This window comes from Symphalangus syndactylus, chromosome 10 (assembly GCF_028878055.3).
Source record: "Symphalangus syndactylus isolate Jambi chromosome 10, NHGRI_mSymSyn1-v2.1_pri, whole genome shotgun sequence".
Classification (NCBI taxonomy): domain Eukaryota; kingdom Metazoa; phylum Chordata; class Mammalia; order Primates; family Hylobatidae; genus Symphalangus; species Symphalangus syndactylus.
Window position 1 is genome coordinate 38,441,580 of NC_072432.2, and position 72,089 is coordinate 38,513,668.

At 40.3% G+C, this 72,089-nt stretch overlaps 1 protein-coding gene across 3 annotated transcripts; it reads right to left on the bottom strand.

Moving 5' to 3' along the window:
* Positions 1 to 314: 314 nt before the first annotated feature.
* Positions 315 to 58,146, bottom strand: DAPP1 (dual adaptor of phosphotyrosine and 3-phosphoinositides 1). 3 transcript variants are annotated; one of them, XM_063610199.1, is made up of 9 exons: positions 57,818 to 58,021; positions 36,981 to 37,103; positions 32,403 to 32,536; positions 19,563 to 19,693; positions 11,281 to 11,328; positions 9,495 to 9,557; positions 8,718 to 8,803; positions 6,513 to 6,600; positions 315 to 494 (listed from the first exon to the last, which is right to left on the bottom strand). In XM_063610199.1, the coding sequence occupies exons 1-9, from the start codon at positions 57,916 to 57,918 to the stop codon at positions 465 to 467; spliced, it is 804 nt and encodes a 267-aa protein (XP_063466269.1). In that variant the 5' UTR covers positions 57,919 to 58,021; the 3' UTR covers positions 315 to 464. The 3 variants fall into 3 exon arrangements, with proteins under 3 accessions (XP_063466269.1, XP_055152896.1, XP_055152897.1); XM_055296921.2 differs by lacking the exon at positions 315 to 494 and adding an exon at positions 2,492 to 4,524 and having other exon boundaries at positions 57,818 to 58,146; XM_055296922.2 differs by lacking the exon at positions 315 to 494 and adding an exon at positions 5,431 to 6,078 and having other exon boundaries at positions 57,818 to 58,022.
* Positions 58,147 to 72,089: the final 13,943 nt, after the last annotated feature.

Here is a 72,089-nt window from a genome sequence, read left to right on the forward strand (position 1 = left end):
GGTTTGAGAGGATTGACTGCAATTTTGAAAGAAATTCTACTGTTCGTAAAATGCTGTCAACCATCATCTTATGCTACAGTGAAAGCTTTCAGAAAAGGAAGATCAATTGATGCAGCAAACTTCATTTTTGTCTTATTTTCAGAAATTGCTGCAGCCACCCCAACCCTTAACAAGCATCACCCTCATCAGTCAACAGCCATCACCAACCAGGCAAGACTCTCCACCAGCAAAGCAATTGCAACTTGCTGAAAGCTCAGATGATCATTATAATCTTTTTTAGCAATAACTTTAGTATGAATTGGGAAACCAAAAAATGGTGTGACTTACTTTATTGCAATATTTGCTTTATTGTGGTGGTGTGGATCCAAACCTGCAATATCTTCAAGGTATGCCTGGATGGCTATACCAATGATGCATCTGGAACTGGGGAAATAACTGTAGGATGGGATCAGGGACCTGCTGGTCTAACTTCTCTGGCTCCAATCTTGCTTTTTCTGTGGAAAATATGGTCATTCTCAAATGCCTCCCAGACATTTCCGGAAGTCCTCATAGACCCTTCACATGTACTCCTGAAACTACATGGCATCTGCCATTTTTCTTTCTTTGTTCTTGCTCTCTGGGATGATTACGCCCCATAACCCTGGCCATTGTTGCTACTGCTAAGTCAGGCTGTGGCTGCTGTTGTCTACAAGGGCGCACAACCCTTGCTTAAGGCCAAGGGTGCCATCTTTGTTCACAGCTGAAAATGTGACACAACTTACAATCTCATTGTCCAGGCACTGGAGATCTGGTGAAATAGCTCTTTTAGATTTTGCTGAGGAGGGGCTGAGTAAACAGTCAAGAATGTGCTCTGAATCACCTTTCCCGTCTAATGATGCCTATATTCCATCAACAAATCCTGTGCACCTCAACCCTTCCTGTCTTCAGGTGAATTCTTTCTCAAGAAGGCTGTTTCCTTTTACCTGCCAGTCAGCTAGACCCGTGCTACTCACAACGTGGTCCACAGACTGGGCTATTGTGCACACTGTTTGCTAGCAAGATAAGTACAGAAATTCCAGTTTTAAGTGTTGAAAAACTTACAACAATTTGACATAGTAACTTTACGTCTATTGAATCTGGTAATAATAAACTGGGATTGTGATATTTGTATTTTTTGCTGGATTTTTCTAATAATTTATTGAATTCTATGAAATCTCAGTCTGTGATAGATTATAAATTTAAAAAAAAAGAAAATCAGATCCTTTGCCACAGATGGTTTAAGAAACTCTGCTTGACATCATGGTCAGACAGCCTGAACTCATAGTGAGCAGACCGTAGGCTCAGCCTGGCACTCTGCTATGTAGTACACTTGACTAGGAAGAGTTTGGTAGAAACATGGATTTGCTGCAGTGGATCTGAAGTAGTGGAGAGGGAAGGAAGTAGAACTGACCTTCTCCTTATAGTAGTTCTCTTGCTTTCTGCCTGAAACAGGGACACAGCATAATGCCCTGACCTGCATGCCAAGCCCTTGTGAGAAATAACGAGAGAGGAACTCACTCTCTTGCATGCCATGTGGTTGGGAAAAGAAGGGTCCTGCCCCAGCGAGTTCTCTGATGTCCAGGTGTTCTGGCATAGGGGGAAAGTTTCCCCCAGAAACAGTACAGATGCTCCTTGACTTATGATGGGGTTCCATTCCAATAAGCTCATTTTAAGTCAAAGATATCATAAGGAGAAAATGCATTTAATACCCCAATAGACCCATTGTGAAGTTGAACAATCCTAAATCCAATCATCATAAGTCAGGGACCATCTGTATTAGCTTTCCCTCACCATGTTGGTGTCGCCATTGGTCCAGACAAAACTGATCTTGTGGACCGGGATTTTCCCAGAGGGAATTCTGAGAATAACTGTGAATACTTTGTCTTAATGATAAGCTCATACCTGTTAGCAGACAGAGTATAATGCAGATAGCCCACTCTCTTTTCTCTTATATTCCCCCACTCTGATCTGCCATTGGCACAAAACATGCTCCCTCTTTTTGGACTTGGAGAAATAGATGAGGAACCCTCACAGGCTCCACTTAGGAGTTAGAATCATTTCTTTGCAGGACTGCTGAGGGCAGGCAAAACACCTAGTCTAGTACTAATTACATAGCAGGTACATGTTAGCTCACCCTTTTCATGTCAAAACCCTCCAACAAATTGTTGTATCCCCTGCTGAAGCACCTGCTCCATCATATAGCTTTGTGTACTTCTCTTACAGTAATGATCTTATTTACTGCTATATATATATATATATATGTGTGTGTATGTGTGTGTGTGTGTGTGTGTTTATTGTTCTCTCCATATTCAACTAAGAACTCTTTGAGGCCTTGGACTATTTCTTCAACTTCCAATCCTTTGTGGTTAATAGTCTAACTGAAGTGAATTCTTCATTGCTATTTATGATATTAATCAGTTGTATATTTCTTTCAAGTTACAAATACTAAAAATAAATTTTAATAGCAAAATAGTACATGCACAGCAAAATCATGCTCTTTTTAATAAACAAAGCCAAAGAATATAAATAAACAGGTTATGTTTTATAAAAGGTAAACATAGTAAAACAGTATTACCCACTCAAAGAAACACATTTGTTTCTAAGAAAACAAACATAAAACTACACATATCTGTGAGGATTCATTTGTAACTTCTGTTTTTTTTTTGTTGTTGTTGTTGTTTTGTTTTGTTTGTTTGTTTGAGACGGAACCTGACTGTCACCCAGGCTAGAGTGCAGCACTGCGATCTTGGTTCACTGCAACCTCCACCTCCCGGGTTCAAGCAATTCTCCTACCTCAGCCTCCTGAGTAGCTGGGATTACAGGCGCCTGCCACCATGCCCAGCTAATTTTTGTATTTTTAGTAAAGACAAGGGTTCATCATGTTGGCCAGGCTGGTCTCGAACTCCTGACCTCAAGTGATATGCCTGTCTTGGCCTCCCAAAGTGCTGGGATTACAGGCGTGAGCTGCCGCGCCTGGCCAGTAACTTCTTACTTTACAAACAACACAATACATTTTAACTTGACATTTGCTTTATCCTATATAATACAAACATAACAAAATACATTTAAAATGTTGTTGAAATATACAAAAATTTAATGTAATTTTTGCATCTGAGATGTTTAAATAAGAAACTTCTTTAACCAGGTATCCCTTTGGACTGCAAGAGCAGTTTATATCATAGCTTTGCAGCATAATCTTTTTACTCTCAGGCTCTTCAAGCATTTTTATCTTCTTTGAAACTTCTATCTAAACAAAAATAGTATTAAAAAAAACAGAAGGGGTTAGATTCTGCCAATGAACTGTGGACACCAGTATCTCATTCTTCTGTTTGTCTCCTTATTCTAGTTTGAAAAAGCTTTGGAACACGTTATTACCTATCATTATTACATATTTCTTGTAGTTTAGTGTTACTCCCCCAACTGGAAATAGAAGTTGCTCTTTAATAAGGCCCAGGGTGCTTAGGGAGCAATGCAAGATTTTTCTTACATCTCTTGGGCCAACCCTATACAACTAAATCTGGGAAAGAAACTGTTATAATACACTGTCCTTGAAAAGTTTCTTTCAGCTCATTTGGAGAAATGTTGGATAAAGATAACTTAGTGCTTACAAGTGCTCTATTATTATTAGTATAATAACAATAATTATTATTAAACTAAAAGTTATCTACTACTTTATCACCCTTTCTCAATTTATGTTTTTTCACTCTTTAAAACATTTACCCCAAAAGGGTGAAAATAATGGTTTAAAAATTGTACCTTCATTTACCTTTATTATACTACCTAATTGCCCATAGGACATCTACCTTTCACAGTTTTATCATTAGAAGCAAAGGACCTGCCAAATTTCTGAACATTTTAAAAAGAGAAAATAAATGCCACAAGCATTTTCCATTTTAGCTTTGGAAATGTTCTTGTTTTTTTGTATAAAGGGGGAAAAATTAAAAAAAACAAAACTCTCCCCTGAAAATATTTGATGTTTGCTATCTCAGTATAAATCTTGCAGAAGTCATCTAAGCCTCCAAGTATCTGTTTCCTTCCTGGTTAATAGCACAACCTGGATGTCAGACAGGCTGACCATGACTCAGAGTGGGACTCTAGGCAACTACTGTCAATAGGCTTGGGGACCACAATGAGTGAAAACAAAAGCCCTTACTCTTCCATTGTGTGTTCTAAGAGTGAGCAGACCTAAGAGTGGTGGTTTAAGCACTTTCTATCAGAATGGTGATCGCTTCAGTATTCTCAAGGAGATGGCAACATCATGGAAGGGCAGCAATGTGAGTCAGCAACGTGGTATATGGGTCCCAATCAGCATCTGCTTCTGATTTGTTTTTGAAAGAAAATCCTTAGTCGGTTTTCATTTGAAGCCTGCTGCAGATCACAGCATCAGGGAACATTCCACCTTGCTCCTGGGCCAGAGCATTCCTTGGCAAGAAAGATCTATTTAAAGATGAACGACTGAGATCGGATCGTGCCTTCCCCTTGGTTGAGCTGTTTTCTTATTTGTGACTGTAATAAAGTACACACATGTGTATCCATTACTGAGTGATTGTAATGAACCCTGGCTTCTAACAAATATTAAACATGACATGTTGATTAGTAAGGATGTCATACAACTCTAATTATCATGTGCTCACCCCCAACTATAAGCTAATTACCATGTGTCCAGAAAAATTTTCTGTATTTTTTTTTAGGACACATATTGTAAAGTGATTGCTAAAACATGTACAAATTGGGAATTGGTCTAATACTTATAGTAATCTATAAAATACAATACTATTCAACGAGTCAAAAGGAAGATATAGATCTAAAATTAATAATATGGAAAAATGTTCATAATAGATTGCTAAGTGAAGTGAGCAAATATAGAACACTAGCAAGTGATTTGTTTTGTTTGTAGTTTGTATATTATCAATAAAGATGCTATGGACATTACTGTAACATTTTTTAGTGAATACATGCACTCATTTCTCTTAGATATACACCTAAGCATGAAAATGCTGAATTATAGTGTAAGTATATGTATAGTTTTAAAAGAAACTGCCAAGCAGTTTTTCAAAGTAGCCGTACACATTTTCATTCTCTCTAGCAATGTAGGAGAGTTCTGGTTCCTTCGCATTTATGCTAATACTTGATATTGACAGTCTTCATTGTATCTGCTCTGAAGGGTGTGTAGTGAAACATCATTGTGGTTATTACTTCTAGCAAGTGATTACATTTTGTTTTTAAATATTTATGTGTAAAGAGAGAAGTCTAAAAGTGTGTATACTTGATATATTTTTCTATAATTCTTGTATAATGATTTTGTGTTACTTTGATAATTAAAAACAGAAAGAATAAGAAATTGATTCATATCTGAGCAAAGGTTTCACAAGACAAATTATCCCTCACTGAATAATAAATACATTGGAACAATTTAAAAATGAATGGTATATTTATTTGAATTTCAAACTGAAAAGATAACTGAAAGCAAAAGTCTCAGTATCTAGAAAGGAATTTTCATATATATCAGAAAATTTTGCAAAAAATAATTAAGAAAAATGTTTTATGTTTGAAATCATCTGGCTGGGCATGGTGGCTCACACCTGTAATCCCAGCACTTTGGGAGGCTGAGGCTGGTGGATCATTGAGGTCAGAAGTTCGAGACCAGCCTGGCCAAAATGGTGAAACCCCATCTCTACTAAAAATACAAAAATTAACCAGGCGTGGTGGCGAGCTCCTATAATCCCAGCTATTCAGGAGGCTGAGACACGAAAGTCACTTGAACCTGAGAGGCAGAAGTTGCACTGAGCCAAGATCACACCACTGCACTCCAGCCTGGGCAACAGAACAAGACTCTGTCTCAAAAAAAAAAAAAAAAAAAGAAATCATCAAAGCTTTCAAGATGGTATTTATAGGAAATTTTAGTCAGCTTTAAGGACAAGTTCTAGGCTAACAACTCACTAACTTGCAAGCACATGAAAAACGCGCAGAAGATTGGTGAAGTTTTATAAGTACTCACTCAGTCTTCTCCCCGGGAGATACACAGAGAGCAGACAAAATAAACCAGCTTTTGTCCCTGACCTGCACAAAGTGATGCTTACACTGGAAACTAAGCTAAGTTCCTCTGGCAAACTTTCTTCTCTAACAATTTAAAAGGCTTTTCAACTAGAGAAATATGTCAGCTTTCCTCTGTCAGACCTTCTGGTTCCAAATGACCCCCTCCAGACAAAACTGAACTCACTGACACACCTTAAAGGAAGTCTGATAGGTGGTTATTAGGCTAAGGCTCTACGTCTAAGACCCAAATATGGCTTAATTCTTTCTTTTTTACAACCCTGTCTCCATCTCTTCTCATGTCCCAGAAGAATTAACAGACTGTTCCGCAAGCCTGGAAGTAGACATCCAGACATCTCTTTGATTCTCGGGGCTAGTCTGACTCTTTTCATAGAAATATGTTTGAAATCATCAACATGTTATTTCTCAAGACTCGACATCTGAAGGCTTAAAAATCTCACCAATTTCCAGCGTAATATCTTGATCCACTCATCAGCTTCTACTCCGGTCTTTGCACAGAGATAAAATGTCCTGAATGGAAATACCAAACTAATAGGACAAAAGAAAGAACATAAGATATTGCAGATCATTAGCTATATATATATATTAGTTGAACACTAATTAGAGTATTGCAAGGGAAAAAAGAATTGATAAAAGGATCCAGGTAAGTACCTTGAAGTGTTGGTATATATGCACCTATTCCTGCCAGCAAACTGCAGAAATGTTAAGGAAGTTGTAGATTCATATTATTATTCCAAGTCAGATGTATATACTCGAATAAAACTTTGAAGAAGAAAGAAACATGTTCAGGACACCCCTAGATCCTTTTCTGGTTCATGTCTTAGGTTAACTCTAATACTTATGTGTTTATTCAGCTGATCTCTCAAAGATCTCTCAAAAACTTGTGCTATGATCCAAAGAATAAGCAAGACAGAGAAGTTTGCTAAAAAGAACTCATTTGTGTTAGCTTGCTTCAGTGAGGATAACTCTGCCTTCTGTGGTTGTAGGCAATTTCAACTATTGGGACAATAAAAAGAGACAATAAAACTCAATTAGTTATTTCTCCCATCTCTGGCCAAGAGTCAGTCTCTGCTGCAGGGAGTAAGAACTTTCCCACTGGAACAAAATACTTTTCCTAGATGTATAGTAATTTTTCATTTGACTGTGTCTGATTACCTAGTTAAAATTATGTAAGCGATAAGGTCAGCCCTAAATTACATACTGAACATACTTCCTGTACTTACAGTTGAGATGCAAAAATACCAAAAATCTTTTTTCTTTTTGTGAAAAAGCCTTCAGAAGGGTTTCTATATCTTAAAGCCTAAGCAGTATATTTTGTTGATGCCAGCAATTAAAGTTGAATAGGTAAGAGGTAAGTCCCTGTGCATAGAAGTTTGTAATACCTTGATGTGAGGTCTAGTGGAGGGCGAGTGGACAGTGGTGGGGAGGGAGTGATACAGTGCATATACTCGAAAACTGGTTTCTGACATTGTCATTGTTTGGCACTCCCTATGGGAGACATTATTAACTGTCTATTAATAGAGATAATTATCCCTTTCTCTTGCTAACAGAACCCCAGCAATAAATCCTAATTTGTTTAAGCCAATTATGATCAGCTGCTGGGGATGGCCATGGCACCCAATCTCATAGGGGAGTTTCTGGAGAAACATTGGTTTTCCTGATAAAAAGGGACAGACATGGATGATATCATCCCTACATCTGTCTTTGTACTTTGTTGAAAACATGAGACCCACAGGTGTAGTAGACACTCAAATCCTGAAGTAGCCAGCATAAGAAAAGGCCAGGAGAACAGTAGAGACCCTGGACCTGGTCTTGTCACCACAGCTGCTTGCCTCCTAATTTTTGGATATATGCGAAAAATAAAGGTCTGCTAGCTCACAGGGCATGTCTACGCACATTTTAAAAAGACACCCATTCTCAGTTGATATTATAGAATTAACATTAATTTCCTCAGGTGTAAAATGATATTGTAGTCCCATATGTGATATTTCATTCTTAGAAGACACATACTAAAGTCTTTAGGAATAAAGTACCATGATGTCTGCAACTTACTTTCAATTGGTTCAGGAAAAAAAAAAAGTAGATAGACTAGGATAAAGCAAATATGGTAAGATATATTAATAACTGCTATGGAGGGTATATAAACATATGTCTTTCAACTTGTGTATGCTTGAAAAACTTTAAAATAAAAGGTAGTGGGAAATAAGACATTCCTTTATCAAGACTCTTCTCTCAGTTAGAACATTTTTATAACATACTGATTACATTAGAACAAAATATTTTTGTGCCATCTGCCAGAAATTGTCAAAACAATACAAATCACCTATCATTAGAGTCAACAAAGTTATAAATAAAATGAGAGAGAAAACCTCAAAGAAATTAAATTGTCTAAGATGTGAATGGCATCCTCTATGTGAGTCATACTTCTCCAGCACACAACGTAAGCTGAGCTGACCTGCCTGTTTGTTTAAGCTACTTTAAATGAGGTGTTATGTCACGCTTAGCTGAAAACACTCCTTACATGTAGGCATGCCCCTCAGATCTAAACTTTGTAGACATTAAGATATACAGCTTTCTATTCCTTAGCCAAAATAAGTGTCTGGCAAGAAGACATTAAAAAACGTTTTCTTTATAAAATAACTTACCAAAAACAGTTTACCCTTTCTTGTGAATAATCAAATTGTACAGCTGAACATTCTGTTAGGTCAAGGATTCGAATTGGTTCTGGTGACTAAATAAAATAAAAGGCAACATATGTCATCATGAGAAAAAAAACCAGACAAATCTGTCCCTCAGTTATTCCTCTAACAAGTCTTCCACTATGTGCAATTGTCAAATTTCCTTTCACTAACAGGACTGACAATAGAAAAGCCCTACCAAGGGAAGTCCTTGGTTTTGGAATGAGCCTTTCATAAAACTGGGCATTAAGATGCTACCTTCATCAATTTACTGATGAAGATAGATTTTAACACATGGAAGAGGGGCATATTTTTCTCTCATTTTTTAAAACTTCTACTTTCTTAGAAATGTTATATAAGAAAAGTGAGAAAAAATAACTTTAAATTGGCTTAATGAAATGGGCATGGGAAATAGAGAAACTGTATTTTTAATAAAGGGACAAATTGCTGCAGACAGACAGTTAATAAATTGTGGCAAGAGAATAATTACATTGCCCTAAACAGAGGGAATTATGTGCCCTGGGGAACTATAGTTTAGCCAATCCAAGACAGCAATTTCTGGGATATACATCTCATCTTTGCAAAATAACTCTGCTTATTTCAGGAATCAAGAATTCATAACTCCAATCATTTATTAGGTGTTTCAGGTGGATATAAAAATAATTTCAGAGATTTTAAAGACATAAGTTTCTTTCATCTAGATAATTGATTTTTAAAGGAAAAATATATTATCACGTTTCTCACCATCTGGTCTTTGAAGTATTTCAGTTCATTCCTGTGCAGAGTAAACCATCTTGTTTTCCAGGTCTGAGAAAAACACACACACATACAAACACACACACACAAAGTTTTGAATACAGGAATGTAATATTTGAACCAGATGATTTACTTTCATTTTAAAAGTACCTAAAAAATTAAATACTATAACCCTGAAAAAACTCTTGTGTGTCATTTCTGAGAAAAAAGCTTCAAAATATCTATAAAAATTAAAATAATTTCATGCATTAAGCTCATAATGAAGGCAGATATATCATAAGTGTATTTTTAAATGCAAAAAGAATTAGTCTATCGTAAATATTCAATGTGATTTATAACAAAAATGAAGGCAGATATATCATTAGTATATTTTTATTTTTTTTTATTTATTTTTTATTTTTTATTTTTATTTTTTTGAGACGGAGTCTTGCTCTGTCACCCAGGCTGGAGTGCAGTGGCCCGATCTCGGCTCACTGCAAGCTCTGCCTCCCGGGTTCACGCCATTCTCCTGCCTCAGCCTCTCCGAGTAGCTGGGACTACAGGCGCCCGCCACCACGCCCGGCTAATTTTTTTTTTTGTATTTTTAGTAGAGACGGGGTTTCACTATGGTCTCGATCTCCTGACCTCGTGATCTGCCCGCCTTGGCCTCCCAAAGTGCTGGGATTACAAGCGTGAGCCACCGCACCCGGCTATCATTAGTATATTTTTAAATACAAAAAGAATTAGTCTATCATAAATATTCAATGTGACTTATAACAAACCACTACAATTTCCATTTTATTAACTCTATAATAAAAATAAATATTGTTCTTTGAGTACCTAATATGGACGATATACTATCGTTGGAGGCTTTATATATTATATCCAATCCTCACAAAACAATGCCAGTATTATTATTCTTGTCTTACAAATAACAAAACTGAGCTTTAGGAACCCTGACTCACGTGACATTCTAAACCTTGCCTAAGAACTCCAAGGTATCAGTGGTAAAAACCGTCATTGCCTGCTGTTACCTTCTTATATACAAACAGCATCCTACTCTATCCTGGGTGGCAATGTGCCCAGTTAAAAGAAGTAACAGAGGATTTAAACATAAGTATGCTATGAATATGAATACTCTCTGTCCTCAGGGAGCGTTCGATCTAGAAGGGACACAAATAATGAAATTATTTAGGCTAATTCCAAGCACGCCAGTGTCTGTGAGAGGTTAAATACCGTGACTCTTAAAACAAGAAGGAGCAGATACATTCCATGAAGGTCTTCTTGGCACATTGAGATGAAACAAAGAAATTCTAAAGGTACAGTCTCATAAATGGGGAAGATTTGGATACTCTGAACTTGTAAGAACTAAATTGTGTTTTTCTTTGGATTTTATAACATAGTTTCAGTAGCATCAGTGATGTTTTTGGCCTATCTTTAAGGAAACATTTTATACAATTTTGACTTCTTCCTTGTTTTAGAAAAAGAAGGAAAGATGTTCTAGAGTTAACTTGCTATCTTCATCCTCAATCATTCCATTCAGAGGACTATGTTTTATTGACTTTTAACTGCAGGCTACACCTATGCAGGGCTTTGTCAAAAAATAGTCAAGTCATTTTCCAGAATTTTGACTAATAAGCCATAAAAATGAACTCTTGAGTCAGGTAAATATTACAAGTGGGTTAAAATAAGCAGGCAATTATGCTTCCAAGAAAAACTATCAAGATGAGAATTGAGTCTACATGACGTGTTCTCTTTTTCTGTGGCTGGCATGAGCAAAACCACACTTCCTTACCTTGACCAGGCCTCCCTGTTTGGTGAGGTAACCTTCTTTGGTGCCCAGCTGAAAAAGAAAAGCACTGAGTGAAGCCCAGAACTGTCACAACAAGACGTTTGTCCTTCCTTTCCTATCCTATTTTTAAATGAAGAATGTTTGCCTTTGATCTTTAAATTACTGTCTATCATTTTTCACCTAGGGACTAGAAAAGCTTCCATGTGCTGTGAGAGATTGTTTTCAGACTGGATCTACTGGTGTCATTCTGTAGCTACTAACTCCAGTTAGCAATTTGCAAACAATAAACCACATCGTTTCACTTATAAAAGTCTGTGTTTGTCAAAGTGTGTCATGTGAAATCCAGCTGTTTGGATTGTTACAGGGTTATTAGCACATAAACACGCACACATCTACTGTCAATACGTTTGGGAGAGCGGATTAAGAAAACTAAAAGGATGTTTTTACTTCAGGGCTTCCCAGAGTCTGTATTATGCTAATATACTTTGTAAATTTTTAAGAGGGAACCTTAGAAACAGCATTTTTACCATTTATTTTATCACATAATCCTCCTCCCCACCCCCACACTCTCTTGAGATCCATGTTCCAAGAAACAGACGGTCAGGAGTGTAGATTTATTTACACGTGATTTATCCAAAATGAATCTGAAATAAGAATGAACCAGTTCTTTTAACTCATGTTGTCATTAATTCAAACGTAAAAATAATAGCACACACTTACCTAGCACCTATGAAATATAAGGAAGGCTGGAGAATTGTGTGAACAGAAATTTGCATAAGAAAAGTAGCCTAACATCAAGAAATTTATCATTTCATAAATTCCAGAAGAAATTCAATTTGTGGTAGAATATTTTGTTCAAATGTGATGTTATCATATGTCTTAGTAAGAAACAAAATTAACAAAAATTGGGAAGTGATTTGGTTGACAACAAGGTTCTTTCTATGGTAATTTCCAGAATATTTTTTTCTGAGGTGAATTTTCCCAACCAAATAAAAAGAGGAACAACCATCTCTACCACAATAAAAAGAGTTAAAGCAGGAAATAAGCAAACACTTCTTTTAAAATCTTATGATATAAAAGTAAGGATAAACTACCCAAATGTTCACTTAAATAATATTAATCAATATTAGTGAATTTGATATCTCATAATCGGTGTGATTTATTTTGACATTAAATAAATTGAATTGACTTAATTGAGTTTAGGTGTTATAGCAATGACAAAAAGTAATTATTTTGGGCTGTTGCAGGTTAAAACCTGTAGAGGCAAAATAACTAGGAGTAAATTGTTATATAAAAGATCCTGATAGAATTATTTACTAAAATCAAGCTAGGGAATAATCCTATCTTACCTCCACCCAAACAATATACTATCAGTGTAGTATTTTTCTAAGGTTTTGATAGGTAAGTAGAAGGCTGCATGGGAAAGCAATGAGACTATTAATTTTATTCAGAGTCTCAAGATGTAAGAAAGTAAATAATTATAGAGCACATTTATCTTTAAAAATCTGTGATCTGTAGTAGAAAAGCTGTTTATAAGAGCCCCCATTCGGGTACCATCTAAATGTTCAACAACAAAGGACTGTCCTTCCTGACATCCTACCTACCTACTTGCCTACCAGCCTTAAATGAAGTCAGAAGCCAACAGGTCAGGTGAAGCAAGGCAGGCATCGATGTGTGAGTGGAGGGCTTTCAAGCACCTTAGTACCGGGTGGTGGAGCCCAAGCAGGCACAGGGAGCCTCTGTGTGGACAATGGCAGTGATGGTGGCAGCAGCAGCTGTGTGCGAGGCATTGAAGCCTGGCAGGGTGTGGAGGGCTTCTGCATGAAGGGGTGGAGGAGGCAGCTACTGCACAGTTTCAGAGCTGAGTTGGGCTAGGTGGGCATCTGTAGTGAGGGTGGGAGCAGCAGTGGCCTGGAACTGGGCATTGAAGCATGACTGGGTGATTGGAGTGTCAGGGTAGGGGCTGGATAGCAGAAACAGCAATAGGAGATTGCTTATATTCAATTGATCATCACATGAGTAAGTGTACTGAGGAGAAGATCCATATTTTCTCACTGTGGGAGAAGGGAAAACACTAGAATGAACTTTGTGGTATTGGAAGTACTGTTGTGAACTCACGGATGGATGAATGAATCGATAAATACAGATGTAAAAGTATGTATGTGTACATATGTATATACATACATATTTTCCCAGCTCTGCTCACTGAGTGGGCTGGGAGAGTGACATCCTGATAACAATAATCACATAGTACCTAGATGTCAATTTCTAAAGTACTATTCTGTGGAAAAAGAGCAGAGTTTCTTGGAGAGACAGCTGGTTCTAGAGCTGGGTACAAAGAAAAAACAAGATAAGTCTGGATCTTCTTGCTATTCAGAAAGTAAGAAAGTTCTTAAAAGAATTTTGAGGCCAGGCCAGGCACGGAGGCTCACAACTATAATCCCAGCACTTTGGGAGGCCGAAGCATGACGATTGCTTGAGCCCAGGAGTTCAATACCAGCCTGGTTAAAATGGTGAAACCTTGACTCTACAAAAAACAAAAAACAAAAAAAAAAAGAAAGAAAATACAAATATTAGCTGGGAGTGGTGGTGCATAACTATAGTCCCTGCTACTCAGGAGGCTGAGGAGGGAGAGTCACCTGAACCCAGGAGGTCGAGGCTTCATGAGCCGTGATCACACCACTGCACTCCAGCCTGGGAGACAGAGTGACAGAGTGACACACTGTCTCCAAAAAAAAAAAAAAAAATTATTTTTGAGGTCGTATGAACACAGACACCACTTGAAAGGGCTCTTTCCCTGACTGGCCAAATCAGAGAAATTTTGAAGGATCAAAATAAATAATGATAGTCATGATTATAACCATTTGATATAAAAATGATTGAAAATTTTGAACAATAAAAAGCTTTTCCTTACAGTAGAATGACAACCAATGAATGTAAAAAGGAATAAGAGAATCAAGAGAGTCACCATTTGGTAACAATCATAGTAATGATTAAAACAGCCAAGAAACATCAGTAAATGCTAAAATTGGCAAGTAAAAATTTAATAAGTAACAGAATATTCTTATAGTCTCAAATAACCTCACCCCAAATATTTTTTAATAACAAAGGGAATATGGTGACTTTAGAGTGAAGAAACCTGGCAGACACCACTTAAGTAATCAAACACACCATAATGCGACAGACTGCAATTGTGTTCCATCTGAGAAGATGCAGTGAGAAGTGCAAACACAGCATCACTTTTGTGGTATTTGTACTCAACATGAAAAAACCTGTATCTAATCATGATTCAATATCATATAAACCAAAGTTGGGAAACAATTTACAAAATAACTGGCCTTTAAGTTTCAGATGTGTCAAAGTCAGGAAATTAAGGAAAAACTGAGGAAGTGTTCCAAAGTGAAGAATATTCCAGAGACAGGACAGATAAGTGCAACTTGTGCTTGAGGACTGGATCCTTTTACTCTGAAGGACCTTACTGAGGAAACTAGTGAAGCTTGAATGAGATCTGTGGATGAAACAGTGGCACAGCCTCAATGTTAATTTTCTAGTTTGAAAGGCTCTATGTGGTCACGTAGGCAAATGCCCTTATTTTTGGAAACACACACTGAAATATTCAGGGTGACGGGGCATCATGTAGGCAATTTACTCTCAAATGGTTTGGGGAAAACCAAGTTCTGTGTACTATTCTAGCAATTATTCTGTAACTTTGACATTATTTCAAATAAAAAGCATGTTAAAACATAATAGCGGATTAACTGAATAAATTTATATACTCAAATAATGGAAAATTACGGAATTTGTTTAATGGTGTTTTAGAAAACTAAGTAATTACTTGAAAAAATTTTAAATATATAGTTAATTAAACAAGAATATTACAACTCTACAATGAAGAGCTCATTATTTTATGTATGTGTGTGTGTGTGTGTGTGTGTTTATATGTATATATATACATTTTTTTTTCCAAGTGAAAGACTGAAAGGATAAACAACAAAATGTTAAACCTGAGAAGAGTTTCAAAAACAAAATACTGGAAAAGAGCAACATGCAAGGAAAGTGTCCAAGAAGAGGAACTATAAAATGTGTCAAAGATTACAGAATAAAGAGAGAAAGATGTTGCCAAAGCTAAGGAAACAGAATTTTTAGAAGGAGGGAGTTGTTAAAAATGTCAAATACCACAAAAGGGAAGCTAAGGAAACTAACATTTTAGATAGGACATATTATGTCAGGAACTTGAACTGTATTAATCTCAATCTCTACCAAGCCAACTAACTGGTAGTTCACATTTAACATGTCCAGAATAGAGCTCTTCTTTCTCATCCCCTCAACCCACCCCTCCTGCAGAGTTAGCCTTCTAAGTAAATAGCAGGGCTTCTCTGCCATGACTCTGCTACTCTTTCTTTCATGTATCACATTCAATCCATCTGCAAGAATTTTTTTTAAACAAGCTCAGAAGGTAAAGAATTTTCATGTTATGTACAAAAGGTACTACTGAGATTTTGGGCAAGATAATTCTCTACCACTCTTTGAAGAGTAGTTAGCCCCTGATCACTGTTGGGAAATAATTCTCCTCGGGTCTCTTGTCAAGTTTCCAAATGTCTTATGAGCAAGGTATTAACAGTTCTTTGTTGCAGACTGGTATTTAAAGTATGCTTATACAAGCAACCTTGGAATAGAGAAATATTTCCCTTCAGAGCAAAAGACATGTCTACTGATCATTAGAAAAGATTTGGGTTCCTGAGGCTCAGGGTTCCTCTCCTGTAGGGCAACCCATTGTGGATATCACCTGGCCCTTTCAATGTTGCCCTTTGGGAACTTCGGCTCAGCACAGGGAACTAGCACAAATACTGATATCCTGGCTGTTGCTCTTCCTGTGAATAGCAAGCTATTTTTCAACTCTTACCTAGAAGTCCTGTGTCATCCATCAGCATCCATGAAACTGCAGCAGGCCAACTTGTTAGCTTGCAAGCAGAGTAAAGTCAGACTCTTCATGGCTCTTGACACTCACTCATGATAGTAGTGCCGCAAAGCATTGCACCAACAGAAACACTCATATTTTTAAATGCTCAGCTGGGAGGTGCTGCTCTTTGAAAACTCCATTACCTTATGTGATCTGATCCCTCATTACCTCAGTAATCTCACCCTTACAACTTTTCCTCTAGCTCACTTCATCCCGTAATTCTACCTTTCTAGCCTTTGAAGCACCTCAATTTTGTTCCCACTCCAGGGCTTTTGTACTGTTTCCTCTGCCTGCAGCACTCTTTCCACATCTTGACGTGAGTCACTCCTTCCCTTCAGTGAAATCTCTTACCAATGGTTCCTCCTCACAGAGGCCTCCCCTGCTTCCCTCTTCTCCCCTTATCCTACTTTTCTTTTCATGACGTATTACTGTCTGGTATTAGATTACTGCATTGATTATTGTCTGTGATCTTTACTAGAATGTGAGCTCAGTGAGGGGAGGAGGACCTTTGTCAAAATCACTGCCAAACTCCCAGTGCTTAAAACAGTTCTGAGTGTATTGGAAGCACTTTTAAAAAAAAAGTTTGTTTAATAAATGAATTAATTAAATTTAATCCTATCATGGGAACTCAATGTTATGCTGTTTATAAGACATAAATAGCAATTTCCCCAAATGCAGTTACTAAAAGATGTTAAACAGTTTTACTTAGTCATCTGCATTTCTGGGCAGTGGGGCATCTTTCACTTTTGCTTCAAACAAGAAGTTCTTTTAATTCTCTTCCTCCACTGCTAGACCTTGAGCAAGAACTACATCCCAAAAAGAAAATGCAGAAGTTTGAAAACCCTCAGGGCTTTCAGGCTGGAGATGGAGGTGCAGCATCATGCAACCATTTGGGGTAGCAAATGAAGGCTTAGAACTTGTGTTCAATAAGGGACAAGAGCATTCTGATCAGACCAGAACTCTTTCCCCAGCAGCTATACTGGTCCAGTCACCAATGATTCTCCAATAAGAAGTAGTGAGAAACATTTCAGATCCTCTAGGAAACCTTTACAGTTTTTTTGTCCATAGTGATGTACAATCAACTTCATAAGCTTGTCATTATATAGTGTGAGTTCAAGTCATTGTCAACCAATCACTCACCACTATTTTAAAAACTCCATTTTAAAAGAGGTGAATCCATCTGATAGCTGGAGTGAGCAAAGAAGGTAAGAAACAAGGTTTCCAGAATGTGCTTTAAAGAGGTTTATTTCTGCATAAGGATACTATATCTTCTGCTCACACCAATCTCACAAATTAGGTATTATCTGCATTTTATTGCTGATAAAGAACACACTTAGTAGGACATGGTTTGTTTGACCTTGAGTGGAGATCTTTAGGGGAAGTGTAGCAGAGGAGAATGTGAAGTTAAACTAACAGTGCAAATGAAAGAGATGTTGAAGTTACTGGTGATCTATATTAAGGGTAAGGGTGGGTAAAGAGGAAATTATGAAGGGACTGGTCAAGTGGAAAACAAGAATTGGTTGCAGAGTAGATCTTGATTTGTTCTTTGGTCTTTTCTGCCTTTGGACTATTTATTGTTTTGCACTCCTAAATTTCTCAAGTTCTGAGTTCTGATGCCTTCTCCCCCACTTCTAACAAAGCCAAAATAACTTTATCAGTCAATTTTCAGGATTTTTATTTCTGAGGAGATGTAGCACCGCAATGAAAATGTAAGATGTGCCATGAGCCAGGCTAGGCTGTAAAGCTGCAAGGACAAGCAATGATTCATGTCCTTAGATGTTTCTGGCTGGTGGGGAGGGCAGAGAGATGTGAAGGTAATTAGCCCACAGCATGGTAATTTTAGAATAAAGGCAAGCAGAGGGTGCTCTAGAGCACAGAAGAGGAGCATTGTAAAAGAAGCTAGTGGGGGTGAAGAAAGGCTTCCTGGAAGATAATGATCCCTGATACCAGTCTTGAGGGATGAGTAGATAGCAATGGTGTTGGCAGTATTTCCGATGTAGGGAGAGGAGAAGGAGCACAATGTCGAGAGAGACAGGTTTCACAGTGTGAGTGTGGGAGTGGCATGAGATGAAGACAGAGGTAAGCAGGGTCCAGGTGGGCCATGAAGACAAAGGGCTTCATCAAAGGATGTAAAGCAGAGGTCACGTGGCAAGGCTTCTTTTTAAGAAAGATCTCTCTGGTCAAGGGTAGAGAAAAGTACTGCAGATATAGAAAGTTACACTTGTTTTAATATAATTTGTAGCTGAATATCTTCAAGTGATTATTTTTCAAGTGACATGATTACTATCCAGAATTAGTTCTTGATATTTATTTGGGTATTATCTTCTTTATCATCTGCCCAAATCGAGGTTTCTTATACCAGGAGTATTCAGCAAACAAGGAAGAGACAACAAATAGAAGAGCCTTCAGAATAATGAAGGGAAAAGGGTGTTGGAGAGGAACCTCTGCAGAGTCACAGTTCACAGAACAAACATAAATGGACTCTTGGACAAACAATGAGTGCTCCAATTGCACTGAAACTGAACAATGGCTCATGTTGCAAAGAAGCACAAGTGTATTCTGTCTGTAAACTTCAGTCAGTAAAGGAAAAAAAGCTAGAAAAAATAACACCCTGAGTTTTTATAGTAAAGGTGGAGAATATTTGTCATCCATAGATAGTTGAAATATTAAAAAAAATATATTTTCTTCATATAAGAAAATTGTAGGAGAAAACAGTTTAGTAAACTATGTGAATGCAAATTTCTCTTTTTCATTCTACTACGAAGTTGTTTGATTAACTAAGGACAGAGATTTAAGTTCCATTTTCTAAGTATTTAAAATCCTATTACTATTACACTGCTTTCGTTTGTTCATTTTGAGACAAGGTCTCACTCTGTAACCCAGACTGGAGTGCAGTGGCGCAATCACAGCTCACTGCAGCCTCAACCTCCTTGACTCAAGTATCCTTCCACCTTAGCCTCCTGAGTAGGCGGGACTACAGGTGCATGCCACCATGCCCAGCTAATATTTTTAAAAGTTTGTTGTAGAGATGTTTATGTTGCCCAGGCTGGTCTCCAACTCCTGGGCTCAAGCAATTCTCTTACCTTGGCCTCCCAAAATGTTGGGGTTACAGGCATGAACCACCATGTCTGGCTGCATTGTAATTTTTATGATCTACCCAGGACCAGATGAACTGAGTCATAGGCTTCAAATCTTACATTCCTTTCCAAGTTTTATATTCCAAGCTAGAATTTTTATGTGAACAAATACACTCTTATTAACTTTTATTGAACTTGATTGATTTTAGACAGTGAGAGAGCTTGTGGTCACATTGAAGGTCACTTACAGAAGGTGCTGTGGGCACAAGGTCATTTTCTGTTCTTCCTGTCTGCATTGCTGTGTGAACCCGGACAGATTCATAAATGGAGGGTTCTTCCACTTTTCTTGGGTAGGGATGTTTTAGAACCATCAGAGTGCCTGAATGAAGATGAAAAATATATAATCGAACAGTGTTCCCAGAAGGAAGGTCCAAATGCTAACTGGATAACTGTGGCTGGATTGGAAAGTCTTTTGTTTTTTTCACATATTCCCTCACTCATTTTCTCAACAGTTATCAAATACCAATTATGTATAAGGCACTTAAGCTGGACACTGAGATATAAAGCATGATGGAGATGCTCCTTGGCCTCCTTGTGCTCTGAACTGGTAACAGATATGGTCGTTTAAATGAATAGGGTGATGAGACCAATGGCAGCCATGTGAGCAAAGCATGATAATCGTCCCCAGACTGCCTGAAGAACCTTTCCATTAAAGGATCCAGGACAGCTTTCGTAAAGGAGGTGACATTTGATTTAGATCTTAAGTAGTTACTGCAAGTTTTCCAGGAAGGCTTTATGAAAGCCATGAGAACAAGACTGAACAAATGCACTGGGGCAGAGGAAGATCCATTCATTGCCCTCATTTCCTATCAGTTTCAGAATAAATGTGTAACAAATCAGTGGATTTCAAAAAAGTGAGCATTCTCCCTACTCTCTGATACTACCCAATTAATGAAAGTAACCAAGCAAAGTCTTTGCATTACTAAGTGAACATGACCTGAACAAGCTGGTGCTCACAAGTGATTGCCTCCTTCCCCTTCCATCTGGAGTGGGGAGCCTCCAGGCAGAAAAAGGGCTCAGCCCAGGGGGTCCAGGCATGGGGGGCTGGGGAACTTTGTTCCAAGAGCTCAGAGCAGTTCTGAGGCTATGTTTCTGACATTTCCTTCGTGAAATCCTTCCCTCAATCAATCAGTCAATCAGAAACTAGAAACTAACTACAAAAAGAGGCAACTTAAGGGGATTTTTTTTTTCTTCTTGCTATGGTTTCTTGCTTTTAATTTTACTAGGGTCTTTTCTATAGCAAGCCTAAGATTGTACCAGACATGGAAGAGATGTAAAGAATTCAGCAATTCATTCAACAAATATTTACAGAGCTTCGCAACAGCCAGGCACTTGTCTAGGTACTGGGAATACAACAGCACACAAAGGAGTTTAAATGCTCTTATGGAGCTTATGTTCTAGGTAGAGGAGACAGAAAAAAATTTAAAAAATATTTTACGTGTGAGAAGTGTTATGGAAAAAATGAATAGGACATGGTAAAGGGATAGAGAATTAAAAAGGTGGGGTTGGGAGAGGGTGATATTTTACAAGGGTCATCAGGAAGGCCATCTTTGAAAAGATTTGAAAGATTCTGGAAAGTATAGAACCTGAATTAGAGTAAGACAGAGAAAATGAAAAAGAAAAATATCTCCTCTGTGGTTAAAAAACACCCTAATGTTAATGATAAATCTACACAAAACAGGCCAGGAGCGGTTGCTCACACCTGTAATCCCAGCAATTTGGAAGGCCGAGGTGGGTGAATCACGAGGTCAGGAGATCGAGAGCATCCTGGCCAACATAGTGAAACCCCATCTCTACTAAAATACAAAATAAAAATAAAAATAAATTAGCCGAGCGTGGTGGCAGGCACCTGTAGTCTCAGCTACTCGGGAGGCTGAGGCAGGGAAATTGCTTGAACCCAGGAGGCGGGGGTTGCAGTGAGCCGAGATCGCACCACTGCACTCCAGCCTGGGTGACAGAGAGAGATTCTGTCTCAAAAAAAAAAAAAAAAAAAAAAAAAGATCTACACAAAACCAAACCCTTCTATGATACTTGAATACATAAAATGTCTGACTGCAAAAACAGAACTGTGGCTTTTGATACTTGGGCCCAGATAAGATGCTGCTGTAAAATGAAAAGCTGTTGAGAAAAGCCAGAAGAGGGTGTCTGATCTCGACCTCAGAGAAGAATGAAAGCCTCTGGCCCTTCCTCTTTCTGCCTCTCATTGGCATTGCAGCATTGGGATCACAATGAAAAACGGATTTTGCCATTATCAGAACGGTCCCATTCTTGCACATTGTCTGTGCTCTCTTTTGTCAATGTGATCTTCCCATAAGAACAGATCCAGTCATATGAGGAGAAGGGGCCGGCTACAGTTTTACAGTCAGAATGAAAGCAGCAGTACCTATATCAAGAGTAGCTGCTGTGTAGGCTCAGGGGCTCTGTGAACACAGTGCTCACATTGCAGATGCATGGTAAATTCAGCACTGGCTCCCACCCCTGAGAAACACTCCCAGTGATGTGCCTCATAGTCACTCTGGACCCTTGGAAACAGCACTGGATGTACAGGCAGAGGAACGGGGTTCAATTGTCACTACCACCATCCAGTACTTATCAGCCTTGGACAATCATTACAAGCTTCTGCCCCTTTTCTGACTAGTGAGAATAATTATGCTTCCTTCAGAAGGCACCAAATAAATGTTTGTGGGAAAATGATAACATATTAGATATTATTATTCTTTGACAGAATATTTTTAAATCCTTAAATAAAATTTGAATGATTGCATCTTTGGGGATATGGATTTTGAAATCTTAAAAAAGACCTAGATGCAACATTCTGCTAGGAATAAAATTGGTGGTAGTCTAGTAATCACTACTTGTGATTAACTATAGTTAAATCGGTGCCTCTTAAACACTTTTACCTTACAGAAGAGGAGAGGGGAACTGAAGCCTTGGGTTCAAAGCAGCTCCCAAATTAGATACATTTTGAACTCTTATGCTTTATCTTCAAAGTTGATGCTTAATTTTCATTCTACTTCATATATTTAATACTTAATACGAAAACAATGCTTTAAATGACACTCCAGAAAGATGTACTTAGTTGATACGACCAGGCACACACTTCACATAATAATACCTGTGTTAATTTTTTTTTTATTTTTGAGGCGGAGTCTTGCTCTGTCACCCAGGCTGGAGTAAAATGTCATGATCTCAGCTCACTGCAACGTCTGCCTCCCAGGTTCCAGCGATTCTTCTGCCTCTGCCTCCCGACTAGCTGGGATTACAGGCATCCACCATCACACCAGGCCAATTTTCGTATTTTTAGTAGAGACAGGGTTTCGTCATGTTGGCCAGACTGGTCTCGAACTCCTGACCTCAGGTGATCCACCCGCCTCGGCCTCCCAAAGTGTTGGGATTACAGGCGTGAGCCACTGTGTCTGGCCTAATTTTTTATTGCTATTGTAGCAAATTGCCACAAACATAACAGCTTAAGACAACTCAGATTTATCATCTTACAGTTCTGGAAGTCAGAAGTTCGAAATGGGTCTCACTAGTCTAAAACTGGCAAGGCTGCTTTCCTAGTGGAGGCTCTAGGGAGGATTCATTCCTTTGCATTTTCCCGCTTTGAGAGGTTCCCTCATGTCTTGACTTGTGGCCATTTTCCTCTGTCTTCAAAGCCAGTAACAGACAGTCAGATCCTTCTCCTGCTGCCATCTTTCTGGTTCTCCCCCTTCTGGCTCCCTACTACTTATGAGGACCCTGTCAATTACAGTGGTCTTACTTAGACAATCTAGGATAATCTCCCCACCCCAAAGTTATCTGATAAGCTGCCTTAATTCCATCTGCAAACTTAATTCCCTCTTGCCATGTAACAATATATTCACAGGTCCAGGGAGACATGTGGACGTCTTGTGGGGGCATTATCCTGCTACCACAGTATCAGTCCCTGGAGTTGAAATAGCCACCGGGGCCAGTTGTGCTGCAGGGTAAGCATCTCTGGGCTGGGCTGCTACCTGAGCCTGCAGTGCTCTCACCTCTTGGTATTAGAGAGCCACAGCCTTTCCAACGTGTGCATTTCCAACCTCTGTGAGCCTCTTCAGCGCACATATCGGTCAAATTTATCTTTGTATCCCTACCACCTGATAGAGTTTCTGACATAATGAAGGCAGATGAGTGAATGAATTAATGAATGAATGCTACAGTAATGCAGGCTTGAACCAGGAAAGAGCCTGGGATGAACCAGCCTCCCAGGTCCACAATTCTCCAGGCCTGAGGCAAGAAAGGACAACGACCTTAGGCACAGCTTTTCAAATCTCTATTGGAGGAACCCAAATTCTATTTTGAAAACCTCCTCTAAAGTTTAATTCAACAAAAGTGAAACAAAGGAAAATGGTATTGAGTCAATCAGGAGAGTAAAACTGACTGTAGATTGATTTTAACTAGTAACCCCACAAATGAGGCTAAACTAAATTGTGAGATGAAGAAGATGACAAAGTACTTATAAAACGGCAACTTATGCTGATAAAAATCTGGTGTCCTAAAAGATAGTTCTCCTTAGCTGACTATTCTTGCCCAAGGAAGAGCCAATATACAGACTTCTTGGCATGGCTGTGAGGGTTAATGATTTCCCCTTCTGCAGAGATTGTACCTCCCAGTATACAGAGATAGGTTCCCTACAACCATGTAATACCTCCAGACCTGGCGTGGCCTTCGAACACCTGACCTGGTCACACTAATTGGATTCACTTCTTGGGGATCCACTTAATTGCTTCTCTAGAGAGAAGGTCCACCAACTTCAATTTCTGAACTACATGAAGTAGACTATTGTTTCCTGCCTTTGACATGAAACCTGGTTTCAGAAAGGCTGAGTGCAGGTACGCTTCTGAGACGATCAGAGCTGAATCAAGACAGACACATCAACTGACTGAAAGCCTCAGAGTTGCCATGATTACTAAGCAGATTCCTTGTTGTCTCTTGGTTGTTCAACTTGCCCTTAAATTCTGGGAGGGTATATTGTTAATATCCTTTTAAAAAATTCTGCTCCTGGGCCAGGTGCGGTGGCTCATGCCTATAATCCCAGCACTTTGGGAGGCTGAGGCAGGTGGATCACGAGGTCAGGAGATAAAGACCATCCTGGCTAACACAGTGAAACCCCGTCTTTACTAAAAAAAATACAAAAAATTAGCCAGGCATGGTGGCATGCTTTTGTAGTCCCAGCTACTTGTGAGGCTGAGGCAGGAGAATCCCTTGAACCTGGGAGGCAGAGGTTGCAGTGAGCTGAGATCGTGCCACTGCACTCTAGCCTGGGCAACAGAGTGAGACCCCATCACAAAAAAAAAAAAAAATTCTGCTCCTGTTCTCCTGTTCTTGTACCCTACTCACTTAAAAACAAAATCAAAAACAAGACCAAAAAAAAAAAACCCAGCTAGCCACAGTTGGTTTCTGTCATTTCCAATCAAAAGAAACTTATCAGCTGGGCGCGGTGGCTCATGCCTGTAATCCCAGCACTTTTGGAGGCGAAGGGGGTACATCATGAGGTCAGGAGATCAAGACTTTCCTGGCCAACATGATGAAACCCCATCTCTACTACAAATACAAAAATTAGCCAGGCATAGTGGCGCATGCCTGTAATCCCAGCTACTCGGGAGGCTGAGGCAGGAGTATTGCTTGAACCAGGGAGTCAGAGGTTGCAGTGAGCCGAGATGGCACCACTGTACTCTAGCCTGGCAACAGAGTGAGACTCTGTCTCAAAACAAACAAACAAACAAACAAACAAACAAACTTATCTACTGTGGCTACCACAGACTCTTAATACTTTGCATCCAAGGTCCAAGATAGTGCCCCAGCTCGGGAAGAAAGGGACTCTGGGTTACTGAGATTCAGACCAAATGAACTCCAGAACTCAGCTGGGAGATTTAGAAAAAGGCAACAGGAGGCAGGGGTAGCAGAGCAAGAAGAGGGAGGAAGACCAGTAACCACAGGCCTTGGAAACTTGGCTGTAAGTTTCACTTCAGTTTCTGAACTATGTAAAGGTGACTATTGTTTCCTGCCTTTGACATGAAACCTGGTTTCAGCCAGGCTTAGTGGAGGTATGCTTTTGAGATGATCAGAGCTGGACTGAGGCAGGCATTTCCATTTACTTTGACTGAATGCTAACTTACGATTATGTGTAAGAGTTACATATATAACTGTATGCAATAATATGAAATTGCATTGAAGGACCCTTTATCTTGTATTCCAGCAGAAACTCAGAAAGAGAGTAAGAACAGTCTCACTTCTTAGGCATTGGTTTGGTATCTGAAATAGAGTGTAGCACAGGGTACACAAAACTCCTAAGGAAAAACTTTTGTTTAGAGTATTTATTTTATGCAGTGAGGTCAGTGCTTATTCATTAGGTACCCCAGCTATCCTGTAAGGTGTTTGAAGGCAAGAATAATATCTGATTTATCTTTCTATGTTATCAGTGGCTCACAGTGCCATTTCACTCAAAACATTTTGTTGAATTAAATTAAAATCAGATCATGTCCATCCGTGTTTCATTACTGCCCTCAGGTTCAGAAAATAAGCTCTGCAACTGGCATAATGAGTTCCTCTCTCCCCTCCTTCCAATGAGAAGTAGATTTATTGGGGTTGGTGGGAGAGAATAGGGTTATTCAAGATCTTTTTCCTTCCTTCTTTGCCACCTGCTCTGCAAATTGACTTTAAGCCCTGTTTATTTACATGTGAAGGGGTTTTAATATTTAATTTCCAGTCTCATAGGGTGAAGTGCACTGAACTAGGAGAGACATACCAGTTAGTCGGTGTAAGAGAAAGTTCTGTTCAAATATCCAAGTCAAGTCACTCTTTTTGGAGTGCTCACTTGATTCTACCACTTATATGAGTCCACTATGGAACTAGATTAAAGTTTGAAAAAAGGAACATCACAAACATTTGATAAATGCAAATTCAATTGTCCCTAAACTAACTATTATTTATCAAGGAACATACAGCTTTTGCATAGAATGTGATGGAATTAATAACCATAAAAGGGTTTTATTAAATATAAATAATAATTATTGAATACTTATACTACGCTAAGAATCATTCCAAATGTCCTGTGTGCCTAATTTCATTCAATCTTCACAATAAGTCATTAAAGTATGAGCTACTACCATCTAATAAGTTTCATAAGATGATGAAACTGAAGCTCAGAGAGATTATGTAACTTGCCTGAGGAGACACACAGAGCCGGCAAATGGCAGAGGCTGGAGTTGAAACTTAGAATTCGTGTGTTTACTCATTATAGCATAATTATTCTCAGCCTCTATCTAGTCACCATGGAAACCTGTAGGGCATGTGAAATACTGTGCTGTATTGTGGGCAAGAGTTGACATGTATAAATCAAAGTTTGAAGAAATTGATTCTTTAGGAGGCAGCTTGAGAAAGGAGATGTGAGTTTTTCTTCCCCATTTCTAACCAGGCCTCAGTTTCTTCATTTATAAAGGAAAAATGCAATAGTCCTTGAGCTCCCTTTCAACTCTAACATCCTGTAAATCTAATTAAGCATACAGGCCCAAATAAGGGGAAAAAAACATCAAGAAGCTTCGTTACCAAATGCTTGTACTGCTTCCTGTAAATGTACAATATTCATTTGAAATACTTTGTTCCTGCTGTCATTTGATCTTACCTTTCATTTTCCCTTTCTTTCAGTTTCTCTCTCAAGCTTTAAATTTTATTTTACCTTGTTATACTTAGATAGGCTGTTTGATATCCTTGCTGAAGACACATGACTAAGATGAGCCTGCATATTTGGGGGGATGTTTTCTTTTCAGTCTTTTTATGTTTTAAAGTTTCCTCTGGTATAATTTCTGAAATAGCAATTCATGTAAATAAAATGGGAATAACAATAAATACAAAGGCAGAAGCTAAAGTTGATTCACACTCTTTAGAACAATAGGTTTACTTCATGTACCAAACACATTAATACAGACTTTAAAGAAGAGATAAAGAAGAGACTGAGGGATAGGACTAAGACATGTGTTACAGCTCTGCCATATCCTACAATCATTCTACTACATTACTGTGGCAGGAATTCTTCCAAATTTATTAAAGGCCACGCTGTGCCATGGCAGCAATGTATTGCAGTGTCGCTGTGGGACCAGTTTCAAGAGATAGCAAGGTGCATGGAAAGCATCTATGCTTCAGGACCAGGTTAGCCCAGATTCCAATCTCAGCTCTGAATTCTTCCAAATCCATTTAAGGCCAGGCTGTACCATGGCAACAATGTATTGTTGTTGTGGGACCAGTTTCAAAAGATAGCAAGGTACATGGAAAGCATCTGTGCTTTAGAACCAGATTAGCCCAGATTCCAATCTCAGCCCTGATGTTTACCAGCAGTGAAAACTTGGGCAAGTGACTTAAAACCTCTGAGTTTTCATTTCCTCATCTGAAAATAGCACCGTTGTATGCATTATTATGGGTGGTTGGGATGAAATAAGTTGATGTAGGTGAATGCCTGGAACCTAGCAAACACTCTAAAAAATGCTGGCTTAATTCCCTTCCTCAGCTGCTTTTTCCTTTTTCAAACAAAACTCATCTATAAACAGAACATTTTGTATTTTTGGCAAACATAAACTAAGGAAGTTTGGCAAAATTCTAAGTTGTCACAGTTGTTTTCTGAAGAACCACCCAATTCTCAAATTAAAATTAATTTTAACCACATTATTTAAAAATACCACCTGGGTGGTGTCACAAAATAAAATAATAATAGCGGTAGATGTCGTCAAAAGATTGGGAATCCCCATATCAAAACAAAAAGAGAAATGGAGATTTGACATTTAGAAAAAAACCAGATGCGATCTTTAAAATTGAGAACCAATTATTATAAAGGGTAAGCACAAACATAGAACTTGACTTGTATTATATTTTTTTTCATGCCAGTTAGGTGATTACAGTCACAATACAATATAATAAATTATACATGGCAATTTCATGTTAAGAATTATTGAAATATAAACAAAAGGTAATGGTAAAAGTAATTTTTTTGTTCTAATCATATTTAGACATTTAAGCATAAAGATAAATGCCATCTACATTTTCAAGACTATATATATGAAACTTAGCTAATTACAAGAGGCTACGAAAAAATTAATAATGGACCAAACATATTTATACTAATAAAAAAGTTTCTCAGATTTTCAAGTCTATTTGAGTTGAGTTTAGAGTTCATGCACAGACATGAATATGTTTTATTTGATATCCTACTATTGAGACAGAAAAACTCCAACCAGCCTGCTCACTGAGGTGAAGCCTTAGGAAGTTCCTGTCCTTTGCAGTGGGGAGGAGCCTAGCCCCTCCTCTTCCTGTGAGGAGCATAGAATTCAAACTGCTGGGCAGGAAGCGCTCTAGCTTCCCTGTTTCCCTCTTTTCTTTCTTTTCATCCAATAAAACCCTGTTTCACTCACCCTTCGAACCGTCTGCAAGCCTAAATTTTTGTGGCCATGGGATGGAAAGGGACCCAATCTTTAGCTGAACTAAGGAAAAATCCTGCAACACTATCACAAATGAAAGGCAAATTCTGAATTTAATCATCACTGAGCATACATGCAACATAAAACATCAAAACATCATTTCAAATTATGTTTTCATAAACTTTGAAAATTAAAATTGTCAAAAGTTTGCTAGTTTTGATGTTGCCATGCAAAAAACTGCAATGCAGGCATTGGAAATGGGGCATCCAACATGACATATTGTGGAAATGATTAGTACTTATTTTTTCAGGTCCTAGGACATAGCAGGAAGCAAAGCTGACAAAAGTCCCTTTCTTCATGGAGCTTACACACTAGTGTGGGAAAAAAGGTATTTTTTTTTAAATAAGTGAATTATATATGTCAGAAGGTAAAAGGGCCATTGAGAAAAATAAAGCAAGAGAGTACATTGTATATCTCTATCATGTATTCGGGAAATTATTAGGTTTTGAGAACTGGAAGTATCTTAAGAGTGTTTATGGGTATTGATAAAAAGAAATTATGGAGATTTACAAACTTTAATGGAGATTAGAGAGATGAAATAGAGATTATGGCAAGGGAAAGGGAAATTATCATAACATACTCTTAAAGCTGGCAAGAGGCTTAGATGTTGCTTAGGAAATTCTTGCTTTTCAGATTAGCAAACAGAAATCCTAAGAGCGTAAAGAGTAGGGAATAGGAAAAAAAAGATATCTTAAAATAGCATTAATTCCCTTAGGTGAACATTTTTATCTATTTTGAGTGCAAAAATTTTCTTATGACCCAAAATCAAATATTCTGGGTTTCACTCTACTAAATGCATTATATATAACTGCAAGGCAAAAGTGCAAAGTTTTGGTTATTTGGATATCATTTCTGTTGCCCTCAAAGGTAATGCCACTTGTGCCAGTAGATACATGTATTATAAGAAAGTCACTCTTTAATAAACTTACCCTCTAGGCCCTGCAGGGTGAGGCTGGGCCTGGGTGGGGTCTGGCTGACAGGAGTGGCCTGAAATATCCAATTCTAGTCCTTGTCATTCTGGTAATCTGAAGTTGAGAGCCCTGGGAGGGGCTTGTCCATTGTGTGGACAAATGCTTTTCCTGGTGATGTTAATCAAACATAAACTATAAGAAGTATTTGTACTTCATCTGATGGTGAACATGAAACCATTAACCTGAAGATCTTCTGATCACTGGGAGCCAATACTAGGAGCCCATGCTTAAATGAACAAGAAGAAAAAGGCCTATTTTTAGAAGGTGGCATGTCAGTTTCCATTCACCATTCTTTATAGTCTGCAGTGCTGACTCCATAACCTCGAGGACTTTCTGGGCTTACAAGTCATCATGACTTGAGCATGTTATCTTGTTTCCCGAGGTCTATTACTCCCAGAGGGGCAAGATTTGAACACTCATCTGTCATGGGTTTTGCCTGTTGTTCCTAGCCCTGATGGCTTTCCCTTCATCTGGCTGGGACAGATAAGAGGAATAAAGCTAGTGGACTCTAACTCAAGGGCTGGAAGCCAGCAAGTCAAGTGCATATCCATCGGCACGAGGGGCCGGAAGCAGGAATTCAAACAGCAGCAAATTCTTCGTTGGGTAATGAATAGAACAGAGGAGAGGCAGTGGAGAGGATAAAAATATTAGGTTCCTGAGTTATATTGTAATAAATAAAATGGTAATTGTAGTCAAGATAATAATACAGCAAGTTTGAGTTTTAGAGAAACTACTGTAGAAGTCTGGATTACAAATCCTTACAATCCCTAATGCATTAATCATAAGGCTTCTTTACTTCAGAACAGTGTATTTACAAGGAAGCTTATCATTGTCCCAAATGCAATATCAAAACATCTTTATTTTGGAGCATCCTTAGGTGATCCTCTTGCCTGATGATTGGATCAGTGCCAGAAAGGTTCGACCAGAAAGCACTGCCTTCACTTTGATCTTAAATGTTTTGAAATCTGCCAGTAGGCAGAATATGTATCTTTTCCCTAACTTGGAGAAGGCCCAGGAAGGAGCACAGGGAATGATCGAAGAAGTTGAAAATAGAGTCTAGGAGAAGAGTTTAAAAGAAGGGAGCTGTCTTTGGTTAGAGGAAAAAGAGAAAGTAGAAAAATGACAACTCTAGTGGCTTTGAAGACTACAAAGAGTTCTTACTCATAGTTATCCATTTATTCATTTATTTATTCATCCAAAATGCCCTGCAGTAGGCCAGGACCTGGCGGATATGAAAGACAAAAATTAGAGGTACACAAAACAAAACCCTGGCTTTAAAAATCTCCTCTCCATGGCCAGTGACCAATAACTGAACAAAATCAAGTGTGGAATTGGATGCAAGTAGGAAAGGAGACTGAAGTGAAGGGATTTGAGAAACTGAAATGCTTGCCAAGGCCAAGGTAGCAATGGAAATAAATACACCTCCACTGGCCATTTGTTCATGAGAATGACTGCTTGTTAAATGGTGAAGTAATTTTCCGTGTTGATTGGGAGAATTTATACCAGGAGAAAGAAGGAAAAAAAGGTTATAGCTTCACTTTGTAGTTTGGATTATTCTATCTTAGGCTTGGTGTGGTCAGTATAAAGCAGAGCAACTATTTTCTAGTTTCCGCTGTGCACTTCATGTATACTAGACACCGTGTGAGTCACATCAGGGACTATCCATACCACATAAATAGCAGAAAAGACAGAAGCCAATGATGCCATCTCTTCCCACCAAACTGAAGTTAACAGAAAGCCCACTGGCAAGTTTGCCAAGAAAACATGTATGTACAAACTCATGGTAACTGGTTGTGTTATTAAGTCTTGAGTTCCTCTTGTGCCACAGTTTCTTGGAATTTCCTAGTCTCTGATTAACTAAGATTTATCATTATTTAGGACAAAAGTGTTGTGATTCTATATCACAAATACAGGGATGATATTTTACTTCATTAAAATAATATAAATAAACAAGATGTTCAATCTTAGATAATTCAAGTGCCAAGATAGATTGTTTTTTGTGTTTTTTTCTTTAAACATGAACTTTTTTCTGGTTTAATTCTCTAACCATTCAAACAGGAAAATTCAAACTTTTCCAGCCACAGTTAAGACTAGCTTAAAATTTTATTTAAAAAACCGTGACAATAGAAACAGAATTTTATAACTTAGGAGAGCACTTCTTAGTTAATATTTTCAATATTCAGTGATCTCTGTGAACATTTAAGTGGGAATTTTAGTTTTTAAAATGCTCAAAATTTACTTCTATGGGTCTCACTCATATGCAAACTGCCTATACCTGAAATTATGAGTAATCAAAAAGTCATTTTTACCTTTGTTCTTTTTGTGTGTATTGTATATGCTATTTTAAAATGGTGAGCCAATTTTAAAGAAATTGTGTGCTTTAAATCAATCCATTAAGTAAGTAACAGATTATGAGAAAATATCTACTTTATACAAAGTACATTGTTTTCTCCTCAAGATAATGCTGAAATATAAATGACAACTATGACATTCTTTAGTTGAAATCTGCCTTGTCTCTCCTCCATCCCGAAACAATATTTCATAAGTCAAGTGTCTGCTCATAGCTTACCTGTCTCACTTCCAATCAAAGGCTGATTTGCAAAATGCTTGACAAAATCCTTCAAAGATGAGAATTCATTAAAGCCAAATTTAAATGAATATCCAGTATATTCAACGTGAAAGTGTTTAACAGAATCTTTGGCCCTAAAAGGGAAAAAGAAGTGTTTAATATTATTTAACAAATAAATATCTTGTTGAAGGGAAATATGATCTTAGGTGTTAGCATCACTATCAACCCTTTCTAAGAGCTGAGAATTAGGTAATCATTGAAACCACTGACAATTTTAAAGAGCATCACTAGTTTCTTTTGGCAGAGTGTGCTCTTTTCAACTGTCGCCCAGGCTGGAGTGCAGTGGCATGATCTCAGCTCACTGCAACCTCTGCCTCCTGGATTCAAGTGATTCTCTGGCCTCAGCCTACTGAGTAGCTGGGATTATAGGTGTCTGCCACGATGCCTGGCTAATTTTTGTGTATTTAGTAAAGACTGGGTTTTGCCATGTTGGCCAGTCTTTTCTTGAACTCCTGACCTCAGGTGATCCTCCCGCCTCAGCTTCCCAAAGTGCTGAGATTACAGGCATTAGCCACACCACGCCCAGCCTCAACTTTTCACTCTAATGGAAGACAAGAGACTGTTCTCCCTATCTACTGCTAGACTTACCAAAAGAGTCCTTGAACATTATGCTGCTAAGGGGCATGAGTTTATGAAGGGCAGAGAATAGGAATGATAGAAATGACATGTGACACCCTCACCACACTCTCCTCTGCCTTGGGCTTTTCTCCCTTGCTTGTTTGGGAGTCAATCAGAATTCAGCTCTGTTGCTTGATTAGTTATGTGAGCCCAGCCCTTTTCCTCCCATCCACTGCCTACTGAATAAAATATCAAATTTCCTACATTGTCATTTTCCACTTCATTTTTGAAATGAGGCAGAGTATTAAATAATATATATATATATATATATATATATATATATATATATATATATCTGCCTCTTCACTTTATTTGACCCCATTCTATCTTTCTAGCCTCACTTCCTGCTATTCCTCTCACTGCAGCCCATGCTACCATGTTAGCATGCATCAGAATCATCTGACGGGTTTGTGAGAACCCAGCTTGCTGCCACCTCCACCTCCACCCCTGCAGATTCAGATTCAGTAGATCCAAGATGGGGCCTGAGACTGTGCATTCCTAGCATGTTCTTAGGTGACACACCTGGTCTGGGGACCACACCTTTAGAACTGCCGCCCTAGTCCAACTGGACCTACTGCTCTTCAAGGAGTTTCCACTTCTGTCCCTTAGTTCATACTGTTCCTTTTTCCTGAAACGGTCTTTCTCTTTGTCTCTGCTGGTAGAAATCCCAGCCACTCATTAAGTTGCAGTTCAAGTACCACCTCCTCTGTCAAGTATTACATGATAATTCCAGCTTAAGTTAATTGTTTTTTCCCTTCTGAACCACCTAAACACTTATCTTGCTTTCTTTTATGTTATTTATCAACCTCTACTTTGTAGTATGTTATTTGTATGTGGTCTTTTTGGCTCTGTGAGGCTATAATTCCCCAAAATAAGGTATTTGAATCTTCTACAGCAGGGGTCCCTTATCCTGGGGCTGCAGACTGGGTACCTGTTAGGAACCAGGCTGCACAGCAGGAGGTGAGCAGTGGGTGAACAAGCATTACTGCCTGAGCTCTGCCTCCTGTCAGATCGGTGATGGCATTAGAGTCTCAGGAGCCTGAACCCTACTGGGAACTGCACATGTGAAGCGATCTAGGTTGCACACTCCTCATGAGAATCTAATGCCTGATGATCTGAGGTGGAACAGTTTCATCCTGAACCTCCATTTTCCACAAAACCAGCCCCTGGTGCCAAAAGGGTTGGGGATCACTGTTCTGCAGCACTTACCAAAGTGGCTGGTGCAGAATAAATGCTTTCAAATATTCATCATTAAAAGAATGAACAAATAAGTGAATATTTGTTCATAAAACAAAAATAGTCGTTCTCCTGAATTAGTCTGTGGTTTTTGTCACCTCTGCTGGTCATTTTTTTAATAAGCATTCTCCAGTGCTTGTAATGAAAAATCAATAATTTATTCTTTATTTTTTATGTATATGAAATATATGTCATTGATTTATAAAAAGCTTATGATCTAATTGCTCAGATGAGACATACATAGGTGAAAAGTTAATTCACTTTTCATTTTTGGAAGATTCATGCCAGGGGTCCCCATCCATCCCCCTGCCAGCCATGTAGCAAGAAAATGAGTGATGGGTGTGCTAGTGAAGCTCATTTTTATTTATAGTGGCTCCCCATTGTTTGCATTCTCAATGAGCTCCACCTCCTGTCAGATCAGTAGAGGCAATAGATTCTCACAGGAGCGCAAACCCTATTGTGAACTGCACATGCAAGGAATCTAGGCTGTGTGCCTCTGATGTTAATCTAATGCCTGATGAACTGTCACTGTCTCCTATCACCCCTAGATGGGACCATCTAGTTGCAGGAAAACAAGCTCAGGGCTCCCACTGATTCTGAATGATGGTGAGTTGTATAATTATTTCATTATACATTACAGTGTAATAATAACAAAAATAAAACACACAATAAATGTAATGCACTTGAATCATCCCAAAACCATCTGCTGCTGCTCCAGTCTGTGGCAAAATTGTCCCTGGTGCCAAAAAGGTTGAGGACTTCTGATGTGTGCAATAAAGCATCTACAACTTAACCATTAGATGAACTTTTAACATTTGCTGTTGAGCAGAGAAAGCACAATTCTTGTTGCCACTCAAACAGAATTCCATCTTGGATTAATATTTTTTGCATCTATGTTATTCAGAAAATTTATAAATAAAATATAACAGGGTGACATGAGAAATGTTAATGAATATGCTTTTTTTTTCCTCTGTGACCCCTACTTACCCCATCACCCTCTACCTGTTTCGCACACCCACTTCAAGTAGGCCTGTAGATTTTCACTATTCCAGGAATAGGAGCTGTGGCAGGAAGCATTTTAAGATGATCCCAAATCCCAGCCCCTGGAGTACACACACTTTATCCCAATTATTCAATCAAAAACTAGTCTACGTGCTACTGGGAAACGATTTTGCAAGTCATAAAGTCCCAAGTCAGTTGATGTTAAGATATGGACTTTATCTGAGTGGGCCTGAACTAATCACATGAGCCCTGTAAAACAGAGAGTTTTCTCTGGCTGCTCACAGAAGAAAAAGTCAGGGAGATGTGTTCTGGCTGGCATGCAAGAAAACAAACACCCATGTGGTAAACAGCCATGGGTGCCATGTGGCAAAGAACTGTGGGTAGCCTCTAGGAGTTGAAAATGGCCCCTGGCTGACAGCTAAAAAGAAAATGAGGACCTCAGTTCTACGGCAGCAAGGGAATGGATGAAAAAGAATGAAGAGGAAAGGAGAAAATGAAGGAAGAAGACACTAAATGCCAGATCAGAGCCACAAGCTTCTCCAACACCTTTATTTCAGCCTGGTAGGACCCTGGACAGAGAATCCAGCCAGAAACTGTGAGATAATCAAGTTGTGTTGCTTTAAGTCCCTAAGTTTTTGATAATTTGTTATGTAGCATAGAAAATGAATATAGAAACAAGGCCCAGAGCCCAGAGAGACAATGTGAATGCTGCTAGTGAGTTAGTGACCAGTAGTGACCGTGTAGACTGGGAAAGAAGTGAGAGAGCCTCTGAGGCCAGATTAGCTGGAGGGACTGCACTATGAAGGGAAGACTGACTCTCCAGGGTATATGGAGGTGCCATCAGAACAGTAACACAATAATAGTTTGAGCCTAATGGGTGGGTGGCTGAGGGAAATTTAATGGAGTCCTTACATCCCCTGCCTAATCCATGGAGAAGTGCCTAAAAACCCAAGAATACTTGCTACATGTCAGTGGAAGCCAGAGTGTCAGATCCTGACTGAGACCCAGACGCCTCCCCTGACTACCAGAAGCCTGGTCAGCCTCTCTGATCTGGGGTGCCAGCCAGAAAGAAGGGGGTGTGGGGTGGGGAGGACCTGAAAGAGCTGGACAATGACTGCATTTGGCTGTATGAACCTGGTGGGGACTGGATTAACTTTCTTACCATTTGGGAGAAATGGAGACTCAATAAGAAAAGCTAGCCCACTATAGGAAAAATTTTAAAGTTGCAAATATTGCCTCCTTGAGGTCGTGACTATGAAAGCCGTACAGTCATAAATCATTCTGCACTTACAGAAAAATCAAAGAAGAGTGAAAAGGACACTGAGCCAGGTGTCAGGAATTTGGATTTTGGCACTGCTTCTATTGTTGATTTTTGAGGTACCAGACATTCCACCGCTTTGGGTTTCACATTCTTCAACAGCCCCATGAAAGGTTTCTATCAAATAATTCCTCATGTCTCCTCCAGCTCTAACAATTTTTTTTCCTGCTAATGAATGGAGCAGGAATGTTTTTTACACCCTCATCATTTAGAGTTTGGAATCCTTTAACCTGGTGGTCCAACAGGAATTGGGAAGTTTTGCTGTCTGGCAATTTGAGTGATGATAAAGTCAGTAAGTGACAGAGGAGCCCACGCTGAAGCCATAGAGCCCTGAAGCACCTTACCTCACAGAGAGAGAGTACAGCCCGGTGGTCTCATTGCTGTCCCTCAGAAGGTAGCTGCCATCACACCCATTTGAGAGGAGAAGAGCTTCGGCAGCATGGCGCGTGAGGTTGCCGTGATACCACCTATAAAGGAGGGAACAGCGCTTTCACTCAGGCCAAACCATGGCATGACTCCCCCTGCACTGGCTTTTCCTTGCAAACATTACCTAGCAACATTCTTCAAGATAAGTAGCCCAGAGACCCAGCTCTCAGTTGCAACATCAGGACAAGGAAATCCCTGGGTGGGGCTGAAAGGAGAGCACAGAGTTGACTAATAGTAGTGTGACATGGGTTGAATTGTGTCCTGAAAGTTATGTAGAAGTGCTAACCTCCCAGTACCTCAAAATGTGACCTTGTTTGGAGACAGGGTCTTTACCAAGTTAAAATGAGGTCATGGCTGGGTGTGGTGATTCACACCTATAATCCCAGCATTTTGGCAGGCCGAGGCAGGAGGATCACTTGAGGTCAGCGGTTCGAGACCAGCCCAGCCAACATGGTGACACCCCGTCTCCATTAAAAACACAAAAATTAGCCTGGCATGGTGGCAGGCACCTGTAATCCCAGCTACTCAGGAGGCTGAGGCAGGAGAATCACTTGAACCTGGGGGACGGAGGTTGCAGTGAGCCAAGATCATGCCATTGCACTCCAGCCTGGGCAACAAAGTGAAATTCCATCTTAAAAAAAAAAAAAAATGAGGTCATTAGGGTGGGCCCTAATTCAGTATGACTGGTGTCCTCTTGTAAAAAGTGAAAATCAGGAGACAGACTTGCCTACGGGGACAATAGCACATGAACATGACAGTCACTTCCAAGCCACAGGAAGAGGCCTGGAACAGATTCTCCCTCACGGCCCTCGGAAGGAACCAATCCCATTGACACCTTGATTTCCAACTTTGAGCCTTCAGAACTGTGAGGAAATCGATTGATTTCTTATAGTCAGCTGCCCAGGCTGTGGTTTTTTGTTATAGCAGCCCTGGCAAACTAATACAGTGTTGCTTTGTAATCAGAATTGCTTTTTAAAGTCCAAGTCAAAATACCGTAAGAATAGGCTTTTACCAATATCCTTCTCCTTTTTTTGGTCTCTCACACTCTTTTTCAAGTGTGGTACCTTTTCATGGCGAAACCTCTGAGCTATAATACTAAAGTCTATTGTCATGAGTGAAACGAAGCTGGATGAAAGGAATTATAATATGAAGTACATGTCACCAAGTACTGTTTCAGCCTGACAAGTATCCGAAGAGCTAGGGAATGCTCAAGGAGATTCAAACTGATCTTTGTGTTTTAGAAAAAGTAATATATATCTATGGTAAAAAAAAAAATTCAAATTGTCCAAAAGAGACATAGCAAAACATGTTTTCTTCACCTTTGGCCCTCAGGCTCCCTGTTCCTTTCCTAGAGGACACCATGGTAACCATTTTCCTGTGCTTCCTCTTAAGAGATAGTTTACACATTTAGAGGCATTGGATGTGTACCTCCACTCCTGATTGTACAAACATACGAGCATTTTTTATTATTTTTATTTTCTAGGCATATTGCTCTGCACCATCTGTCTTTTCTCCAATAACAGGTCATTCACATTATTTTAAACGATGTCAGAGTCATACAATGTGATGATTAGGATTGTGGCCCCGGGGGTTGCTTTGCCTGGGTCCCAATCCAGGTGGTACCTCTTACTGGCTGTATGGCCTTGGACATATTACTTAACCAATCTGAGCTTTGGTTCCTCATGTTTAAAATAGTATGATTAATAGGCATACGGCATAGTCCAGTTGTGAGTCCTGCACACATTAACATGGGTGAGATGTGCTCCATAAAGCCTGGCAACTAAAGCAGTGCTTAGTATGTGTTAATTGCTATCAGAAAGCCATTGAGGTCCACAAAGCTGTAACTTTCAATTTACCTTCTGTGGCATGATTTTCCTATTGCTCAAATATAATTTTTGTTACTTTTTATTTAGATCAGATAACAGAAAGCTAGACAGCAGAGGCAGTTGCTGACTGCTAGGGACCATAGTTTAGGTCAGTGAAGATGAAAGAGAGACAGGCAATTATACAAATAATGTCAGTGTGATGAACTGAATGCTATTAAAGAAGTGTGTATAGTGTAAAAAAGCTTTGAGGAATAGCCCTATTCTGGCATTAAGGGATCTTGTTGTCACGAACCACACTGGTATCCACTGAGACATCCCTGTGGCATAAAATTTTAGCCTGAGTAATAAAGAGTAAACGTAAGTGCACCTGTGGAAGGAAGTTTTTACATAGGTCTCCAAGATACCTATTTTCTAAATCTGCATTTCCTAATGCATGTTTCTTAGCATATTTTATCTTTGGGGCAGAGAGGCTTTCATCCTATATTAGAAATATATTTGCTAGCTGAAAGCAATGGCATGAAACACATTTTATAAGAATAATCACAGAGCTATTTACCCAAAGCAGCTCCATTCATTGAACTGATTCCCAGACAAGTTCAAATCTGTTCGCTACAAAATGCTTTCAAAGAACAATTGGAAGAATTATAAGTGAAGCAATAAAAAACTTCAAGTTCAACTGAAGCCAAAATTCTAATTCTTTTTGATAGGTGAAATTTCCACAAGATTATAAAAACTTAGATATATTTTGCCAATAATTAACTTTATAATAAACATTTCAGCATAAGTTTCAGTTTGAGCCAGCAGATTGTTTATTTAAAGCAATACTTGATTCGCAAAATTCCAAAACATTTAAAGGATTTGGACATTCCTTTGGATTCTTTTCAATAGAATTGGAAGTTTGTGTTTAAAGCATTTATAGAATTCTTTTGACATCTAATTATAGCCTGATAACAATTTTCGCTAATAATGTTTTAATGATAATTTAAAAAACAATAACTATATACCATAAATACATAAGAAATACTTGAGTATAATGCAAGAAGAATCACACTATGCTGCAGTCTGGAAAATTACTGGAGACTGCAATTCTTTGGTGGCAGCTTTGCTTGAGTCAATGTTGCCTTTTCAGGAGTTTACAGACTCCAGGGCCTGGGCAAGCCCATTATAGAGCTTTCCAGGCAGCCACCTACATTCCATGATGTCAATGGTGCAATAAGGATCCTCATTCTCCAAATAGCTTTTCCACAAAAACCTAAACTTCCCCTTTCAATTTAGTTAAGCATTCCTTTCCTGGAACATTCTGATAAGCATTTCTTCCAGGGGAGTGAATATATATCCTAATGACATTTTGTATTCTTTATAGAAATATGTCCACCTTTGATAAGGATGATTCAAGACTGTGTCCATAAAAGTTAAAAATAGAGTTAAGCTGGTAGTTTTCCCATAATCAACCTTTTCTGCCTTCAATCATTGCTTCAAATCTGTGCAAGGCATTGTGCTAGGCAGGTCAAAAGGAACAAAAATAGAAAAGCCTCAGACTGGGTGACAAATAACCATTAATCTAGTCAGGAGAATAAGACAAGCATATTGCAAACTATATCCAAGAGAGAATAAAGTACCCAAGGAATGTTCTAAAAAGAAAGATCAAAATCAGGTTCCACGAATGAGCCAACATCTGTATAGGCCTTGAAAGATAACCTGTTTTTTTTTTAAGGGTGTGTTACCTTTTATTCTGATTATAAAGCATATATAGTAGAAGTTAAAATATATACATGTAAAGAAGAGAAAGTATGTGTTTTTCAGAAGAAGAAAGATGTGTTTCAAATAAATAATCCCACTATTAATCAGAGAAATGCAGATTAAAATAATAATGTGATATTTTTCTTTATCCACCAGATCGGTTATAATGAAAGGGTTGGATAGTATTAAGTATTGGAGAATTTGGGCAATGGCTATTACTGTCCATTGTTGATAAGCGTCTAAGTTGGAGGAGAATTTAGCACATAGGGTGTAACTGAACCTGCACATATGACCAGTGATTCCTCTTCTAGTTCCCACCTAGTGAAACACCCATACATGAGCAGAAGGAAATATGAACAAGGGTGTTCACTGCAGAATTGTTTGTAAGAGTAAAAAATCTAGAGCCATCCTAAATGTCCATTGACACGGAGATGATAAATAAAGCAGAGTGCTAAAAGGATGAGATTATGTAAAAGGTTAACCAAAAGTGTTTGAAAAGGTGTGAGCATATTTTTGATTGCCAGATAATGAGGGCAGGGAGGTGGGGTGCTATTGTTATTTTGTGAGAGGGTGCCAGGGATGCTTAACATCCTACAAATGGTACAGTCTTGAGGAACTAAGAATTGTCTTGTTCATGATGTCAATTACACCCCACCACTGAGAATCACTGACGATGTGTGTATACACACACACATCAAAGTTGATAGATCCCAACATATATTGTAAAGTTAGAAGAACCAGTTGCAGGCACCAAATGTTACCACTTGGTTTTAACACGTTCCCCTATAAAAAACCAACAACAAAAATATGCTTATGTATTAAGATATATAAAAACATAAGAGTTTAAAAAAATATATACCAAATTCATAAGTATGATTTTCTTTGTAGAAGGAACCAGAATTTGTTCAAAAGAGACTTTAGCTTGATCAGATTTTTCTAATTTAGCTTATTTTAATGAAAACAATAGATTTCTATATTAATTAACTACAAATTTAATTAGAAAAAAGAAAATAGCTAATTTCTTCCTTAATCCAACTTCCAGAGATAACCTTATTAATAATTTGCTGTATTCTTTCATTTATTCAACTACTGCTTATTGAGTACTTGGACTGGCCTAGGCACTTAGGTGAAGATTGAGAGAGAGAGAGAAAGAGAGAGAGAAAGAGTTTGGCTTTTTCCCATTAAAATTCTGGTGGGGTTTGGATCGGCAGTTGTTCAGGGAGATGTAACATCGGTGGGACTGGCAGCAGCAAAGGCCTAGAAGTGAGAGAATGCCAAGCGTGTATGAGAATCAGAATATCATGCAGTCATGTGAGAATTCAAAGTGAGTGATGAAGGACAGCAGTCGGGAATGGTGAGAGATGAAGGTGGAGGATATTGAGGCTGTATATGTGACACTGGATACTGACAGTTCCTTGTCTGATGTTTATAGAGCCACCTGTGGCTTAATATGCATGTCCAATAGCTTATTATATAAAATCTAATTGCATGGACCTTACAGTTTCTATAATTAGATCTATATTCGATTTTTTTTTTTTTTTTTCCTGGATGGAGTCTTGCTCTGTCGCCCAGGCTGGAGTGCAGTGGTATGATCTTGGCTCACTGCAACCTCTGCCTCCTGGGTTCAAGCAATTCTCGTGCCTCAGCCTTCCTAGTAGCTGAGACTACAGGCATGTGCCACCACGCCTGGGTAATTTTTGTATTTTTAGTAGAGATGAGGTTTTACCATGTTGACCAGACTGGTCTTGAGCTCCTGACCTCAGGTCATCTCCCTGCCTTGGCCTCCCAAAGTGCCAGGATTACAGGCATGACCCACTGTGCCGGGCCAGAACTATATTCAATTTTAAAAAATTTGAATATTCCAGTTATTAGGGAGAAGAGGCAGATTTCAATGGTCTTGAAGCTTATAAAATCTGGAGGTCTTTTTAAGACAAATTATACAAAATTACAAAAAAGAAAGGAATATTTATCTAAAATGAGAAATCGCAAATTACAAATTTTAAAAACTGAAAAATATCACAAACATCACAACACAGAGAAAATAACTTATTTGTATTAATTAACTGTTGAATCAAACCTTATAATTTTTTTCTCTATATTTTTGCTGTCTGGTATTTGATTGTCTCTTCATGTAATAATTTAATAATATAATTTTCTATAGGGGGAATGGAATGATAATTCAGTCTTTCATCTAGAACACTTTAAAAACATTCTTGATGGTATAGAAAAGCTATGTTCAGCTTCTCAATGTGATTAGTAATGAAGTTTTTATAATTGTTGGTGAGGAGAGGCCATGCGTTTGTCTCTGGTCGTTCCCTCAGGTAGTCCATCTGCTCCAACAATTTTTACCTTATTCACTATGTGACCCCCTGGCAAGTAGCAACCTTGGTTTTCTCATCCATCAAGGTGACTAGTAAGAATGCCTAGGAAAAAAACTTTCTTTTTTTTTTTTTTGAGACGGAGTTTCGCTCTTGTCACCCAGGCTGGAGTGCAATGGTGCGATCTCGGCTCACTGCAACCTCCACCTCCCGGGTTAAAGCAATTCTCGTGCCTCAGCCTTCTGAGTAGGTGGGACTACAGGCATGCACCACCACACCTGGCAAATTTTTGTATTTTTAATAGAGACAGGGTTTCACCATATTGGCCAGGCTGGTCTCAAACTCCTGACCTCAGGTGATCTGCCAATCTCAGCCTCCCAAAATGTTGGGATTGCAGGCATGAGTCACTGCACCTGGCCAGAAAACCTTCTTATTTTCATGTATTGGAACAATTTTCTTCTTTCATAAATTTTTACGGAATTCTTTAACTTTTACAGAAAAAAAATTTGCTAAATTAAACAATGTATTATGAATATGCTAGACATTTGCAAAGTGGTAGGAACACACTGTTATGCAGTTGGGAATAGGTTCATTTTTTGAAACTAAAAAAAAAAAAGTCTTCTAGTCTCATTTTCCCTGAAGAAGCAAAAAAGAGCAAGAAACTCCTATTAGAAAGAATGTTAATAGTCTCTATTTTCCCCAAGGCCCACACATTGCCATAATTATGTCTCAAGTCTGATAGAGTCAACAGAGGAAAGACTAATCAAGCTCCAAAAGAATATCTGTACTGAGTTTATAAGATTATGAAAACCAGCAATTCAACTTGAAGGAAACAGTGATATTATCCTTTCCATGATACAGTAAAAAACTAGGAAACACCCGCCCACTAAAGAATTTTCATAGTGCCTCTTAGTAAGGTGCAGAAAATAAACTCAGCCACAGAGAATGCAGACAGGCTGGATGCAGAAAGCTGGTCCTCAGTTCAGCTTCCTTTCCTTTCATTCTGGGGCCTCTTTGAGCTAGAATCTTCCGGAAAATTGCTCCAGAATAGTGGAAACTTCATAGTTTCTTATCCCATTGGGTTTTACTGTTTTAATTTACTAATCTAACTTTATACCTCATTTGTTCTGTTCTTTAAAGGGGAGGCTTTTAAATTTTTTGAATTGACTCACGGTACAAAATACATTTTATATCACTCTGTGTATATATAAACATACATATGTCACAAACACACACAAAAAACAAAAAGTTACAGGACATAACACCTATCTTTCTATAGGCTATTAACTTAAATATATTCTTTTCTCTTTATTTTGAACGAATATTTATGTGACCCATTAAATTCACTTTAACCCTGCTAACGGATTGTACCTGGTGTTTAAATCACAGTGCAAAGCTTTGCTACTTAGAGTATGGACCAACATCATCAGCATTACCTGGGATCTTGTCAGAAATGCACAACAGCAGTGTTTGAATGCAATTTCTAAACTCTATAGTACTCTCATCCAATCTTTGCCTACATATTGCTAATGATGGGCAACTCAGTACTTGTATAGGCAAGCTCAATCCATATGTTCGTGATTCATGGTTAGAAAACTCTTGGGCAAAAATGAATTGCCATTTTTTGCTATGTAGATGGCTTTCAGCAGATGTTTTCAGAGCTACTTCTTGGAGTTACATAGATGATACTTATAGAAAGAGTTGAAAGCATTTAGAATGCACCTTCTTCTCTTTCCATCATCTTCAACTTTTCCTTTTATGACAGGCTTTAAGTTCCTTTATCATCCAGGGACCTTATCACCCAGAGACCTCATCTCCTCTGAAAACCTTTCAAACTTAAAAAATCTATCTTAACGTTAAGCTCTGATCTGCAAAACAAAGCAGCACAGGAGCTCCCTTATTCTGGCTGCTGGGCACACATAAGGCAGCCCAAGAATGCATTAGTTTCTTCACAATTGCGTCACACAGCTGATTCACATTGGACTTACTGATGCCAATTAGGTCATTTCCTTCATCTGCACTTATAAGAGTGATTTTTTTTTTTTTTTTTTTTTTTTTTTTTTTTTTTTTTTTTTTTTTGAGACGGATTCTCACTCTGTTGCCCACGCTGGAGTGCAGTGGCTCGATCTCGGCTCACTGCAAGCTCTGCCCCTCGGGTTCATGCCATTCTCCTGCCTCAGCCTCCCGAGTAGCTGGGACTACAGGCGCCTGCCACCACGCCCAGCTAATTTTTTGTATTTTTAGTAGAGACGGGGTTTCACCTTGTTAGCCAGGATGGTCTCGATCTCCTGACCTCGTGATCCTCCCGCCTCAGCCTCCCAAAGTGCTGAGATTACAGACCGCGCCCGGCCAAGAGTGATGGTTTTAAAATCAAGTGCAGTAAGAAACTTTTTACTACTGGGAAATGCCAAGTGAAAAGAGTTGCTAATGAGCAGCCAACATGGACCACACACCACCTCAGCCCCCTCCCTCAACCTGCTAAGTCTCACATGATTGTTATGCCATTTAGAGTTTGAGGAGCATGCATGGGAAGGACTCTTGGGCCTGAAAACTTTAATTCACTTCAATAATGTGAACAATTTGAGTTCACAGAATTTGGCATCTGAAGAGAAGGGCAAAGCAAAGTACTAAGTGACTTTTCAGTACCAACAGAATGGAAAAGAGAAGGATCTGCAGGTTAACATAGAAGAATCACCAAATAGCTGCTATCTTAGTGATATGGACAGTAAATATTATAGCATAGGAAGGGGAGCTCACAGTGGGCTGGAATGATCAGGGAAAACTTCATGGAGCGGGAAAATGACAAACTGCAGTTTGAAGAATGAATATAGGATTCATGAGGCAGTGAGAGGCATTCTGAGAGGAGAAATGACACAAGCAAAGGCACTGGAGTTGACATGTGCTTGGTGTGTATGGACAACCAAATGCCTAGCTGGAGCACAGGGTTCCTGTTGGGAAGTGATGCAAAATAACTCCGGAAGAACTGGTGGACACAGAAAGCAGTCTTGCACTTTAAAACACACGCCACACATCCATTTAGATAGCATATTTCTTGACAACAAAATTTCTTAGTAACTCATGTCTACAGATTATTCACATATTTAATGATATATTTTTCCCTGCCTGAAAAAGATACATGAAATAGAACCTCAATTCTGTTTCATCAGAGTTATAAAGAGAACATATATTTCAACGCAAAGTGGGAAAAAAAGTTCCTGATTGTGTTAAAACAGCCCAAATGCCCTGGAGTTGAACAGCCAACAAAAGTATTCTTCTTTAGAAAATTTTCTCTTATTTCTTCATTTTCAAAGTTGTTCTCACTTTTATATGACACTGACACCCCTCTGAACTATCTAGACCAAAGATGACAAATGCATAACATACATGCCACATCCCTTCTCTAAGGTCATACATGGCACAGCTAACTGATGTGTCTTTCTTGCTGAGACTATACTTAGCCTCACAATCTTTCTGAACACAATGGTGATTGAACAAAGATGAATCTATTAGGCATTCACCCTCTAAGGGTTAATCTGTTCTTACCACTTGAACTATTCCATGGGATTGCTTGGCTGCTGATTTCATTCATGCTCATTTGTTCATAGGGTCGGTGCTAGATACTTTGATTTTGTGAAAGGTAAAGTGTTTGGCCCTCTATGCCATTAGAAATCATGGGTTTAGGGTGTCTTATGTAACTCAAGAGCTACCAGTGCTGTAATTTATATTAGAATCAGGTTGTGATATATCTGAGAAAGATGGTGTTGCCCACACAAGCTCGTTAAGTCACATGTTCACAAGTGTGGGCTTATTTTTCCATTGATAATAGCAATGGACCCTGTTCAAATAGAGAGAATCAAGCCAAAGCCTTATAAAGGATTTTGGAAGTTCTTACATGGTCTCAGACAGGTGTAGTGTGATATACAGGGGAGGCCAAGATTCTCCAGAGTCTCTCCAATAGAGAGGTTTCTGTGATGGAACCAGCAGGGCTGTATCTTTCAAAATTACTTTTCTAAATGCCCACGTTTACATGAGCTAAGAGCAGAGCTAAATGGTGAGACCAGCTGCCCCAGGCTTTAGAGAACAGACCTGAGTGATGACAGAGGCGGAGCATGCAAATATCTCATTGATCTGTGAGTTAAAGGCAGGTCCCAAGTTTTTTGGTGGGAGTCAAGGCTCAGCTAATGGAAATCAAAACGGAAAGGGAGGAGAGAATTATGTAGGAGTTTGAGATCAGGATGGACTGGTTCTTGAAGAAGTCTGAGAAATGAGGCAAGAAGCTCTGGAAGATGGAGACAGAGATGGAGACTGAGATTCAGAGACAGAGAGGCACGAAGTCTCAGAGACACAAAAGTCAAAGAGCTGCAGACAGACAGCTAGAAAGATAGAGACACAAAACTCAAGAGACCAAGATAGACTCGCCAGCTCACACAGATAGCCAGAAGCACACGGGGACAGAGACTTAGGGAACGCACATGCAGACCCAAAGAGTGATCCAGGAGACAGGGGCAGAGAAAACAGTGAAAGATAAAGAGGTGTCTTTAAAGATAAAGAAAAATCCACAGAGTCTGACTCAGAGATGGACCAACATACCCAGGGAAGTCAGACTTGGACAGACCTTAGGGACAGAGCCACTACTTTGGGGAGGGGTGAAAACTGCATCTCACTGTGCTGAGATCCTTCTGTTCAGTCCCCAGGGAAGCCTTCACAGTACAGGAATGGCTGCAAGACCAAAAGAGCACCACTGCTCCCCATCAACTGAGGCTCAGGGAACATTTTATTTGGATTGGAAAAAAACACGAAAAGGCCTAGAATGACTAGGCAGGGAATGAAAATCAGAGGTTCTCTTAAGAGGGCTCATCTTCAAGTAAAATCAAGCTTGACTCTGGGCTTACTATGGTTACTCTTGTAACTTATCCCTCACAAAGTGCTGGTTCAGGGTAATTGTCTTCGAACTGTGGTTGCCATTGACAACCTACCATTATGGGCTAGTATAAGAGACAGAGAGGGTCACTTTCAGGAAGATTCAGCTACAAGAAAGAGCTACAAGAACATTGGGGTCTGTAAAAAAAAATACAGGCAGATTCCTGTTTCATTAGTTATCTCTTCTTTATTCCATGGCTCAGGCGATACCTCTAACCAACGTCAGTTTATTCCACCAGTAAAAACCACTGAGCATAAGGGAACTGAGTGAGTCTGAAAGTGATGAATGCAAGTACATCATCAGCGTTGGTGCAGTGGAAAGCTCACTGGCTTAAGTCAGGAGGCTTGTGTTCTGGTCTTGGCCTTTACTCAACTTGGGGCAATTCAACAAACATTTAAACATCTGCTCTTTATCAAATGGTATGCTCAGATGGAGAATGCAAAGATGAATAATCCACTGTCCTGCTCCTAAGGAGTTCACCATTAAAAGGAGTTTACTGTGCTCTAGCCTAAAGCAGGTGGCTAAACCTCTCAGTACCTCAGGACTGACATCTGCAAAATGGTTTCAAGATTATCTGGTGAATCAACCCAAACATGCAATCAAGTTGTATAAGTCAGAACTCTAGGAGCAGTAACATGAAACCCAGGAAAATTTAGTAATTTATAGTGATAAAGCAAACAATGAGTTATAATATATTTGTGAGACATTAAGGTTTTCAAAATTTCTTTGATACCATTTTGAAAACGTACACAAAAGCAGTAGAACTAGTTTTGTTTGGACATGGGTCACTTATTTTGCTTAGCTCAGTGGAATTGCTGGATTCTACCCTTGTTCCTTCCTGACTATTCCCAGGTCAGTACTCTAGTTTCCTACTCACCAATCTGAAAACTCCCTCACTAACCCACTGTCTTGGCTCTAGCCCCATTGCCACCCATCATGCTGAACTACCAGATTAATCTTCCTAAAAACAAAACATGATGACTATGTAATTCCACATTCCTACAAACCTTCAATGAGTCCACATTGTTCATTGACCAAATCTATTTTAGGCCCTCTGGAATCTAGATCAACCTAAATATCCATGCTTTCAGAGGGAAACAAGGGCCTACTTTGAGACAGATCAAGAAGGAGATGATGGAAAAATATCCTACCTAAAAGCAAAAGCAAAATTATACATATAATATGATTACAATTCAATCTCCGTATATGTGTACGTGTGTGTACAGAAAAACCTTTTTTAAAAGCTGGAATCAAGATGAACAATGTTATTTTAGGTGGTAGTATATGGCTGACATTTTAGTGCTTTTCTTTATATTTTGATGCTTCTTTTTATCTCTCTAATTTTTAATAATTAGTATATATTACTATTATTTTCAACTATTTATTATAAATGAATTCAGATATACTGGAAAGTAGAAAAATAGCATGAATGTTACTGCATTTAAATAATACCCATATTTTAGGTAGAATAATTTTTAACCTTTTGCCACATTTTTAATACAATGTTTAATTTTGACTCTTTTGATGAACAGTTTTAAAGTAAATTACAGATATCCTGACACTTTAACCCTAAATAATTCAACATACATCTCTAAAAAGTGACATTCTTTTAAATAATCATCATACCGTTATCAAAACAAGTGATTACTGAAAGGGGCCGGGCGGAGTCCAAACTACACCGGTCGCGGTCAAGAGATCTTCATTGGAGGTATCGAGCAGAGAAGGAAGAGAAGAGAGAGAGGGCTGCTGGGGTGCTGGGTTTTATATCCCTTGGGCTTACGTGGATTGGGCTAGGGGCGGGCCCAAGGGAAGGCGGGAGATGCTTCTTTCTGATTGGCCCTCCTTTGGCGGGTTCAGACAGTGCCTGGTCAAGGAGGGGAGAAGAACCCAGAACCGGCGCCATTAAGGTACCCCTGTTACCTAACATTCCTCCCTTTTTTGTTTTTTAAGAAGTGGGGAAATGGGCGTTGTAGTTCGTCTGGCTACTTCCTGCTGAACAGGGGCGTTGTGGGGGAGGGGTAAGGGAGGACTGTGAGGGCTGTGGACAGGGCACAGTAGGAGTATAAGACAAGGGGCAGGGAGGGGTCTGTGATGAGCCAGCTGTCCGAGCGAAGGGTGTTTAAGAATTGGTAGAATCGGCTTGCTGTAGCCATCTGGGGTACTAGGGGTAGAGTTTGGTCTGCCCGAAGAGAAAAGAAGATGGTAGTTAATTTAGGGTGCGAGGGCAGGCCTACCCCTTCCCCCCTCCAATCCTGGGTATCTGTTGCCGATCGTTGGCCGTTTAAGAGGTCAGCAGGGTGTGAGACTGTCTCTGGAGTCTGCCGTGTCTTCACAAGTCACTAGGAGCTGGGAGTTTCTGAGGAGAAGCTGGTTAAAGGTTTGGTTAGAGATGGACTCTTTGAGGGAACGGGAAATAGTTATGGTTTGATTGGATATGCCCAGGCATTGCTGGGATATATGCCTCCTGTAACTGACTGGCCCCAGACCGGGTCGGCGGGGTTGTCGATATGTATGGCTTGGGAGGAGGCGTTGTTTTTAGTGGTATAATATAGGAAGGGGGTGTGTTTGTTGATGTGGGAGCCAGACGGCGAAGTGGAACATGTGGAAGAGAGGGTCCCAGCCGTTTTCTATCATAGTGAGAATAGGGCTGGGAAGAGGGCCCACTGGCGGAGGAAAGTGTAAAGATGTGAGAGGCGGAAAGCCAGAGAAGGGGACTTAGGAGATGCATGAGAGCGGGGCATAAGCAGTTTGGTCTTCGTGTGGTCTGGGTTGGTAGCCGGTTTCAACCGGTTGAGCGGCGACTGGAAGATGAGGTGGAGGGTGGTGGTATCCGGGGGGTTCGTTGGCGGGATCAAAGTCGGGAGCAGAAGGAGAGGTTGGTAGCTTGAGAGCAGTGATAAGGTGTTGTGGCTTGCAAGGGAGGCGGAGGTTGGGTTTGTCCCATAGAAGAAAGAAGCCATGAACATAGGGGATCTCTGACCATTTTCCTGTTCACTCACAATAGTTGTAGAGATCCCGGAGAAGGTTGGGATCAAAGGACCCATAAGTGGGCCATCTGTTTTGGTTGTCTAGGGGGTAGGTGGGCCAGTTTTGATCAGCAGCCAAACCTAGGGCTGATAAGTTATTTAAAACGCATTGTAAGGGAGAGTCGGCCGGCAGGGATTCAGAGGCTCCCATTATGAGAAGAGGGGGTTTACGGAAATATATGGCAAAGGGCTGGGCAGGGCGCCCCCTACCAGCCGATGACCATGCCGTGAGTCAGACCCTTCGAGTCAGTTGTCACCGAAACGAAAGGGCTGAGGGCCTTCAGGAGGCCGAGGGCTGTGGGCCACCTGGTACCAGGATTTTCGGAGCAAGAAAGGGGAAGGGGCCCAGGCCTGGCGAGTGAGGAGGAAAAGGAGGGAACCCTGCTCCCTGGAGGCCGAGTCAAAAATAGGATTTACGGCAGCCCTGTGGGCGGCCGAGGCAGGAGCCGGTCGACTGGTGTCGAACACCGGAAGGGGAGACTTACCGAGATGAGGCCAGTGTTGGGTGTAGAGGTCAGTGAACAGGAAAATGAGCGAAGACCGGCCGGGGTCTGGACTGAGCCCAAAAGGGATCTGGGTCCCACCGAGGGGGGTGGGGAGTCCCGATCCGAGTCACGGCACCAATGAAAGGGGCCGGGCGGAGACCAAACTACACCGGTCGCAGTCAAGAGATCTTCATTGGAGGTATCGAGCAGAGAAGGAAGAGAAGAGAAAGAGGGCTGCTGGTGTGCTGGGTTTTATATCCCTTGGGCTTACGTGGATTGGGCTAGGGGCGGGCCCAAGGGAAGGCGGGAGATGCTTCTTTCTGATTGGCCCTCCTTTGGCGGGTTCAGATAGTGCCTGGTCAAGGAGGGGAGAAGAACTCGGAACCGGCGCCATTAAGGTACCCCTGTTACCTAACAATTACTCTTAAACTTTTTAAAGTTATAAACATTTTTTAAACAAAGAAGGTCTAACAGCAGATAATGGGGGCAGGTACTAGTAGGCAGGGTCAGGGGGACCATGACCATAGAGAAGGGGGTGGTGAGCAAGGAACACCAATAAGGCCCAGCAGTGTGCACTGTGCTCCTGGTAGAGGCAGGCCTCTATCAGGGAGTAGGAGACAGAGGTCTATGGGCTCAAAATAGAAATTTATCCTCTACGGGAGTTGGTAGGAGCCAGAAATTAATGCAAGCTTTAACAAAATGTCTAAGAGTATGGTCATGAAAGCAGAATTACAAGAGAAAAGCCAAGTTGAAGCTTCTCATAGGACGAGACTGATGGAGGTGGAGACCAGAACCAGACCACCCTGAATGCTGACAAACCAGATGGGTCTTGGGGACTGGGTGGGTCTGAGTTCAAGTGAGCTTTTTCAATCCTGAATCCTTGCATATTTTGCTACCATCACTCCTTTATTCGTGCCATTTTCTCTGTAGAAAATTTCACCTCTTCTAACTTCAACTGACAAAAATCATATCAGCTCCAAGGCCATCTTCTCCACTTCCACTGTGGAGAAGACAGCCTTCCATAGGAGGCTGTTTTATCTAGACACTGTCACAGCCCTCAGCCCACACAACACTGCATTCTAACGCTACATGCATATGAATCCTCCATCTCTGCACAGCCATGCCTTCTTTATTGTAGTCTCCTCTATGCTGCCTTGCCTGGCATCATCATTCAACAGATAGATCTATGACCCAGTAGAAGAGTGAATGAATGAAACAAAGTGACTCCCTCTAACATGGACAATCTGTGGGACAGATTTCCACTTGTAAGTAGAAGGAAGTCACCCTTCGGAGGAACAGAAAAACACCACAACTGAAGAGGAAATTCATTTGAGTTAAGAAGAGATGGAACTGTACACTAGTTACATACTAATTATACAACCACAGAAGAACCACCTTCCGTTTTTAGAATCCAAGATTACAGAGTTGTGCACAGAAGAGGAACAAGCTGTATTGCTGTAGTTGGTGTCACACCTCTGTAAACAGGTTCCACTGAAATTTTGACTTTAGTTTCTTAGCTGAATAAATTTTTCTAGTCCTGAAAATGAAATCTACACAAAATTCAATAATGTTCTGATTAACCAGGATGCTGGCCTGGCTTTGTGTACATATGCATGTATATTATGTGAGGAATAGAAAGAATAATGTCTTTTATAGTAAACTTTTTATAATCATAGAACTTTCTTTGCTTCTCTCAGTTCATATTAAGCACTATGAACATGTACTAGTACAATAAGATGAGAGAAATTTGATGAAAACCAGGAGGTTACGTTAGCAGTCAAGCATGAAGGCTCTGGAGCAAAACTCTTGGATTTGAAGATATGTTAGAATGGAACCTTGAGCATGTGATTAAAACTCTGTTCTTTACTTTTCTCATCTATAAATGGGGATGACATTAGTAATAATACCCACTTCACAGCAATGTCTAGATTAAACAAGTTCACATGGGCAAAGGGCTTAAACTAGTGCTTGGCACATGATAAGCATCCAATAATTACTAATTGCCATTATTAGAATATATACCTTTGACCAGTGGGCTCTACAAAGCAGCACCATGCAGTGGAAAGCTCTGGGGTAAGTTCCTGGGTGTGTCTCTCAGCTCCACTACTTACAAAGTCTGTGACCTGGATTGTATACTTAGCTTATTGAAGTCACCTTTTGCATCTATGAAATGAGTATGGTGATATCGTATTGAAAGTGTTATTGTGAAGGCTAAATGGCATTATGCACGTGAATGGCATGGTGCTGGTACATAGTAGGTGGTCAGTAAATTAGGACTGTCACAGCAGGGAAACAACCTGGTTTGTGAAGTCAGCATGGGTTTTGAACACAGACACTCCGAGACTGTAGGCAACCTGATTTTTCTGCTCTTGAGTCTCTTCCTGTGTAAAGCTGGAATACCAGTGCCTTTTGAAGACCAGAGCTAGTGTCTACAAAATGCCTGCCTTATAATAGGGACTCATTTTGTTTATTACCATTTATTCCTTGGGTCAGCAAACCACCAGCTGAGGGTTAATTCCTGTCAGTTTTCCATACCTGTTTTAGTATGGCCTGGTAGCCAAGAATGGCTGTACATTTTGAAATGCTTGGGGGAAATAGAAGAATATTCATAAAAATTATATGAAATTCACATTTCAGTATATAAATAACATTTTGTTTGAACGCCATCACGGTCATTTGTTTCTGTGTTCTTTGGTAGTTTTTGCACAATGGCACATGTGAGTAGTTGAGGTAGAGACTGTAAGGCCTGCAAAGCCTAAAACGTTCATTACCCAGCCATTTATAAAAAAAGCTTTGCTGCTCCATGATCTACTCTAACCTTCTCTTATACGTGAAGAATTAGTTATCAATTTATTTAAATATTTAGAGCTTAGAATCTGGTTCTTTGTCACTGGCCAATCCAGCCAAACACTGGCACTTTCTTATACAGCTTTCGATTTGAGAAAGTATATAAAAAAGAGAACGTTTATTATGTTTCTCACTTGGAGTTATGACTGACTAGATCATTTGAATATTTAAAGTGTACTAAAACACCTTCATTTTATGTTATTTCTTTTGTGTTTATACATATATATAGCTATATGTAGAAATAGTATAGTAACCTTTGTTAAAGCCAAAGAATTGCTGGAATTTTCAGTAATTTAACTAGCTATTCTTTACCAGTTTGTTACTTAGGTGATATCTCCAGTATTTGTTACTTGTTTTATTTTGCCATATTTTCATTTTGCAAGCAGCAAACAGCCTGACCCATCTCCTCGTTTGTGGTCCACCTCCTTCCTCTCCCCCGATTCTCCACACCCTCACTTCTTGCCCTCCCCACACCTCTCTTTCCCCTAAGCCCGTACTCTCCACTGCGAAGTGTAAGCGAAGCTGAGCAACAATTTAAGATGATTTTATTTCTCCTTTGCTTCTGGATACATTAATGTATTTTAGATGAAAGACAATTAATGATTTTAGGCTGACACTCTATAAATGAGACATGGAAAATCACTGTGTTGCTTGATTTAGGTATTTTAGAAATTAATAAACCTGTACTCTGAGCAAGTTGTATATGTCCTAGAAAGGCAAGTGATGGATTTGCTGTAGTTCAGGGCTCAATTTACAGGATTTACATATTCCAGAGCCTGAAAAAAACAGAGGCCCAGGAACAAAGACTTCTGCTATTTCTGCAATTTAACCACTAACTTATCTGTTTATGTCTATCAAAAATATAAATGTAAGGATTTATCTAACTACTCAAATAACCTCTTAAAAATAATTGAAAAATTAAGTCATTAAAACCAGCCACCTTTTATCTATCAATTACATTAAATCATTTTGTTTTTAAGGAGGTCTTTGGAAACTAAATTAATCAGAAGGTTTGGTAGAGATTCTATCGCACCAGTGGTTAAAGGTTCAAAGAAAAAGTCAGTATAATATTCGAGTTATGTTCAGTATTCTGGCAGAGGCAACAAGTCATTGTCAAGAGTTCTCAAATTGTTATCTATAAAAAATGTATCAGTGCTGCAGGAGCAAGTACTGACACAAGTTGATTATTAAATATTCAATTCAATGATGTTAAATTGTTGGCAGCTTGAAATTGTCTATAGTGTGAGTACTTATACCAGGGAATTAGGCAAGTTCTTGAAATCAGGGCTTTCTCCACACCCCAACTCTTCCCAGGTGTTTTTCCAGCACACTGTTGAGTCTGCTTAAATAAGCCATACATCTGAGAGTTCTTTTTGGGAGAACAGAAATGTCCTAAAACTGATTTATGGTGATGGTTGTATCACTCTGTAAAGTTAGTCAAAAGTATTGAATTGTACACTTGAAACGGGCATATTTTATGACATGTAAAATACCCCTCAATAAAGTTGCTAATCAAAATGCCCCTAAACCAACAAACAAAATATCAACATTTATTAGTAATTTTAAGATTCAAGTACACACCCAACAGACTTAAAATGAAAAATAAGATCACATTTAGCTAATGCATTTGGTAGATACATATTCTATGCAGTAATCATCAACCTAGGGTCTCACTTTGGAATTACTTGGAGAGTTTGACAAGAAAACGCCCACCCCCAGAGATACTGAAATCATTTGTCAAGTCTGTGGCTTGGGTGTCAAGTTGTTCCAGAGCGCAGCCAAGGTCAAGAACCAGGACTGTAGAGCAGTTTTCCCAGATAACTGCAGGTTGCCCACTTCTATAGAAATCATCCTCATGTTTATTAATTGTTCAGGCCTTCTGAAATAGGGAAATCTGGACATGAATGTACCCTTTTTTTGCAGGGAAGTGGTGTGACTCGGTTTTGTATTCAATGTCTATTCTTTGCACATGGAGGAAAGACATAGTCCTATTTCACCTGTGGGGTTCACCTGTAGTTGCTTCTTGCTGTTGACATCATGGTGGGGCACAGAGACAGCATCTAACACATCTTTGTCATCTAAGCACGTTCCCACAGTACTCAACCATAGACTCTTGGTTCTAGGATTGTTTGTTTAACTAAGGACCAGAATTGAATATATTCCTCTATCTCCTCCTGTGGGGTTTTCTATTACAGTGGGCTGGGAATACAGTTAATAGAACATGTAAAGCATTGCAGCTTAATAGTTCAGTAAGGCACTGAGGGCCACAGTTCAGCTTTAGCTTTTGGACTTGGTGACACCTGTGCTGGATGCTCACAGAAGGGCCTTTTACCTCTTCTGTTTGTGGATTCAATCTAGAAGGATAGAGAGATTCTAGAGCTCTGGCTTCCTAATAAGGGGAGTTTTCTTTAATGAAAATTCCAGATGTTTTATCTGATTTGCCAAATGAAAGTAGAGTTCAATTCCGAGACCTCAGTTTTATAATCTAAAGACAGGAATTATTGATAAACTTTTACAGTAATACAACATAAAAAGATACAATCTCTGCAGCCTTAACACAGGGAGATTTCAACTTTATTTTGGTTTTTCTTTGGTTTAGGACGTAGCCTGTGGCAGGTTGGATGCCCAGCTTTGCTATGTAATTGAGATGTGACTAGCAGGCAAGTTATTCAAACCTGTTTGGTGCTTGTTTTCATCCTTTGTAAGATGAAGATGACAACAGCTCCTATGTCATTGGATTGCTATGAAGATTTAGAGCTATTTATTCAGGCAGAAGGTAAAGGTTTTGCCTCTCCTCATGCACAGGTGTCAAAGCCACCTTCATTGGGATGTTCCCAGTGCATTAGGCAGTTTCTCTAGGAAATCCCCAATTCCTCTCTTGTGTAATACTTGTTTCTTATTAAATACCCGGATGAGTTGTCATCTGGGTCCCTTCTTAAAGACAGAGGTCCAATGACTCCACCTACCTATAACTACCTGTTTGAAGCAGAAATTTTATCCTCTTCCTGGATTGTTGGTATTGAAAGGCTCAAAGTTGGCTCTCTGGACATACATATGATATAAAATCTCACAAATGCAGTATCAGGAGAAAGAAACATTCAAGCGAGACTGTTGCAGAAACTTCCTCATTCTCTATCTTTTGAAAAAGTCCCTCTCCCTTACAGTAGAGTAGACTTTCTGTTTATCTTACCAGAAACACAGTCCTTTTACTGTCCCTGGGTCAATGCTAGAAACTCTTGAACAGCACATTTATTCATAAACAAGAGCAACATCAAGGAAGCCAGGCAACATCACCTCTACATCCCAATTCTGTCCCTCTTCTCAAAGAATGTCCAACATTTGATTTTTTTTCCTATTTTCTCAACCTACTTGTTTTCACATCTAGAAAAATAATGTCTGCTTTTCCAGTGGAATTAGCCCTAAACAAGAAGATGCTTAACAGATACAAATGAATAAAGTGGAAAAAAATAAATAGTTGAGGTGGCAGAGGGCAACAAGGCACTGAAGATAGTCATTAATCAAAGCATGCAGGTGGGAGTGCGGAGTCAATGTCCACCCACTAGGTACTTTGAAAGGAGATCTGCTGCCTTACCCCAAGTCCTGGAGCAGCTCGGCCTCTCCATCGGATCTGCTCCACAGATCTGAGGGATCCTGGGTGCTCATCTTCCTTTCTAGAAGTTCTGCTCTGCCCATTCGCGCCCTTCACAGAGGTAGAGAGAGAGAGACAACTGGGCTGCTCCTGACACCCTCTCGCTCTGTGAGACAGCAGCCTGCTAAGGCTCTGAGTCTCCAAGGCAAGGAAGTGAAACTTGGTTACTTACTCCTCCCACCAACACCACCACCCTGGCCTGGAGGCACTGGCAGGAGTGTTCTGTCAGTCAGGAAGTATGCAAACTTAGGTAGTTACCTCTGAGGACACCCACACTGCATCATGCAACAGGCGGTTGCTATCAAAGGAAATGAAGAGGCAACCACCCCACCTGGGATTGGACAACAGTGCAAACTGCTTGTGTGAGGCCAAACCCTAGCTTCTCCCTAATGCTATCAGCCTCTGGTTTGTAGGGGAGGATGCATGCACTCTTTTACCCCATCTTCTTTCTGCCTTGCACACCAACACAGGGAACACTGAGGAAGCTTCTACATCAGGAACACCTTTAGAGCGGGTAGAAAAAGCAGAAGCAAACCACAAGTTCGACCCTGAAGTCTGATGTTTTAGCACTTTTGCAATATTTCTGCTTGTTTACCCAGACCTTCTAATATATCCTTGATGCTCCGAATAGGGATGATTCAGAGACAATTATTGTTTCCTCCACAGAAAAAGAATTAGGAGAGAAGAAGGTAGGAAAAAGTTACAAGGGGCCATTCTGGTGTCCACCTAAAGGGGCATATTAGAACTCCTTGAGTCTTTTTTTTTTTTTTTTTTTGAGACAGAGTCTCGCTGTGTCACCCAGTCTGGAGTGTAATGGCATGATCTAAGATCACTGCAACCTCCACCTCCCAGGGTTCAAGTGATTCTTCTGCCTCAGCCTCCCAAGTAGCTGGGATTACAGGCACCTGCCATCATGCTCGGCTAATTTTTGTGTTTTTGTAGAGATGGAGTTTCACTCTCAGGTGATCCACCCACCTCGGCCTCCCAAAGTGCTGGGCTTACAGGCATGAGCCACTGCGCCTGGCCTGAACTCCTGGAGTCTTTGAGTGCCACTTCCTTCATGGGTGTACTCACACCTGCATGGCTTTGTGCCCAGATTCATGTGTAGAGCAGGATTCTATCTGCCTGGAATGCTAAAGGTAAATGGCAGTGACTGAATCCTTGGGAAGTAGGACAAAGTGCAGTATCAAATGAGTCAAGGACATATGTTGCTTCCTGCCTTTTCTGTGGACTACAGATCTCTCTCCCCTTCTCCCTTTCTCTCTCTCTCTTCCTATCTCTACTTCCTGACTCACTCAGCACTCACCACGGTGCTCTGTAACTTGTTCTCACAGTGTGGCCTGAGGACTACTAGCAGCACAGCAGAGCTGTTCTTAAAGGACTAGATGATTGCAAGAGGCTGCTGTGCAATGGTTCTATCCTTCATGTTCCTCCCTATTACCACTGTTCACCCAGGATCGGTGAGACCCTGGGCAACACTGGTTGCCAGTGAGAAATTCCTGAGTGTCTAGAGGCAGTCTGCTGAAGACTAAGCTCTGATAATACATATGTAACTGACTAAATGAGCACTTAAAATTCTTTTGGCTACAGTTTGTTCACAGAGGAGGACAGGGCCCACTTGAACAGAGAGGCCAGTGCAGGCCAGGGAGATACTGAATATGCACACAGCAGTGACAGGGAACAGCCTGGGCACTAGAGTTCCTGTTCCCTCTCTAGAGCCCTTTATTTGGTGTTTTAGTATCTATTTCATTCCCATTTTTAGCAAATTCTGGTTATTCTTTTTCTGAACTTTTTTGGAAGCGCAAGTGGCAGAATTTTCTAAGATCGTCCTGCTTTTCTGTCTGAATCTTCCTGCCTTTCTCCCTTCCTCATGTTGCTGTCCTGTCTGTTGCCCTCTCCTTTGATGTCATTGTTCCACTTTGTCATTTACTCAATTTTTCACAGTATCCCTACCACCCTGCTCGCTCCACTAACTACACACTTAGTTTTGCAGTGGTAACAGCTACAGGAGGCTTACTAGATAGTTTCAACAAAACGCTGGATCTTCATAAAAATATTTGGTAATATATGTTTTACACTAGATTATTCAAATGATATAATTCTTAAATGCTTGTTTATTTATTTATTTTTTTAGAGATGCCCAAGCTGGTCTCAAACTCCTGGGTTCAAGCAGTCCTCCCATTTAGGCCTCCCAAAATATTGAGATTAAAGGTGTGAGCCACTGCATCCAGTATGTTTCTTAAAGGGACCTCAACTTTTGCTTCCAAGCAAGTACAAGGTATGTTTTTAAAAATCACATAATTTACTTATTATTTCAACAATCTCTTTTCAGTGGTGCTGGTTCACAGCACTGAATTTTTTCCACACGGGTATTGGAGGTTGATTTTAAGCAGAGTTCTGCTGGATGCCTTGGACCCTCAGTCATGTCTGTTATGTCTAAAACCCAACTTCATACAGAGTCTCAAAAATCCCATGCAAAACAAGGAGTGAGTCTAATTGGACAAGGGGTCAGGGGTGGGGGGAGGTTTAAGAAATATGTCCCCAACTCCACATTGTATGCTCAAGTCCAGCACAATTCTAAGACCACTTCTGAAAAGCTATCTGGCCATGTTATCTCCTTTCTTTTTTCCCAAAGTGGATGAGACTTAAGATCAACTTAATTTTAGTCTCCTAAAGAATACATATGCTTTTGTCCACACTCTTTGTCTGCCTAGAATGCTTTTCTATTCTGTGTTCTGTCCAGCCAACTCCTGTGCATTTTCCAGTCTCAGCATAAGTGTTACCTCTTCTTGAGAGGTGTTTCCTGGCTATCCCTTCTGTATACTGGGTCAGGTGACCTTCCGTGTTGCTAAGCACCTGCACTGCCTTAAAGTACTTCATGTCTTGATTACATTTTTGCCACTGTATTGAGATATTTTATTTTGATTTATTATGTGTCCTCAAGACAAAACTCTCCTCTAATTGGACTGAGAGAGCACTTATGGCAGAGTTTCTGTCTTGTTCATCTTTATACCCCTTCCACTCAGCCAAGTACGTGGGGAGGACTAGCAGCTCAGTATTCTTGTTGACTCAGTGGTAGAGTCTCTTTCTGAAGCTTTTGATTGAAAGCCTAAAACTTGGATTTTTTTTTAATTTTGGGGTGTATGACAGTGTAGGTTTTCTGGAAAGTAGGCACCAACAGGGAATTAAAAGTGCAGGGGACTTATTTGGTGGATGTGCCCTATGAAGGACAGAGGCGAGAAGGAGAAGAGCAGACAGGGTGAGTCTCAGACCACAATGTGGATCTGTGTGTTAGTGTACTAGGCCTGCTTAACAGGGGACCACACACTGGATGGCTAAAAACAACAGAAATGTATTGCCTCCCAGTTCTGGCGTCAGAAGTCCTAAACCAAGGTGTTGGTAGGATGGGTTTTTTTGGAGACTCTGAGGGAGAATCTGTTCCAGGCCTGTCTCCCAGCTTCTTGTAGTCGCCGGCAATCCTTGGCATTCCTTGGCTTGTAGACACAATACTTTAACCTCTGCCTCCATCTTCACACCACCTTCTCCTCTCTGCATCTCCACCTGGACTTCTTATAAGGACATCAGTCATTGGATTTAGGACCCACCCTAATCCATTATGAACTCATATTAATTAATTCCATCTGCAAAGACTCTATTTCCAAATAGGGTCACATTCTGAGGTTACAGGTGGACAAGAATTTTAGGGGTCCATTATTCAGGATAAGCTGGCATCTGTGAAGAGAGAGAGGAAAGGGAGGTATTGGGTAGATAGAACGTTGGACTGCAGTTCTAAGAAAGCTTCAGTCAGGCCCATGGGGAGCCCCAGAGCAAGGATTTGCCCCAGAGCAAGCATTTGCATTGGGCAGAAAGAGCCAGATCTAGACTGCAGTTCTAAGAAAGCTTCAGTCAGGCCCATGGGGAGCCCCAGAGCAAGGATTTGCCCCAGAGCAAGCATTTGCATTGGGCAGAAAGAGCCAGATCTAGTAGCCCCATCATGCTCAGACAATGGCTGGGAGCAGCCAGGGAAAGCTTTGGTGGGAGTGTGGGCAGCAGAACTAGAAGGCACCATCTCCAGGCACACCAAAGACTTCTGCCAGAAACAAACCAGCAGAAATCTTCCCAACCACACTTAAGACATCTGCCAGAAACAAAGCAAGTGGAAATCTTCCCAACCTTCCTCTTTTCTTCTTCTTTATTTCTCTTCTCTATTGTTTTCCCACCTTTCACTTTCAACACTCAGTCTTGAACTCCATTCTGACCTTTCTTTCTCTAATGTGAAGTATTTGTTCTATTTGTCAGTTCAGTCACTTGGTTTCATCCCTTGATATCACTTCAAGTGTGAGAAGGTTCTCCAGAAGTAGCACTGCTGTGTAGTTCATAAAACCCACTTCAGGAAAGATGGAAAACAGAGTTCCCTGGGGTAGAAGGGAATCCTTGTCCTACACCTAAGTGTCCTGGGAATCTCCTTGTAGGGTGTCACAAAGAAAAAGCTCCATTCTCCCAGGACTTCCCAGTGGCAATATGTGTCCCCCATCCACTGTATGTCTAAAGTAGATCAAAGTGCACAAGAGCCACAGAAATGAATCAAGCTCATGGCTTCTGCAGATTTTGTCTCAGTTTCTACCAATATTCTAGCTACTCTTCCATTTAAATAGTGATACAACTGTCTTCATGATAAAACAAATAGATGTTTAATGTTCTCCTCACTCTCTTCAATCAAACCTCCCCTCCTCCTTCTCCTCTCTGAGCGTGGATCACTTTTGGCTCAGGGCTATACCTTTGTTTTTCGCTCTTCCTGGGTCTCTCTTCCTCCAGATCTCACTGTGGCTTTCTTACTTTATTCAGGGGTTTTGTTGTAAGGTCACCTTCTCAGAAAGAGCTTCCTTATCTACCGTGTCTAAAATGCTTTTCCTTCTGCCTCAAGCCTATCATTTCTATTTTCTTACCCTGCCTTATTGCTTTTCAAAGCTCTTAATATTGGTAGAAAATACTTTCATACTAGTTCGTAAATAGTCACTATCCTGTGGTGGTTGTAGAAGTCCTGAGACCCTGAACGTCCCTCAGTCATCTTGGCCACCCCATCCCTCCCGGGACATCTATTGCTGTGTAACTGAAAGGGGCATTTAGAATCTTGCTCTGGGCCAGGCGTGGTGGCTCAGGCCTGTAACCCCAGCACTTTGGGAGGCCGAGGTGGGTGGATCACGAGGTCGGGAGATCGAGACTATCCTGGCTAATACAGTGAAACCCTGTCTCTGCTAAAAATTCAAAAACTTAGCCGGGCATGGTGGCGGGTGCCTGTAGTCCCAGCTACTCGGGAGGCTGAGGCAGGAGAATGGTGTGAACCTGGAAGGCGGAGCTTGCAGTGAGCCGAGATCATGCCACTACACTCCAGCCTGGGCAGCAGAGCAAGGCTTCGTCTCAAAAAAAAAAAAAAAAATCTTGTTTTGGAACCAAGGCCAGCGTCATGTCTGTTCTTATCCTTCAGTGCCTGTGGCATGCTAGTTGTATATTTAACAGGTATATTGAGGTATAATTTGTGTATCATAATGTTCATTTTCCTTAGGTGTACAAAAATTTTGAGTAAATTTGCAGAGTCATGCAACCATCACTGCAATACAATTTTAGAATGCTTTTTATCACCCCCAGAAGATCCTTTGTATCTATAACAGTCTAAATACCACTTCTGTTTTTAGCTCTACCTGAAATTATATAGAATACTTGCTTACTTGTGGCAAATTCTCTTGATGGATAGATAGTAGATAGATGATAGATAGATAGATACATACATACATACATACATACACCTCCCAACCCACATGCTCTTCTGCAATGTGACCTTGCTGCTCCCTGTCAAGAGGCAGCACCTAACTCCCCTCCTTTGAATCTGGCCTGGCCTCTGTGATTCACTTGTGACTAATAGAATGTGGTGGAAGTGACACTGGGTCACTTCTGAGGCTAGGTCAGAAGAAGCATTGCAGTTTCTATTGTGGTCTCTTGGAAGGCTCACTCTCCAGATGTCACTTTCAGGGGTTCCCCTTAGGAACATAATTGTTACGCCTAGAAGCCCAATCCATGTGGAATGCTTCATGTGTGTGCTCCAGTCAACAGTCCCAGATAAGCCCAGCCTGAATCATTCTAGTCCAGCTGCCAGACTTGATTGAAGAAGCCTCCAGATGATTCCAGCCTCCAGCCATTCAAATCACTCTCTCCTAATGGTTTGCATATTGCCAGCTGAGGCCCCAGACATCAAAGAGGAGAGACAAACCATGCCCTGTTTGAATTTTGGATCTAAAGAATACATGCACTTAATAAGATGTTTGCTATTTGATGCCATGAAGTTTGGGATGGTTTGTTAGGCAGTGATATGGTTTGGCTCCATGTCCCCACCCAAATCTCATCTTGTAGCTCCCATAATTCCCACATGTTGTGGGAAGGATGCGGTGGGAAATGACTGAATCTTGGGGTGGGTCTTTCCCCTGCTGTTCTCCTGATAGTGAATAGGTCTCACGCAATCTGATGGTTTTAAAAATGGGAGTTTCCATGCACAAGCACTCTCTTTGCCTGCTGCCATCCACATAAGATGACTTGCTCCTCCATGCCTTCTGCCATGATTGTGAGGCCTCCCCAGCCGTGTGGAACCATAATTCCAATAAACCTCTTTCTTTTGTAAATTGCCCAGTCTTGGGTATGTCTTTATCAGGAGCATGAAAATGGACTAATACAGCCAGCGATAGATAACTGAAACAATTGCCTATCATCTGGGTCAATGCCTAGAATGTGAGCTCCCAGAGGCAGGGACTTCCAGGGTCTTGATCACCTTATAACTTTGATGGTTACTTTTATGTGTCAACTCAGCCAGACCACAGGTTGCCTAGATAGTTGGTCAGATGTTATTGGGGGTGATTCTGTAAGAGTGTTTTTGAGTGAATTAACATTTAAATGGTAGGCTCTGAGTAAAGCAGATTGCTCTCTATAATGTGGGTGGACCTCATCCAACCAGTTGAAAATTTGAACAGAACCAAAAGACCAGCCTCCCCCAAGCAACATAATTTTCCAGTAGATTGCATTTGGTCTTCATTCCCAGCATCAACTCTTCTTGGTACTATAGTAGACAGCCTTTGGACTTGAAGTAGTTCTCCAGCCTGTGAGCCTACCCTGCAGATCTTGGACTTGCCAGCCTACATAATTATGTGAGGCAATTCCTTATTTTATACACATGCACACACACACACACACACACACACACTCTCTCTCTCTCACACACTCTCACACTCCACATATATACATACTATTGGTTTTGTTTCTCTGGAGAACCTTCACTGATATAGTATCCATAGCCCCTAAAATGGTGCTTCTCAATTGAGTCCTCATTTTTGAGGTGGTTTTCATTGTTAGTTGTCACAACTTGGGGAGCCTACTGGCATCTAGTGTGCAGTGATGCTGAATATCCTAGTGTGCAGTACAGCCCCCACAATAAAGAATTACCTGGCTAAAAGTATCAAAAGGGCTACCTGGTCTACCTCAAGCACATTTTTTTTTCTCATTTTAAGAGCATCCTAAAAACCATAATACAGTAAATCCACTGAAGGTAACTATGCAAAGTCACCTACCTAACGAGAGAGCTAAAGTGAAATAAAAAGCCAGCCCTTCCCAGAAATCACTGGGGAGGATTTCAGGGAGAAAGGGCTAAGACCCTATCTTTTTTACAAGCAACCTGAGGTCAAGTGAGCACAAGTCAAGTAACATTAATGGGACATTGAGGTCACTCTTCATTTGTGTCTACCATATACCCTGTACCCAAGCCCATTGCCGGCCTGACTTGGATAATCAGTTCTACATGGTTCAGGAAGCCAGGCTAATTGGTTCACTGGTGAAAATTCCCAGTAGCCAGTGTTGAAACAATTAAAGATTTGCCCTCAAACAAGAAATACAGCCACTCTCAGTGGTTATAAAAGAACAGCTCCCCCTGTTGGTGCAGGCTATATTCATCTTTTCAAATGAAAAAATAACTAACATATTTGACTGGATCACAATTTAGAAACATTCAATGGGCTCCTGGAGGTCTAGAAAGAGAAAGATGTGACCAATAACAGCAAACTTAACCAGGATCCATAAAAATACATTTCTTTAGATTATGAGTGTTTATAATCATTTTAATGTGTATATCATGAACATTATGTTATTGACACAGAGCAGGTATCACTATTGTTATTTTTTAATAGATAAGAAAATTGGAGCTCAGAAATGTTAAGAAAATTGTCAGAAATTAGCAGCACCAGGAAGAGAATTTATGTGCATCAGTCACTATCCAGTTAAGAAAAGAGAAGCCACTGTAGACATTTAGCTGCCACTGCTGGTCTGTGGGACCAGAAGGACACAACTCTGTTGAAGCAGCTGAAAACTGGGACTGAGGCTTTTGGAGCATGCAGCTGCCCACCATTGCTGAAGGCTGCTCGTGCTGCTGAAAGCACTGCCTAAGGAAGAAAAAAAAAAAAAAAACAACAGATTTCTACCTTTCTCCAGTCTTCCTGTTAGCAAATTCTTTCTGGAAGACAGCTGGCAAGGGAATTCGTGAATTTGTGGGCTTCCAGTCCCCTATGATACCAGGGGAGGAGAGGAGGTCAGAAGTGGAGCTGAAGCCAATTGATGAATAACTAGCACATAACATTTTCACTCAAGGTTCTTTTCACTCTGCCTCATTCTCTCCTGTGTTCATCAGGGTATGCTAAATTGCTACTTCAGAAAGACCCACAATTTAACACTTCAACACAGAAGTGAATTTCTTATTCACATGACTGTGAATAACGTGGGTCACTCTCCCCACCCCATCCCTAGGGGTCCTGGGTCACTCTCCCCACCCCATCCCTAGGGGTCCTGGGTCACTCTCCCCACCTTCATCACTAGGGGTCCTGGGTTACTCTCCCCACCCCATCCCACAGACTGGGTAGCTTACACACAACAGAAATTTATTTCTCACATTTCTGGAGTCTAGGAAGTCCAAGATCAAGGCACCAGCAGATGTGGGGTCTGATAATGCCTGATTCATGGTTCATAGATGCTGGCTGTCTTCTAGCTGTGTCTTCACATGGTGGGCGGGGCTGGGACATTCCGTGGGGCCTCTTTTATAAGACACGAATCCCATTAATGAGAATTATGACCTTATGACTTAATCACCTCCCAAAAGCTCCACCTCCAAATACCATCACATTGGGGATTAGGCTTTTACATAGGAATTTTGTGGGACACAAATGTTCAGTTTTTGGTAGGGAGTGAGGAATGGTTTGCCTCTGCTGAGAGGTATATTCTATCATTGACATTGGTTAGAATTGCTGGTTTCTGGTGACAATAAAGAGCAGAATGACTTCTCATTGGTTTTATCATTGTTTCTTTATTCCCTTTCTTTCTTTTTTTTTTTTTAGACAGTGTCTGGCTCTGTCAGCCAGGCTGGAGTGCAGTGGCATGATCTTAGCTCACTGCAACATCTGCCTCCTCAGCTCAAGCCATCCTCCCACCTCAACCTCCTGAATAGCTGGGACTACAAGCATGCACCATGAAACCAGGCTTATTTTTGTACTTTTTGGTAGAGACACGGTTTTGCCATTTTTCCCAGGCTGGTCTTGAATTCCTGGGCTGAAGCAATCCTCCCGCCTCAGGCTCCCAAAGTGTTAGGTTTATAGGCATGAACCACAACGCACAGCCTGTTTCTTTATTCTTATTGACTATACCAGGGATTAAAGTGCTCCCACGCACCCCTTCACCTTTGTATGTCACTGGTAAAAAAGATTCTTATATTAGAAGGAAAGTTATTCTAAGTCACTTTTAAGTTCCCTTTTAACTTTGAAATAATGTGACTTTTTAGAAACAAATACCCAGGGTTGCTGAAGCTATCCTGCACACATACATAATATATATTAGGCTTTCTCGCTGAAGCTGGGGATGATTTATATTTAACCAAACACCTCTTATCACAGCAAATCAACATGCCTTCAGATAGAGCAGTGTTAATACATTATTCCAATAATGTTAAGAGAGCACATGTGTGGTTTAAGAAGAGTGCTGTGTTTTACACGTCTCCTAATTTCCTAGAACTTCACTCTGGCTTTCTTAACAGGTAATGCAAACAGATTAAGTGATATTATGCTCCCTTCTGCAAAGCCTTTACTTCAGCACTTGCTTTACCATTTTTAGATGCAGTGTCTTAAAAATATGCAAACATGTGCACTTGCGGGTGAGTGTGGCAGATGCTGTTTGCGCTGGTGAAGCAAGGCACCATCTGCATGGAAAGGTCATGCTTAATTGTGTCAGCACTGATTTCTGAGTAATGAAACCCCGGACAAAAATGAAACTTCAAACACACCAGCTTTTGCATTTAAGTCTGCAAAAGTAGCTGCTAGCTCAACCAAATGAAATTAAACAAGGTTACACACTTTTGGATCCTGTGGGCCTTATCCAAATACTTTTTGTCTTCTTGGCCACACTTCATCTGAAAAGATTGCTGTGTTAACTAACGGGAGCTAATGGCAAACAACAAAGATCATTTGACCAACTGGCCAGCTGAGATATCTCCCAGATTCTTAGCTTCCACGAAGCACCAGGGTAGATTCAGCTTTTGAAAATGGGTAAAATTTGAAATCGTTCATGATAACATGAGTGAATGGAGCAGCTCAGCCAAAATGTCGGAACGTTTGGTCTACCTTGGGGCAGGACTTAAGAAATGAATAAGACGAGTCAGAGCTTTTCATGGAGAGCATCTTAGAGGGAACCTACTTCGATTCCCCTATTTAACAGGTTGGGCAAGTGGGGTTGGAAACTATTAAGATACTTGCCTGAGATTTCACCCCTAGTTACAGGGGTTCTGGCACTTCTGACTGAGCCCAATTCTTTCCTTGCTGAGTCCAGTAATACAGCTAACTTTAGTGCTTTCTTTTAAATCACAAAATGTTTTCCAGGCCAGCATTAAATTGATAGAAAACTTGAACCTCAGATATATGTTATTTGTCTATTTGAAGCCTGCATAAAACAAACTCCGCGGGAGTAAAAACGGTGGCTTACAGGTCCTCATATGACTTACTTTGAAACCCCATCAAAATAAATATTTCTTAAAATAGTCCTGGAAGCAATGAGAATGGACATTATAGAAAATATAACCTTATTCTAGCGCTCCCCTCGCCACCCCCAACCCCCGGGTGTATTTAATTTGTGGATTCGCCCTGCGGGCTGTGCATACTACACCTCTTCCCCTCCACTTCTACAGGCAGGACTTCTGTGATGAGGATATGCTACCACTAGGTGGCAGTAACACCGCGTTGGGGGGCGCGGGGGAGCTGCTTTATCTGAAGTCAAGATTAGACTCATCGCTTTTTCCTTCCTCTCTATGAAAGTATAGTTCTTTATTAAAGTAGTTGAATTCACGTGATACTACCCAACACCACATTTATAGAAGACTGCTTAAACGCCAGACTATTAAACCATTAAATGATTCAGGTATAATTTATGACCTGTCAAGTCATAATCTGACTTTTTTAATGATCACCAACTTTTAAATGGTTCAATTCTTAGTTCTGCTCTCTTCTCCCTTTAAAGCTTTGAGACCTATACTGAAAGAATTTAAATGAGTAGGAAGTGATTGAAATCTAAAAATTCAGTTTTATACCTAAAAATGATTTTCATTCCAGCAATTGCAATATATTTTAAGCACTTACTTTTTCCTCAGCTCATTTGGTAAATATAAATCTTCGAAGCATTTCAATTTTCATTTAAAATAAGGAATGTAGGTGACTCTAAAACTGCTAACGTAGAGCCCTGTCACAGTAACAGTGACTGGAAATAGTGAAAATTCCTCAGGGTTCTCAGTGTTAACAGTGAAGGCAGCTTGGGAACAGCTCCCCGATTACAGAGACAATCACTCAGCCACAGCAACAACTTTGAAGTAGACTTTGTCACTGTTCCTGGCTGGCCCATGGGTCTGAGTTTTCTCTGTTAATCATATAAATATGAGATCTTTGGTATTTTAAATATTTAAGGGTGGTAAAGAGAAGTTTCTCTTAACATGTAAATGTTTTTGTTTTGTCTATCTAAAGGAGACATTATAGAGATGATTTTTTTTGAGATGGGGATCTCACTGCGTTGTCCAGGCTGGTGTTGAACTCCTGGCCTTAAGTGATCCTCCTGCCTCAGTCTGTCCAAGTGCTGGGATTACAGGCATCAGTCATTGTGCCCAGACACAAAGTGAATTTTATCCAGAAGGTTAGGTGGGGGATGGAAGCAGGAGAAGAGCAGAATTACGAGGAACTATGAGTAGTTAAAAAAAAATGTGAAGAGAGCAGGAAAACTATAAAAGAGAGTACTGACAGGATGGTGTGATAGGTGACTGAACCAGTAATACGCCCAAAGCAAAAAGGATGAATCTGGCCCTGAAGGGGGTCACATCAGAGCAAAGAGGAGCTTCAGAAGACCCTGGAGGGTGGGGAGCATGGAGGTGACACACTGGAAGCTGAAAGACAAGGGCTCCAGCAGGGCTTCTCCCAGGACAGGCTGTGCACCACCAGCCTCAAAATCCCCACGGCACAGGGCCCTGGGGCCTGCATCTTGGACATTGCCCCAGGCAATTCTGATGTCCGGCAAAAGTTGAAGAGCACCCAAGTCTGTGGAAGAGCCTGCAGACCAAAAGTAATGTGGTGATGGGTCTGTGGGCTCCTGGAGCAATAACGAGTGCTATAAGCCTGTGCCAAGAAAAGATGGTACCTCGTGACCTAATAAGCTATCCACGTTTGTGTCAGTCAACACCCGTCACAAAAGAAGTCTGTCATTACCTTGGACCATCTGTATGTGCTCACAAGCAATGGGCTGTGTAAGGATAGAAAGAAGGACTTCCAAAAACAAGAAAGGTTGAGGTCTTTTCGGGCTTGGAGGTATCAACTAAGTAACCACAAGCTCTTTTGTCTCAGTACCTCTTGGCTGCAGCTCAGCTGAGACTCAGCTATGCTGGCATCAGGAGTTGGTGGCTCCCTGTGGAGATGCTCCAAGTGCTCTCAGCAGAGAAGGCCTTCTTAGGGGAATAGGTTGCTCGATGACACTGATGATCCAGATGACCAGAGGTCCCATGGTGGGCAACTAAACTTGATCCAGCCTTAGGATACAAACCAGTCTGACAGACAAGGGCAAATAGGAAAGGGATGGAGCTGGACTTATGGGAGTAAAAAAGGGAGTCCCTGAGAGGAAGAATCCTTATAGGTCAGGATTCATGGCTTCAGAGCCAAGGGCAGGCAGGTCTTGGTGGTTGTTCTCGGCCTTAACTCAGCCTAATTTTGCCTACTCTCTAGCAAGATTTTGTGTCCTGGAAGGAAAGGGCATGATGACGCTCAGTAGTGTTATTGCTTCCTAAGTGATCCAAGTCACCTCAGCCTGTTGGGTTGAGGGGATCCAAGTCCCCTAACCCTTTCCTTTAATTAATAAAAAGAATATCCCCTCCAGGCTTCCCTGTCTCACATGCTGTGGCCAATCCAGTGATCTGACAATCCAGTGAGATTTCCATGAATTCTGGGGGCTCACAATATCATAGTTTCTGTTCCTCTTACTTCCTGCTTCCATTGACATCTAAGCCACTGAGCCAGTCAGCCAGCGTGCCTTCTGAGCCTGTTCTCTTCTCTCTGTACCACCTGACCAAACAGTAGACATGTTGCCTCCGAGTGCAGCTGACTTGTCAAACAGACAAGGATAGCAGACTTGACTAAAGTTTTGCTTAGAGAAATGGAGGAAAGTTTGCATTATAACACAGCTTACATAAAAACTTAACATTAAATAGCAGACAGCCAAGCATGGTGGCTTATGCCTGTAATCCTAGCAGTTTGGGAGCCCAAGGTGGGAGGATTGCTTGAAGCAAGGAATTCAAGACCAGCCTGAGCAAAATAGCAAAGACAGCCTGTCTCTAGAAAAAGCTTTAAAAAATTAGCCAGGTATGGTGGCACATGCCTATAGTTCCTGCTGCTCAGTGGCTGAGGCAGTAGGATCATGTTAGCCAAGGAGTTTGAGGCTGCAGTGAGCTATGGTTGCACCATTGCACTCTGGCCTGAATGACAGAGTGAGATCCTGTCTCTAAAAAAATCTAAAAATAAATAAATAAATGGCAGACTCTGAGCTGAATTTCTTCAATTCCACCACAGAGCACTCACTATTCGGTGACCAGCTTTGCCTTCTGGCCACTACTTCCCACCAT

What these genes read in the sequence shown, in the direction of transcription:
- DAPP1 (XM_055296921.2), bottom strand. Translation starts at nt 57,918, where the DNA reads ATGGGCAGAGCAGAACTTCTAGAAAGGAAGATGAGCACCCAGGATCCC. An exon ending in CTGTACTCTCTCTCTGTGAG is followed by an intron (nt 32,537 to 36,980) that starts GTAAGGTGCTTC and finishes TTTCCCTTTTAG; the next exon opens with GGCCAAAGATTCTGTTAAAC. An exon ending in AACAGGGAGGCCTGGTCAAG is followed by an intron (nt 9,558 to 11,280) that starts GTAAGGAAGTGT and finishes TGTTTTTCTCAG; the next exon opens with ACCTGGAAAACAAGATGGTT.